Source organism: Oncorhynchus mykiss, chromosome 18 (assembly GCF_013265735.2).
Source record: "Oncorhynchus mykiss isolate Arlee chromosome 18, USDA_OmykA_1.1, whole genome shotgun sequence".
Taxonomy (NCBI): domain Eukaryota; kingdom Metazoa; phylum Chordata; class Actinopteri; order Salmoniformes; family Salmonidae; genus Oncorhynchus; species Oncorhynchus mykiss.
In genome coordinates this window covers 31,491,642-31,563,730 of record NC_048582.1, presented here as the reverse complement: position 1 = coordinate 31,563,730, position 72,089 = coordinate 31,491,642, and the positions used below count along the sequence as shown (strand labels likewise).

At 42.3% G+C, this 72,089-nt stretch overlaps 2 protein-coding genes across 7 annotated transcripts; both read left to right on the top strand.

The window, feature by feature from the left end:
• The first annotated feature begins 28,354 nt into the window (after window positions 1-28,354).
• On the top strand, window positions 28,355-33,327 carry LOC110496005 (protein S100-A1). Of its 3 annotated transcripts, none has more exons than XM_036952492.1 (3): window positions 28,355-29,362; window positions 31,382-31,548; window positions 32,662-33,327. In XM_036952492.1, the coding sequence occupies exons 1-3, from the start codon at window positions 29,344-29,346 to the stop codon at window positions 32,830-32,832; spliced, it is 357 nt and encodes a 118-aa protein (XP_036808387.1). In that variant the 5' UTR covers window positions 28,355-29,343; the 3' UTR covers window positions 32,833-33,327. The 3 variants fall into 3 exon arrangements, with proteins under 3 accessions (XP_036808387.1, XP_021427290.2, XP_021427292.2); XM_021571615.2 differs by having other exon boundaries at window positions 28,758-29,358; XM_021571617.2 differs by lacking the exon at window positions 28,355-29,362 and adding an exon at window positions 29,376-29,621.
• Window positions 33,328-38,847: 5,520 nt separating this feature from the next.
• Window positions 38,848-70,879, top strand: LOC110496004 (tripartite motif-containing protein 46-like). 4 transcript variants are annotated; one of them, XM_021571611.2, is made up of 12 exons: window positions 38,848-38,984; window positions 44,607-44,871; window positions 45,105-45,258; window positions 47,410-47,608; window positions 47,688-47,834; window positions 48,203-48,298; window positions 52,067-52,320; window positions 53,434-53,555; window positions 55,322-55,660; window positions 58,956-59,185; window positions 68,621-68,688; window positions 69,004-70,879. In XM_021571611.2, the coding sequence occupies exons 1-12, from the start codon at window positions 38,931-38,933 to the stop codon at window positions 69,461-69,463; spliced, it is 2,388 nt and encodes a 795-aa protein (XP_021427286.1). In that variant the 5' UTR covers window positions 38,848-38,930; the 3' UTR covers window positions 69,464-70,879. The 4 variants fall into 4 exon arrangements, with proteins under 4 accessions (XP_021427286.1, XP_021427287.1, XP_021427288.1 ...); XM_021571612.2 differs by having other exon boundaries at window positions 38,848-39,278; XM_021571610.2 differs by lacking the exon at window positions 38,848-38,984 and adding an exon at window positions 40,051-40,336.
• The last annotated feature ends 1,210 nt before the right edge of the window (window positions 70,880-72,089 follow it).

Genomic DNA, 72,089 nt, shown 5'->3' with positions numbered 1-72,089 from the left:
ACCATTACCAGATACTTTCTCAGGTCAATAGGCTGAACTTTTGGCGCTAACCACTGCCTGTAAAATGGGAGAAGGGAAAAGGGTTACATTTTTCTCTGATTCTGCTTATGCAATAGGGGTTAGTTTCTCCTGGTGTGGTGTCTGGAGGAGTAGGGGTTTTCACAATGCCTGTGGAAGTCCTATTTGCAATATACAGTGGGGCAAAAAAGTATTTAGTCAGCCACCAATTGTGCAAGTTCTCCCACTTAAAAAGATGAGAGAGGCCTGTAATTTTCATCATAGGTACACTTCAACTATGACAGACAAAATAAGAAAAAAAATCCAGAAAATCACATTGTAGGATTTTTAGTGTATTTATTTGCAAATTATGGTGGAAATAAGTATTTGGTCACCTACAAACAAGCAAGATTTCTGGCTCTCACAGACCTGTAACTTCTTCTTTAAGAGGCTCCTCTGTCCTCCACTCGTTACCTGTATTAACGGCACCTATTTGAAGTTATTATCAGTATAAAAGACACCTGTCCACAACCTCAAACAGTTACACTCCAAACTCCACTAGGGCCAAGACCAAAGAGCTGTCAAAGGACACCAGAAACAAAATTGTAGACTTGCACCAGGCTGGGAAGACTGAATCTGCAATAGGTAAGCAGCTTGGTTTGAAGAAATCAACTGTGGGAGCAATTATTAGGAAATGGAAGACATACAAGACCACTGATAATGTCCCTCGATCTGGGGCTCCACACAAGATCTCACCCCGTGGGGTCAAAATGATCACAAGAACGGTGAGCAAAAATCCCAGAACCACACGGGGGGGACCTAGTGAATGACCTGCAGAGAGCTGGAACCAAAGTAACAAAGTCTACCATCAGTAACACACTATGTCGCCAGGGACTCAAATCCTGCACTACCAGACGTGTCTCCCTGCTTTTGCCAGTACATGTCCAGGCCCGTCTGAAGTTTGCTAGAGAGCATTTGGATGATCCAAAAGAAGATTGGGAGAATGTCATATGGTCAGATGAAACCAAAATATAACTTTTTGGTAAAAACTCAACTCGTCGTGTTTGGAGGACAAAGAATGCTGACTTGCATCCAAAGAACACCATACCTACTGTGAAGCATGGGGATGGAAACATCATGCTTTGGGGCTGTTTTTCTGCAAAGGGACCAGGACGACTGATCCGTGTAAAGGAAAGAATGAATGGGGCCATGTATCGTGAGATTTTGAGTGAAAACCTCCTTCCATCAGCAAGGACATTGAAAACGAAACATGGCTGGGTCTTTCAGCATGACAATGATCCCAAACACACCGCCCGGGCAACAATGGAGTGGCTTCGTAAGATGCATTTCAAGGTCCTGGAGTGGCCTAGCCAGTCTCCAGATCTCAACCCCATAGAAAATCTTTGGAGGGAGTTGAAAGTCCGTGTTGCCCAGCAACAGCCCCAAAACATCACTGTTCTAGAGGAGATCTGCATGGAGGAATGGGCCAAAATACCAGCAACAGTGTGTGAAAACCTTGTGAAGACTTACAGAAAACGTTTGACCTCTGTCATTGCCAACAAAGGGTATATAACAAAGTATTGAGATAAACTTTTGTTATTGACCAAATACTTATTTTCCACCATAATTTGCAAATAAATTCATGAAAAATCCTACAATGTGATTTCCTAGATTTCTTTTTCTCATTTCGTCTGTCATCGTTGAAGTGTACCTATGATGAAAATTACAGGCCTCTCTCATCTTTTTAAGAACTTGCACAATTGGTGGCTGACTAAATACTTTTTTGCCCCACTGTAACTATGGTTTTAGATCTCTTGGAGGCTATGATGCTGCCCTCTGCTTTGGCTATTGTGAAGGTTGCTGGTCACACTGGGGGTATGGGTAACACCATGGCAGATGAGGCTGCTAAACTGGCTGTCATAACCACTCCATGTTCTTCTCTTATCTCTTCTACACCAATGCCATGATTACTGTATATATGTGATGACCTTTGTTTCCTGATGGAAAAATACTGGATAATGGAGATGTACTGCTTTAGTTCTCAGGCTGAGAACTAAATCACCTGCTGATAGTCACGCAGCCTCAAGGTTGTTAAAGGAAACTTACATCCCCCCCATGCCAAAGACCACCCACCTATCAAGTTAGCCAGGTGTGTCTGACGGTGATTACGGCTATCTATTGTAAAATAATGGCAAAATATTTGCATCTGGAATTTGTCTTTCAGCATCAGTAGAACACGCCTGACTCTCCTCCACCAGTCATACAAGGAGAATGGTCTAATGCCTCCCATCAAAAAGAGAGCTGGGCCAACCAAGCACAGGTTACACCTGAAGAATGAGGACTTGCAGCGAGTGGTGAACTTCATCAACAACTACGCAGAGGATAATGCAATAGTATTATGAGGACGCCACCCAGGACACAAACACTTTGGTGGAAAGCTGCTTCCATACCATGTGACAAAAGCAGCAGTGTGGCGTCTCTATAAGGAATCGAAGACAACACTTGGTATGTAAAGCATAAACAACACATTTTGATTATTTAATTGACCTCCAACATGATTGCCACTACTTTTATTGATCTCACATTATTTCTGTATTTTCCAGAGGTACGTGTAGCCAGGCTGTGTGTTATTATTTGAACTTCTAGTTTCCAAGATTATGTTTCTGAATGCAGTGCTGCTGCTCTGCACATTTGTACGTAAGTGAAACTTACCTGAAAATGATGCATTAAAAAAAGGATATTATGTTTTACGTTCCATTTTCCTTTCATTCACTTATCTTAATGTTCTTTTGTTGTTTACAGGTGCACTTTCCTTCGGACCCTATGCAGCCAGGTCCCATCTACTTTTTAACTCCTCGCAACTGCAGTGGCCAATAAGAACAAGTTTGTGCTCTGGTATTGTGCCTGGCAGACCATGCACAAGCTCCGCCACAGTCTGGACCTTAACTTCCCTCACTTTTCAAACAGTCCATTTATATTTTCCAACTGAGCTATACATTTGGGTGAGGTTTTTTTCTCGCCTGAGTAACCTTGTTTCACTGCCAAAAATACAATTAAACCATCTAGTGTTCAGAGAAATAACAACACAATGTCAAATACAGGCAGCCTAGTCAAATAATTAACATCCAATCATATTAACTGTTTCTCTCTCGTGGGAATTCCACTAACGGTCTGTATGTAGCCAAACGTAGCTGCTGCTCATGTTGGTATCTGTACTGATGGCGCAAAGGCCATGACAGGGAGACATAGTGGAGAGATAACACGCGTGCAAGCAGTTGCTCCCGACGCCACTTGGGTGCACTGCAGCATCCACCGAGAGGCTCTTGCTGCCAAGGGAATGCCTGACAGCTTGAAAGATGTTTTGGACACTAGTGAAAATGGTTAACTTTGTTAAAGCAAGGCCCCTGAACTCTCGTGTATTTTCTGCACTATGCAATGATATGGGCAGCGACCATGTAATGCTTTGACAACATACTGTGTTGGTTATCAAGGTGCAAAGTATTGACACGTTTTTAAAAAATTGAGAGACGAGCTTAAAGTTTTCTTTACTGAACATAATTTTCACTTGTCTGACCGCTTACATGTTGACGAGTTTCTCACACGACTGGCCTATCTGGGTGATGTTTTTACTCGCCAGAATGATCTGAATCTAGGATTACAGGGAATCTCCGCAACTATATTCAGTGTGCGGGACAAAATTGAGGCTATGATTAAGAAGTTTGAGCTCTTCTCTGTTTGCATTAACAAGGACAACACACAGGTCTTTCCACCATTGTAACAACTGGATTCGTTATCCCGTTCTTGCCCTGCCTCCAGTCCACTTACCAATATCTGAACAAGTGAGCCTCATCGAAATTGCAACAAGCGGTTCTGTGAAAATTGAATTTAAATCAGAAGCCACTGCCAGATTTCTGGATTGGGCTGCGCTCAGAATATCCTGCCTTGGCAAATCGCGCTGTTAAGACACTGAGGCCCTTTGCAACCATGTACCTATGTGAGAGTGGATTCTCGGCCCTCACTAGCATGAAAACTAAATACAGGCACAGACTGTGTGTGGAAAATGATTTAAGACTGAGACTCTCTCTAATACAACCCAACATTGCAGAGTTATGGGCATCCTTTCAAGCACACCCTTATCATTAACCTGTGGTGAGTTATTTATAATTTATTTTATTAACAAATAAGGTTTTCTATGTAAGATGGTTAAACAAAGAGCAAAATTATTAATTATTATTATTTGTGCCCTGGTCCTATAAGAGCTCTTTGTCACTTCCCATGAGCCGGGTTGTGACAAAAACACTCATTCTTATGTTTAATAAATGTATCGTATAGTGTGTGTGTTGCAGGCTTACAATGATTTGAGAGTACGCTGACCCTGGTGCTAGAGGGGGTACGCAGCTGGAGGTTGAGTGTTTGAAGGGGTACAGGACTATAAAAAGTTTGGGAACCACTAGACTGGAGGATGGTACAGTGCTGGTGGAAAGCAATGGCTGGGGAGAATGGGGACCAGGTGTGCGCAATGACACAGTTCCGGGGGCATCCGTGACAGTACCCCCCCGACGTGCGCAACGACACCGGCCCCGAGGACAAACACAGTGCGGGTCAATCAGGACCCTATGCAGTTGCCGAAGTTGCAGCGGCGTCGGACGGGGCAGTTTCAGCGGCTGACGTTGCGTCGTCAGACGGACCAGTTGTGGCAACATCGGACGGCCCAGTTGCAGCTGCAGAAGTTGCGCAGGCACCGGACAGACCAGTCGCAGCTTCGTCGGACGGCCCGCTCTCTCCCTTAATGGTAAATTATTCTGTCACATTGGTATGACGGGATCGGGACACAGTTGCAGGAATGCGTAATAGTTTTTTTTGTTTCTTTACCCAGCGTAACCCTGCGTGCCATGTAAAGGCACGGGGATGAAGACCAAACAAACACGTATACAAAACACAGGGTTGAGACCCAAACAAAAGAGCGAGGAGTACCTCGAATAAATACACAATCACACAATGATACCACACATGGGGAATGGGGACCAGGTGTGCATAATGACACAGTTCCAGTGGGATACGTGACAGAGCTCTCCAGTAGGTACTAAAATATTCAAAAGCCATTTTCTCAAAAGTGTTTACAAGTTTATCAACTTTCAAAGCAGAATTACTTTCCCATTGTTCCTCACAATTGCAGTGTACATGTATGATATACCATTTTGTAGTTCTGAGTCTCTACTTTTATTCAATGTAAAAAACACAATTTTAAATGTTGCTACATAAGACTGATTTGAGCCGGTTGGTCACATATGGACTTGGTATTTTACCAAATAGGGCTATCTTCTGTATACCACCCCTACCTTGTCACAACACAACTGATTGACTCAAAGAAATGATTTCCTCAAAACGAGGAAAGAAATTCCACAAATGAATTAACTTTGAATAAGGCACACCTGTTAATTGAAATGCATTCCATGAAGCTGGTTGAGAGAATGCCAAGAGTGTGCAAAGCTTTAATCAAGGTAAAGGGTTGCTACTTTGAAGAATCTCAAATATAAATTATATTTAGCTATTTTTAACACTTTTTTGGTTACTACATGATTCCATATGTGTTATTTCATTATTTTGATGTCTTCACTACTATTCTACAATGTAGAAAATAGTACAAATAAAAAAAAAACCTTGAATGAGTAGGTGTGTTCAAACTTTTGACTGGTAATGTATATGGTCTTTTTCCATGTTTGATGTCTCGCTGGAAGTCGTAGCGAGCTTTCTTGTATGCGTCAGTGTCCTGTTCATTGTAAGCAATAGCTCTAACCTTAAGCCTGGGCGGATATTGCCTGTAATACATGTTTTTTGGTTTGGATACGTTCTTCTAGGCACTGTGAAGATGACATTGTCTATGCACTTATTGATGAAGCCTGTGACTGTTGTGGTAAACTACTCAATGCTATTGGATGAATCCTGGAACATATCCCAGTCTTTACTAGCAAAACAGTCATATAGCCTTGCGTCTGCTTCATCCGACCACTTGCGTATTGAACGCATCACTGGTACTTCCTGTTTGAGCTTTTGTTTGTAAACAGTTGGTAGAAGTGAGGTAGATCGGTTTTAAGTCTCCCCGAGTTAAAGTCTCTGCCCACCAGAAACGCTGCCTCTGGGTGAGCGATTTCTTGTTTGTTAATTGCCCCATACAATTTGTTGAATGCCAGAGTGGTGTTGGTTTGGGGCAGGTTATACACAGCCATGATAATTATGGATGAGAACTCTTGGTGACTTAGCCAAGTGACTTAGAAGAGTACATATTTATACTGTTGTATAAAGAACTGTATAAACACATACTCTCTTCATCCATTTTTTTTTTGCCACCCAGGGTGTTGGCATAAGCCCCACTGTAGTACAGCATGTGTGGGGGAGAGGTTAGAGAGAGGCTGTATAATGACATCACTAATAAACCAGAAATAATACACTTCAGTAAGCCTGATCTGGCATGCAAGTATTTACTGCAAGGCAAAGAAATGCCACTGACAGTGTAATAGAAAATAGGCTTTCAATGAACTTACATAACTTCAACCATTTACTATCCTCTCAATAAGCAGTTGTTGTTACATTATGAAGGCAGACGGTTCTTAAAAACATGAGGACAAAGAATGTTTTGAATTCCTTTGAGATGCATGTTATGCAACTCTATTTTTATAGACTACTACTATTAATCACACAAACCCAAATAAGGTTGAGGATTATGCTAACAATAAAGACAACTACTTTTTTAGACAGTGTATTATATCAGAAATCTTTGTATTTGCTGAAGCAGCTAACATTATAGGTCAGGTCACACAGGGACATGCAGGAAGGGTGTAGCGTAGAAAGAGAGGAGGGTGAGGAGAGACTGATAGGAGTGAACAGGGCAGGGCAAAGTGGAGGATGGAACCAAGAGGAGTGTCACAGGCCAAGTGTTCTTCTATATACACCCCTACACTTTCCACCCCCTCTGCACCTGACCAATTCTCCGATTGTACACACAGTTAAGACATACAGGACACTCAGGAGAAACTGAATAAATTATTAGACTGAATCTTAAAAGATTACATTGACAATAATAGGGTAGAAAGCAGGGAACTTATGAAAGCCATTTTTTAAATGTTTTGGGGTGAACCCCCCCCCCCCCCCCCCCCCCCCCCCAATTTGGAACAGTAATCCACATGTGATATAGTTGTGTTACTGTTAATGATTATTTCCAAAGGTTATACTGTACTTTACTACTTCCTTGTTGCCTGTGTTCCTATAAATTCCTGCAGCTACCCAGTGCTTCATTTGGGGAAACAAGTGAAATCTGTTTGGGTAACATGTTTTCACAATGAAACATATTTCATAAAACTGTTGACAGCCCCTCTTTCTGCGCACACGAGTAAGTAATAAAGGAAAGAGAGGAGAGATGGAAACGCATGGTGGAGAGATATTCTGCAGCTGAAGGTACTATGTCAGCCTATTAATTATGAAAACATAAAAAATGCACTATTACTCGGCTATTCAAAATCAAATACAAACTCACTATAATTGTAGGCTAATAACTCTGGCCTGCACAATCAATGAACCAACAGCATCACCTAGGCCTACGCATTCTCTTCCAGACTTATGGATAGAACGTTTGGAGTGTAGCATAAGGTAACCAGTCCATCCAGTATGTATGCATAATAATACAGTCAACACTCAAAGGGGATTACTAGAATTTGTTTAATTTTGTAGTATAGGCTTCACCAATTATGTACCGAAGACACCTTGAATCAGTTTGTTTTATGTTTTTCATGGGCTAATGCAGGTATTATCCAAGATGGCGTAGCAGTCAGAAGTCTTTGTCTTTGTCTTGTCTCGTCCCATGTGTATATATATTTTTCTTCGCGTTCATTTTAATATTTTTCCTAAACCTCAACTTCAAAATACTCTCCTGCAACCTGTATTTCTATTTACCTCCGAAATGGAATACCTCAACTGAAGCTAGCAGCTTTCAGTCAGCTAACCACCGCTAGCAGTCATCAGCTAACCTTAAGCTAGGAAAGCTCTCGCCAGTTCGTACAATGCGTTTCAAACCAGAGCATACCGGACCTATTTTTCTCTCCATATCCCTGAATTCCTACCACAAACTCTGAACCTTTTCATCTGGATCATTACAGCTAGCTAACAGCAACCAGGGATGACTACTCCTGGCTAACGTTTCCGTCCCGGAGCTAGCACCAACTAGCCTGGGGCTAGCCCATGCTAGAACCATCTCCCGGCTCACTCCTGGGCTACAATATCCGGACCCCTTCTACTGCCGGTACGGGGCAGGGAACCCCGCCGATCCTCTACGACTGGAATACCGACATAATCTGCCCGAGGATTCCAACAGGCCCCTCAGGTGCGACGCCCGCTGAAGGTCCATTCTGCTAACCTGCTAGGCCTGCTAGCTACCTAGAGCTACTTGGAACCCTACTAATTCCACGACTGGTCTATCGGCGTCACCGCACGAAGAGGCAAAAACAGACTTACCCCCATCGCGACATCCCCCAAAGGCTAACTTGCTAGCCCTTGTCTACTAACTGCTAGCTTGCCTGCCCCGGTCTGCTAACTGCTAGCCCCTGCTAACTGCTTGCTTGCTAAACCGGTCTGCTAACTGCTAGCTTGTTTATCCCCGGCCTACTAACTGTTAGCGTGTTAGTATCGGCCTGCTAACTGTCTGAATCGCCGTGTTCCCAGTCAGCCCAACCACTCACTGGACCCATATGTTTACTTGGCTACGCATGCATCTCTCTAATATCAATATGCCTCGTCCATTACTTTCCTGGTTAGTGATTACTGTCTTATTTCACTGTAGAGCCTCTAGCCCTGTTCAATATGCCTTTACCACCCATGTTGTTCCACCTCCTACATATGCGATGACATCACCTGGTTTAAACATCTCTAGAGACTATATCTCTCTCATCATTACTCAATGCCTAGGTTTACCTCCAATGTACTCACATCCTACCTTACCTTTGTGTGTACACTCTGCCTTTAATCTATGCTATCGTGCCCAGAAACCTGCTCCTTTTACACTCTGTTCCGAACGTGCTAGACGGCCAGTTCGTATAGCATTTAGCCGTACCCTTATCCTACTTCTCCTCTGTTCTTCTGGTGATGTAGAGGTTCATCCAGGTTCTGCAGTGCCTAGCTCCACTCCCACTCCCCAGGTGCTCTCATTTGTTGACTTCTGTAACCATAAAAAACGTGGTTTTATGCATGTTAACATTCGAAGCGTACTCCCTAAGTTTGTTTTACTCACTGCTTTAGCACACTCTGCCAACCCGGATGTCTTAGTCGTGTCTGAATCCTGGCTTAGGAAAACCACCAAAAACCTTGAAATCTCCATCGCTAACTATAGCATTTTCCGTCAAGATAGAACTGCCAACGGGGGCGGTGTTGCAATCTACTGCAAAGATAGCCTGCAGAGTTCTGTACTACTATCCAAGTCTGTACCCAAACAATTCGAGCTTCTACTTCTAAAAATTCACCTTTCCAAACAAGTTGCCACTTGCTATAGACCTCCCTCTGCCCCCAGCTGTGCCCTTGATACCATATGTGAATTGATTGTCCCCCATCTATGGCTACAGGTTATCTACAAATATCTGCTAGGTAAAGCCAAACCTTATCTCAGCTCACTGGTCACCATAGCAGCACCCACTCGTAGCACGCGCTCCAGCAGGTATATCTCACTAGTCACCCCCAAAGCCAATTCCTCCTTTGGTCATCTTTCCTTCCAGTTCTCTGCTGCCAATGACTGGAAAGAACTGCAAAAATCTTTGAAGCTGGAGACTCATATCTCCCTCACTAGCTTTAAGCACCAGCTGTCAGAGCAGCTCACAGTTCACTGCACCTGTACATAGCCCATCTATCTACCTACCTCATCCCCATACAGTATTTATTTATTTATCTTGCTCCTTTGCACCCCAGTATCTCTACTTGCACATTCATCTTCTGCACATCAGTGTTTAATTGCTATATTGTAATTACTTCGCCACCATGGCCTATTTATTGCCTTAACTCCCTTATCTTACCTAATTTGCACTCACTGTATATAGACTTTTTGTTTTCTTTTGTTCTACTATATTATTGACTATGTTTTGTTTATTCCATGTGTAACTCTGTGTTGTTGTATGTGTCGAATTACTATGCTTTATCTTGGCCAGGTCGCAGTTGCAAATGAGAACTTGTTCTCAACTAGCCTACCTGGTTAAATAAAGGGGAAATAAATAAATAAAAAGACTATCATACCGGGTTTCACACCATACCGGGTTTCACGCTTCTTCTTGTTTTTAGCTGATAGGAGTGGAACCCAGTGTGGTCTTTGGCTGCAATAGCCCCTCCATGACAAAGATTGATGAGTTGTGCGTTCTGATATGCCGTTCTGCACACCACTGTTATACTGCTCAGTTTTTTGTCTGATCGACAATTGAGGAGTGGAAAAACATTGCCTGGAACATCATAGCGAGTTCAGTTTACTTAAAGTTGCCTGCGCAGTCCCCAGACCTCAGCCCAATAGAGCATCTTTGGGATGACATGGAACGGGCTGTACGCAGCATGAATGTACCACTGTCCAATCTGCAGCAACTGCGTGATGCAATTGTGTCAGCATGGACCAACATCCCTGTGGATGCCCTGTAGAATGCCCTGAAGAATTCAGGATGTTCTGGAGACAAAAGGGGTACGACCCGGTACTAGATGAGTGTATCTAATAAGCTGTGTGTATACACAGTACAGTAGAATTCCATTCATTCCTATGGAGGACTGGTCCTTCTGTGGAGTACCAATATTCATAGCCTCTCAATGGCCACCGCATAACATCAGCAATCAAGTGTTTATATATTTGGAAAGTATTCAGACCCTTTGACTTTTTCCACATTTTGTTATATAACAGACCTATTTTAAAATTGATTTTTTTTAAAATCCCTCATCAATCTACACACAATAACCCCATAATGACAAAGTGTAAACAGGTTTTTAAATAATGTTACTCAAGTATTCAGACCCCTTTGCTATGAGACTCGAAATTGAGCTCAGGTGCATCCTGTTTCCATTGATCATCCTTGAGGTGTTTCTACAACTTAATTGAAGCCACCTGGGGTAAATTACATTGATTGGACATGATTTGGAAAGGCACACACCTGTCCATATAAGGTCCCATAGTTGACAGTGTATGTCAGTGCAACGACCAAGCCATGAGGTCGAAGGGATTGTCCGTAGAGCTCCGAGACAGAATTGTGTCGAGGCACAGATCTGGGGGAAGGTACCAAACAATTTCTGCAGCATTGAAGGTCCCCAAGAACACAGTGGCCTCCATCATTCTGAAATGGAAGAAGTTTAGAACCACCAAGACTCTTCCTATAGCTGGCCTCCCGGCCAAATTGAGCAATCGGGGGAGAAGGGCCTTGGTCAGGGAGGTGACCAAGAACACAATGGTCACTCTGACAGAGCTCCAGAGTTCCTCTTTGGAGATGGGAGAACCTTCCAGAAGGACAACCACCTTTGCAGCACCCCACCAATCAAGCCTTTATGATAGAGTGGCCAGACGTCAGCCACTTATTAGTAAAAGGCACGACAGCCCGCTTAGAGTTTGCCAAAAGGCACCGAAAGGACTTTCAGATCATGAGAAACAAGATCCTCTGTTCTGATGATAAAGCATGGTGGTAGCTGCATCATACTGTGGGGATGTTTTTCAGCGGCAGTGACTGGGGGACTAGTCAGGATGGAGGGAAATATGAATGGAGCAAAGTACAGAGAGATCATTGATGAAAACCTGCTCCAGAGCACTTGGGACATCAGACTGGGGCGAAAGTTCACCTTCCAACAGGACAACGACCCTAAGCACACAGCCAAGACAATGCAGGAGTGGCTTCGGCACAAGTCTTTGAATGTCCATGAGTGGCCCAGCCAGAGCCCAGACTATGCATGGAGGCTCCCCATCCAGCCTAACAGAACTTGAGAGGATCTGCAGTGAAGAATGGGAGAAACTCCCCAAATCAGGTGTGCCAAGATTGTAGCTTCATACCCAAAAAGATTTGAGGCTGTACTCCCTGCAAAGGTTCAACAAAGTACTGAGTAAAGGGTCTGAATACCGATGTAAATGTGATAATTCATTTTTATTTTAGTTTTTGCAACCAAAAAAAACAAATGTTTTTGCTTCGTCACTATACGGTATTGTGTGTAGATTGACGAGGGGGAAAAAAACGATTTAATCCATTTTAGAATAAGGCTGTAAAGTAACAAAGTGTCGATAAACTCAAGGGGTCTGAATACCTTCCGAATGCACTGTAGATCACTGGCTAGGCCTACTACAGTGTTGTTTTGTATTGTGTTTGTGCAGCAGTAGCAATTTGTTATGTGAAATATCTGATTCATTGAATCGCACTAAATTCTTATTGAGGCCACTCTTTTCACTAAGAGTTAACGTTTATTGCGCATGCTGCGACTACTGCAGTCCTTCTCACCCCGCCCCTTTATATTACAGTAGGCTATAGCAGAGACCCCTGAATCGACAGAATTTCAGAGGCTATTGCGATTCGGTAAAGGAAGGGTGGGAGACATCTGGGCGCTCGGGGGTCACATTAGCGCAGAATTTGAAACGGTGTGTGCACTTTTATGGTCGTTTACATTTAATTTCCTTAAATTTAAATTTCTCTCTTCCATTTGGATTCATTTTTCTATTGTTAACGGCTATAGCCTCACGCGCGTGCGTCCAGTTTCAATAATCTTATTGCTCAAACCCGATGGCACATTAGGGTTTATTCCATCTATATACGCTGATCAGCCAGGAGTTATGAATTTCTATTTTGCAGTATTTGCCTTCATGGCACCGTGCATTTTTGTTATAGTAACAGTAGGGGTGTCATGTATAATTCATCGAAGGAGGCAGAGTCGGCTTTGAAAACGCTCACTTCTATGATGGACGCTCTGGTTCGTATTAGTGTAAGTAATTCTATACTGTCTGTGGTCTGTGTTAACATGTTTTGTTGTTTTCCCGTTGTAGTCTATTCTAGTCTATGACCTTTTATAGGCTAAATTTGATGCATACAGGCAGTAACAGATTGCCACCATTTTTGTTTAGGTTTCTGATTTGCCCGCATTTTCCACCTGTCGGACCACCCTTATTACATCATAATTTGGTCTATAACCTCACAACATTCAAGCACAATAACTCATGCGATTCCAACATTTAACACGGCTCAATGTAACACATTGATATATATATATATTTTTTTATACGGGCCTTTCTATAGGCTATTTCTAGAAAATATATAGCCTCTTTCTCCTCAACCTGCCCATCACCCCATTCTTCTACCTTGAATGTGGTAATAATTCGTTATGTTAGCCTAAATAGTACTATACCTAGACATTAAGGAAACAGATATGCATGTTTTAAATAGCACTGTAGCCAATACAAAATCGGAATCAGGTTGCTTGCTGTCTTGTGATGTTTGAGAACAGAATGTCGTACACCCATGTCGTATTGTGAATGTTTACGACTTCCCATTAGGCTACCATTTAAAATGTCCATTCAATTCTCCTGCATTTTTTTTATATCAAGCTGCGTCCAAATATGTTGAAGCCTTCCAAATGTATTGAACCACTTAGGTAGGCCTATCATAGGCTTAATGAATTTTGGTGCACATTTCTGAGACAAAACTATAAGGTGCTTTATAATGGTTTGTGTAAAAACATGTAACTGCAACATTATACAAACTGGAAACAAAAAGAGAAACCATGCAAATAAAATGCCACACACTTTGTGGAGCTCCTGGGATAAGCAGGGACCAGGGATGCTCATTACCACGGAGACGGGATTCAGGCCAGGCCCATGGAGGCCTTTTGCTGCAGAGGGGGAGATAAGGCCAAGAAAGGAATGGCTATGTGTACGAATTCTCTGAAACCCTGCATATGTGTGAGATTCTCTACTTTTCACTAAACTAATTCACCTATTTTTAATGTTATATTATTTTGGCGCATCTCTGAGTGATGTTCTTTCAGTTCCCAGAGTCATTTCATGCTTTCATGTGTATCTGAGCTCTTGCCGCATTTGGCAAAACGCATCATACCGTCTGTTTTTCTATATTTTGAAAGTGATATATCTTGAAAACTTGATTGCTGACATGCAAAACATTTTGGGACTGTTATCAACAGTTGATTAATGAAACAAATACCAAAATATAGTTTGAGTGGAATTGTCCTTGTGCACACCAACTTCTGTAAACTGTATGCGTTCTGGCGGAAGCCATTAATTTCAATGGGAGGCAATCTGCACTGCTGCGACTCATCTGCTGGACTAGGTTGCAGTGTGTCGCATGTGTTGGATTTCTTTCAACTTGTGTGTTGCTTTGCCGTGCCGTTTCAGAAACAAAAGTAGATGAACCACAGAAGGTGCTGTGTGCGAAGATTTTTCTCTGAACGTTCTGAAAACATGACTTTAAATATATCCACGAGGAAACCTCCAGGAAACATTATGCTGAAGTACTGAAATTCCCATCTCAGAAACATACAGTATGGTTTTCTGAACATTATGTGCCAGCAGGGTATCCTGTACCCTTCACAGAACATTGTGGGAAGGGTGTAAGCAAAATAACCATAGGACAACCACGCGCTCACCTAGGTCTAAGAAGCATATGGTTCTCAGAACGTTATGTTCTAGCTGGGTTGTATCCTTTTCTTTATGTCATAAAAATTGCCCAGGGTTCTTATTTCTGCTGTACAGAGGCTACATAATCATGTCAATACATTTGGTTGAGGGTTCAGAAGAGGGTGAGTAAAGAGAAAAACTGGAAGGGAGGGGAGAGTGAGCAGCAGTTATATATATAAAACAGAGTTGCTGCAGATCTTACTTTTCCAGACCTTCGCTACCATCAGCCAAGGCGCCGAAGCCTCTGTACATGTGCCGGACCCCTCACTCCGCGCACAGTCTCAATCCACTCCACTTGTAGAGAACAGGATACCGAATGATGCTCGCTTAATAAAATTAGATCAAAGCTGAATCAATGGCCGTGTTCGAGAGCATATCAAAACGACTGCAGGCGCCTGCCGACTGACTCATGACTAATTATTATTTGTAGATCAGTCAGTCACAATTTAACAATGATACATTGCGGTTTTGATCCTTTAGAACACGGACAATGTCTGCATGATCACGTTGCTTGTTACGTTACAGCCTTATTCTAAAATTCATTAAAAGTGTTTTTCCTTCATCGATGTACACACAATACCCCATAATGACAAAGCAAAAACATTTTTTAAATTTTTGTAAATTTATTAAAAATAAAAAACGGAGTACTGATCATGATCACATGGTTTTTGTAAAGTTAATGCAGTTGCAAATCGGACCATCTTTAGCCCTATAATGCAACACACTACGAAAGGCGCCCCTCGAACACTTCCAAAGACTCCCTTTTAATTCCAATTGATATAGCCTAGTGCGTCAAAAGAGTGAATTCAGTCATTGTTTTCTTTTTTGATAACTAGGTTACTAGTGTAGCCTATGAATTCACTCTTTTGACGCACTAGGCTATATCAATTGGAATTAAAAGGGAGTCTTTGGGAGTGTTCGAGGGGCGCCTTTCATAGTGTGTTGCATTATAGGGCTAAAGATGGTCCGATTTGCAACTGCATTAACTTTACAAAAACCATGTGATCAAAGGTCATGAAGTATTGAATGCAGTTGACTGAAAAGTTCTGCAGTTGCTCATCACCAACTTCATCCTGCAGCCCTCACCTGCATTGTGGGAGGCTCTATTGTCAACCAATCATTAAGGTGTTTTTTTTTAACCAGATGTGACTGAAACAGGAACCAACTTTGCTGCAATTCATGTATGCATTAGATATGTACAATTGAATGTGGTATTTGAGGATCTCTCTCACCAAAAGATAGTACTTTACACACATATATTTACAGTTTGTGAGTGTGTGATATGGGGGTTGGAGACATGTTTATTTTGACATTACAACGAAAAACTTTTATAAACAATGGCAACACTACCATGTTGCAGTGAGCCCTGCTGTTGGAAAACCACATCAGTGTCCAATTTTCGGCTGTCGCAGATTATCCTCCCCCGACTTCACTCCTCGACTTTGTCTACAGTCGGTTGCTTTCACCTTACTACTGAATGTGCCATTAAAATAATTTGCATCTCACAAATCCTGAGCAGGGAGTTGAGGACCAATCAAATTAGATTCCATCACTCTAGCAAAGAATGTGCCATCGTCCCTTCATTCTACGTTCATAACAGTTTTGTTCTTTACTACACTTTTATGACCTGTATAATGTGTCAGAAAAATATCCCAATGGTTCATGCATTCAAAACAAGAGATGTTACCTGTGTGATATAATCGGTCTGACTAAACTGTTATCAATTTAAGTAGATTTGCTGTGGTAAACGAGGAAACATTTGATTTATATTGTAAGGAATGCTTGTCAAATATACTGAAAAAAATATACAAACGCAACATGCAAGAATTTCATTGATTTACAGAGTTACAGTTCATATGAGGAAATCAGTCAATTGAAATAAATCAATTAGGCCCTTATCTATGGATTTCACATTACTTGGAATACAGATATGCATCTGTTGGTTACACATACCTTAACAAAATGGGCCTCAGGATCTCGTGTCACGGTATTTTTGTGCATTCAAATTGCCATCGATAAAATGAAATTGTGTTCGTTGTCTGTAGCTTATGCCTGCCCATACCATAACCCCACCGCCCCCATGGGACACTGTTCACAACGACATCAGAAAACCACTCGCCCACACAACGCCATACATGTGGTCTGCGGTTGTGAGGCCAAATTCTCTAACATGACGTTGGAGGTGGCTTATGGTAGAGAAATTAACTGTTGAAGAATTCAATTAGAATTGAAAGAGAACTTTCAACAACAACATTTCACACAAGCACTGATATTTAACCCTTCCTCCTAGGATGAGTCTTCTCCTACACATCTAAACAGCCAATGCATCTTTGTTGCTAGACAGAACCATAGTGATATCTGTTCTTCCTCACTTTATCTGACCTGACCTCTACCCAAAAAGTGCTCACTCCTCCCCAACTCACAGCTGTCATGGTGCCTGGTACCAGACTAGGTCTTTTCTCCTCCCAGAGGATCCCTCCCATAGGATCCCTAATGGCTAACAATAGCATATCCTGAAATAATGTAAATGTGATACATTACCCTCTCTCCCTCAGTGACATGAATAAGTATATTTCATATTCTCAGAATCCAACAATAGAAAAAGTATTTTAGGTTGCGGTAATGAGGTGACCAGCAACTGAGATCAGCTGTGCAGGTGAATTTAGCGCTATTCATGGTTTAATGAGACATGAGATGGCAATAATCTAGTGCCATTGGTGGTTGCAAAAGGCCTGTTGTTATTTGATTATATTCCAATAGCCTACACCCGTTAGCCTATGCATTGTAACATAATGAAAGGTGTGAAAACCGATAATAGGCTAGTTTACTGTTAGTGTTTCCGTGGCTGAGTTGGTGAGCTGCTATCGGCCATCAGTAGATTGACAGATGTAGGTCTACTATAGAACGATAAACTTTCCTTCAATGTGGATGCTCGCCCACATTTTATACTTAGGCTACAGTGCCTTCAGAATGTATTCATACCCCTTGACGTATTCCATATTTTGTTGTGTTACAGCCTGAATTCAAAATGGATTGAATGCAAAAATTAAATCTCACCAATCTACACACAATACCCCATAATGACCAAGTGAAAACAGGTTTCACATTTATTCAAAATAAAAAACAGAAATACCTTATTTACATACAGTACCAAAGTTTGGACACACCTACTCATTCCAGGTTTTTTTTTAATATATATTTTTTGTATTTTCTACATTGTAGAATAATAGTGACAACATCAAAACTGCTTTAGTGCCTTATTGCAAACAGGAAGCATGTTTTGGAATATGTTTATTCTGTACAGGCTTCCTTCTTTTCACTTTGTCATATAGTTTAGTATTGTGGGGTAACTACAATGTTGTTGATCCATCCTCAGTTTTCTTCTATCACAGCCATTAAACTGTTTTAAAGTCACCATTGGCCTCATGGTGAAATCCCTGAGCGGTTTTCTTCCTCTCCGGCAACTGAGTTAGGAAGGAAGATTGGATCTTTGTGTGAGTTATTATGTGACTTGTTAAGCCAATTATCCTCCTGAAGTTATTTTGGCTTGCCATAACAAAGGGGTTAAATACATATTGACTCAAGACATGTCAGCTTTTCAGTTTTAATAAATTTGTAAAAATGTGTACAAATGCAATTCCACTTTGACGTTATGGCGTATTGTGTGTAAACCACTTGTATTTTTTCAACAACATTATAATTGATTGGTGGCGCAGTCTACTAAGACAGTTGGTAATCCTGCATGGGGCAAATATATATAAAAAAGTAAAATCCTTTATTTACAATATTCATCCGTGCCCACACGTATCTAATTTTGAAAAGTGAACGCATATCTGTGAGAGGGGTCACCCTGGTAGTAGTTGTAGGTTTTTAAACAGTACCCAAGAAGACCAATCTGTGAGTTAATTTGACCATTGGAAAAAGAGCTGCATAAATACTGCAATGCGTGTTGGATTGAACTGATCCCCCTAATCTTCATTTTCAAGTTGATGATTGCACTTTTCTTTCCTTCTTTCCAACACAATTCCGCAATACATGTGAGTTTAGATTTGAAAAATAATGATAATTGCATCACGGGGGATTCAAATTTACACAGAGCTCACAAATAAGCCACCCACAAATAATCCCCCTCCTGAACCAACATTTGCACTTGATCTCCCCCTTCTAGCTCTAACTTTGCTGATGGCTACTTTATTGAGAAAAAATTGACTTACTATGCCTGTGATAGAGTATGTGGTTGTACCAACTAGCTATCTTAAGATGGATGCACTAACTGTAAATTGCTCTGGATAAGAACATCTGCTAAATGACTAAAATGTCACATGTAAATGTGAGGGGTCTCGGTGCCTTACCACTGTGAGCTAACTGTCCAGAACTGTATTTGCTTGCGATGAACATCATTTTATTATCCAAGTGGCTCGTTTCAGATTGTTTCATCTTGTTCTTGATACATTCGCTGTGTTCAAATACACATACTAGCATACTGTATACCACATACTTAATGAGGATATACTACATACTATACACTATTAGTTCATTTTAGTATACTGTAAACGAACGGTATCCTTTCAGTTGAGCATACTAGCGCTACGCCAGTCTACCAGAAGTTGAAGCTGTTGCTATGCAACCTCTTGATATCTTTTTAGCATAACAAATTACTAGCTAGACATTTTACGACTTCGGGTGTTTTCGTAAATTCAATCTGGAGTGCCAGAATAATTACAATGTTTTGTGATTATTGGTGTCTGGGCATTCGTAAATTCAGAGCGTTGTCAGATTGTTCGTTCGTAAATTCATAGCGTTTCCCTCTCGGAGCGTTCAGAGCGCACACTGGCCGAGGAGTAGGGTTGATCCTATCGTTCTGATCATCACAACGGCAGTCAAGCACACAACAAGCTAACTGGCTAGCGACATCGAGACAGAAATGACAGACCACCTCACTCTGAACATTTTACTCGCCCTAGCAGAGCTGGTTAAGCTGTTTTCATGTTATCCAGAGCGTTGGTGACTGTACTTCTGGCAAAAATGTAATAATGATTTTTTTGCCAACGTTTACTGACCCCGGCCATATTCAACGGGTGTTGAGCGTTCGTAAATTCATCAGTTATTCTGCGCTCTGGCACACTCAGGCGAGAGTACTCTGAAATCAGAGTAAATAGCCAGAGTGAATTTATGTCCATTGAGAACGCATAACGACTATACCACTTAGCTAAGAATTACGTGATTTATCAAGTCAATAAACATTGGATAGTTAGTTAGATATCATATAGTTAATATACTGGCAATTAGTAGCCAACTAACATTAGGTAGCTAGCTAGCGATGCACCCTGTATTATCGGAATATTAAACAGCGTTTAAGAAATATATTACCTTCAACAGTGTTTTCTTGTGATCAAGCCATCAATGTTTTGTGATTATTGGTGTCGTAAAAATGTTAGCTAACGGGTTAGCAATTATCATGTTTGACATTTCAGTGGAAATACTACTATTATCAGCGGTAAGCGGTGTGTATTATCAGGAAACGGTCCCCAGTTAACGGCCACCTTAATATTCTGTTCAATTACAAGATATATCTGTTTAATTTTATTAAAAAAAAGAGACACCAACCTTGTATCCGAAGTGTTTACTAGATAGTTGACTAGTTCCCCCTCCGATGTTGGTGGAAAATTAGCTAACATACCAGTAGTTAAAGCAATGAATTTGTATCCGCTCTCGCTGGACTCCGGCCGCATGTTTTCCGCCATTATTTAAATGTGAAAAACAATGTGAAGCCACGCCCATTTTCTGAAGAATTGCATTATTGGCCCTAAAAGCACGGAAATAGTGTCCACTGCTTGTTTACCTCGTATTTTGGAGAATGTAGCACGACATCCAGGAACTTTTGGCATACTAACTCTATCCATACTCTGACCAATTAGCATACTACATACTTAATTTACGTCACAAATAGTATGGTGAGTATGATTATACAAACACAGCTAATTTCTTTTTGAGGTGTTTTGACTGATTTCATATTAATGCTAATATGGCAACAAAAAAAAAAATCCCATAGTTGCTAAAAAAAACTACCCGTCTATGCTTTAGTGAGAAAGTGTTCGGATCAGGTGCAACTACATGTACCCACCCCCAAAATGAATATTTATGAGCAATTCCCCCCATCCACAACTTCTCACCTGAATGCATTTTTTTAAACATTTGAAGCGGTTGGGCAAAGGCTGCAATTGCGGTTAAGACTTACCCTTTAACCTTTGAGTTGTTTCTGTTTTAACACTGTAACCACATGGAATGAATGCGTCAAAAATAGATGTTCATCCATGAGTCAAAGGGCAATGGGCTAATTTGAACCCATGCTGAGTCTGGCATATGTGTGCTGGGGTCAGTGGCTATAATAATTTATTCTGCCTATTGCTTCTTTTCAACATACAGTGCCAGTCAAAAGTTTGGATACAACTACTTATTCAAAGGTTTTTCCTTATATTTACTATTTTCTACATTGTAGAATAATAGCGAAGACATCAAAACTATGAAATAACACATATGGAATCATGTAGCAACCAAAAAAGTGTTAAACAAATCAAAATATATTTTAGATTTTATATTCTTCAAAGTAGCCACCCTTTGCCTTGATGACAGCTTTGCACACTCTTGGCATTCTCTCAACCAGCTTCACTTGAAATGCTTTTCCAAAAGTCTTGAAGAAGTTCCCATATATTCTGAGCAATTGTTGGCTGTTTTTCCTTCACTCTGTAGTCCAACTCATCCCAAACCTTCTCAATTGGGTTGAGGTCAGGGGATTGTGGAGGCCAGGTCATCTGATGCAGCACTCCATCACTCTCCTTCTTGGTCAAATAGCCCCTTACACAACCTGGTGTGTTGGGTCATTGTCCTGTTTAAAAACAAATGATAGCCCCCCTAAGCGTAAACCAGATGGGATGGCGTATCACTGCAGAATGCTGTGGTAGCCATGCTGGTTAAGTGTGCCTTGAATTAAAAAAAAAAAATCAAAGACTGTGTCACCAAAAAAGCACCCCCACACCATCACACCTTCTCCTCCATGCTTCACGGTGGGAAGTACACATGCGGAGACTCACAAAGACACGGCGGTTGGAACCAACAATCTCAAATTGGGACTCATCAGACCAAAGGACAAATGTCCACCAGTCTAATGTCCACTGATTGTGTTTCTTGGCCCAAGCAAGTATTTTCTTATTGTTGGTGTCCTTTAGTAGTGGTTTATTTGTAGCAATTCAACCATGAAGGCTTGATTCACGCAGTCTCCTCTAAACAGTTGATGTTGAGAAGTGTCTGTTACTTGAACTCTGTGAAGCATTTATTTGGGCTGCAATTTCTGAGGTTGGTAACTTATCCTCTGCAGCAGAGGTAACTCTGGGTCTTTCTTTCCTGTAGCAGTCCTCATGATAGCCAGTTTCATCATATCGGTTGATGGTTTTTGCGACTGCATTTGAAGAAACTTTCAAAGTTCTTGAAATGTTCCGCATTGACTGACCTTCATGTCTTAAAGTAATGGTGGACTGTCATTTCTGTTTTCATATTTGAGCTGTTCTTGCCATAATATGGACTTGGTCTTTTACCAAATAGGGATATCTTCTGTTTACCACTCCTATCTTGTCACAACACAACTAATTGGCTCAAATGCATTAAGAAGGAAAGAAATTCCACAAATTAACTTTTAACAAGGCACACCTGTTAATTGAAATGCATTCCAGGTGACTACCTCATGAAGCAGGTTGAGAGAATGCCAAAAATGTGCAAAGCTGTCATCAAGGCAACGGGTGGCTACTTTTTTGGTTACTACATGATTCCATATGTGTTATTTCATAGTTTTGATGTCTTCACTATTATTCTACAATATAGAAAATAGTCAAAATAAAGAAAAACCCTTGAATGAGTCGGTGTGTCCAAACTTTTGACTGGTACTGTATAATAAAACAATTGATTTTCTGTAACGAAAAATACATATACCCCCTACAAATATGTAAATATATTCTAATACACATAAGAATTCACACAAGACGCGTTGTAGCCTTCACGTAGCCTACATAAGGTAGCCTACAATGTTGATACAGTATTGCATCATATACAAACACTGCTTCCTGCTGCCACCTGGCGGCGATTAAAAATATTTATTTAGATATTCAAATCCCCCTGCTGCAGGATAATTTTCCTCCTGTGACGAAAGTGGTCAAATTAAGATCCGACATCTGTACGTACATACTTGCTTAGTTAGTTAGTCCTCTTCATTCCTATGCAGAACATAAGGCATTCCAAATGTAAGCTACTTGCCTAGTATCCTACTTATAATAGTTTACACCCCCAGGATCACCATCAGTCACAGACACCAGAGCACAACCCACACCTCAGGAAGCCTCCCTGGGAGCTCTCATCATGACAAACCACAAGCACGCTGGCAGTGGAGATGCCAAGACCCTCATTAAGAAAGAGCTAACCAACCTCATCAAGGCTAAGCCGCCAAACATTGCTGGGGTGAGTCATTGCAACACCTCGGGCTAGTTTCCCGGACACCGATTAAGCCTATAGTCCTGGACTAAAAAGCACTTTCAAAAATGAAGATCCATTGAGCATGCTTTTTTTTAAAGTCCAGGACTAGCCTTAATTTGTGCCTGGGAAACCGTTCCCTTATGAGATAGAAAACACTATTCTAATGCTTTTTTTATATTGTTAAAGATGCAGACCGGGATCTTAAGCGCTTACAAATTCGTAACATATTTTACGAATTGGAATTTGCAGGACGTAACATATATGAAATGGATGAAGTAGTACACCATTTTTTTTCAGGGACCCGTTTTTGCTCGAGCACTACTTTCAAAACTACAGACTGAAATTATGCAAAAGCTCTGGAGCGTCACTTTAAATGCGTCATGATTTTAAGAAGTTTTATTGAAGTTTTATTGAACTTTGACTGATTCTGTATTGCAGTCCTAGCCATTCGGTGTGAATGACAATTAAATACAGAAATCCTAATATATTGTGTCTTTCTTGTGATCCTATATTACATTGACATAAGCAGAAGGGTGGTCCTGAAGTGGGGCACCTGATGACGATGCTGGACCAGGACGCTGACGGCTCCATGAACTTCAAGAAGTACATCACCTTGATTGGATCCCTTACATGTGCAACTGTGCCCTAGCGGGAAAATGCCAGCTTCCATCTGCTTTGTGCAGTGTATTACATTACACTCGTGCAGCCCAGTACATAATTGGAAATGTATAGTTTGATTCAACGCAATTCCCCCCTTCTGCAAATCAAATATGTATCTGTTCAGATTTTTGGTCTCTGGATAAGCTACCAACATTCTCATCTCCGGAGCATGTAAAAAACTCCAATATTTCCCTTTGGATCATGGCACTTGCTTTCATGACTGTTACTTAAGTCAGCAAGTTGTGCGATAAGCCTACTCACTGCTGCGTGTGTTGGTGGCTTGATGGCGCATGTTTTGATAGGCCTACCATGAACCCTTGTTATCCAGATCTATTAAGACAGCTTACAACAGAAATAGAATTAGCCCTACTATTGTAATGCATGATTACAATGCAATTCCCCCCTCCTGCAAATCAAAATGGGTCTGGATTTACTGGTAATATTCTCAACTTCAGAGCATTAAAAAAAACTCCCATAGGCCTATTTCCTGTGGGATCAGGCGCATGCTATGTTTTAATAGGCCCACCAAGAACCCATGTTATCATTATCTATTATTAAACAGTAGGCCTGTAGGCTAGTGCTGGTCCTGCATGTCCGATGCGCAAGATGCACATCCAAATTGGAAGTGAGAATGTCATTTTCACTTCTCCAGTGTGGGCTGACTAATCTACCAGCTCACGTTTGTTGCCTATGTTGTAGGCCTAGTGTTAGTTTGACTCATTGTGTACAGTACTTTGCTTTATTTGACAGCATTATTTTAAAGGATTTGAGGGTTAGTTTAAGAGTTGGGGAAAACAGGGCAATGAGTCATTAGATCAGCCATTGAAGATTTTATGCACAGGGAATAGGCTGCTATAAACCCATAGCACTGTTGATAGTATACCTTGGATACTGTGGATTGCTGCATGTTGCACACATGAGGTGTATAAACCCTGGATGACTGACAGGGGGCGCTGTATTGAAGTCACCTCACAGCCATCTTGGCATCTCTGCAATGTAAAACATATTTTTGAAGATATAGAAATGCATTTATTAATGTCTACATTCGTTTCCTGACACATTTATTATATTACAGACACCATAATGCACACTTTTAAATGATATTATGTGAGCTAAACATATACATATATATATATATATATATATATATATATATATATTACAAAATCCTTAAAGTATATATTTTTGGAGAGTACTAATGGTACTGTCCCCAACAACAACAACAAAAATATTTAAATAGCCGTGGGAAGTAGGGGTGCTGCAGATAGATTACAATAAAAAAAAGTGTTAATAAAAAATACATATGTTTTTTGAAGAAAATTAAAAATGTGTTTATCACTAGGCCTTCATTACTCCTGTATGAGAGGAGCAGAGAAAAAAAACTCCTTATCAGCAGAGCCCACAGAAATGCCTCCGTTCTTTCACCATTCATTGTTCCCATAGGGGGATTTTACAACCACTTCAAACAAGGTCTGTGTTTCATGTAGGCTTTCCCTGGCGTGACATTTCATTTAGGCTTTCCCTGGCGTGACATTTTGATAACCGTGTAAATCTCTCTCGGACAAGGTGACTTGTATCAATATATTCGGCTCTATTTACCCCCAGATTCTAAAATACTAATTAGCCTCAAAGGCAACATATGAAAACCTACAAATCCCTGTAAGCTCCTGCGAGTCATCTCTAGCTGACACCTTTGCTGTCAGATAGCTAACTACTAGCTACTGTGTTAGAGCTGAGACAAAACCCTTCCAACACTCCTGCTCTTCAGGACTTCCTGCAATGACTGAAACAGACCAAAGCAGGAGAATAGTATTCCGGGTTGAAACAGTTTACCTAGTTGAGAGGTGATAAGACTCAGGCATACCCATTGGTTCTGGAATAGAGAAGGTTTGCAATTTGGCATCAATTACATGACAGTTATTCTACCTAAAAAACAAACGTGTGAATACCAATTACCTTTCACATTGGTAGTTACAGTCTTGTCCCATCTCTGCAACTCACATACGGACTCGGGAGAGGCGAATGTTGAGAGCCATGCCTCCTCCGAAAACACAACCCCGCCAAGCCACACTGCTTCTTGACACAATGCACGCTTAACCCGGAAACCAGCTGCACCAATGTAGGAAACACCGTAGACCTGGCAATTGTGTTAGCGTGCATGCGACCACTGGAGTCGCTTGAGCACGATGGGACAAGGACATCCCGGACGGCAAAACCCTCCACTAACCCAGACGACACTGGCCCAATTGTGCGTCGCCCCATGGGTCTCCCGGTCGCGGCCTGGTACCGTACCAGGATCTGTAGTAAGGCAGCTAGCACTGCGATGCCATAGACCGCTGCGTCACTCTGGAGGCCCCAATTCCAATTCATTTTAACCACATTATAACAAGTAGGACTAAATAAGGTTACATAACCTTGTCTAGTAGCTTTACTAATAATTTGCTGTCCAGAGTGTAACAGCAAACAGATCAATGTCTTCCCGAAGTAAAGTAAGTTGAAAGTTGACTCAAGAGAAGCTAATCAGTCAAAAACTCTCAAAAAGCCAGACCAAAATAAAAAGTCAAGTAGTAGGTTACTGAAAATAGGCTTCCCACCCCCCACCCCTCACCCCTCACCCACAGACACAAACAAACATGATCAAGAATGCCTAGCTTCATCATCAAAGTTAATTAGCTAGTTAACTAGCAAGCTAGACTGTTGGTTTATAAAAGCCAAAGAAAGCTAACGTCGTTGTTAGGAATTTCTCATGCATTTAAATATCAAAACAAATAGATGGCTAATGTAGCCAGTCTACACTTGGGCTCCCAAGTGGCACAGTGGTCTAAGGCATTGCATCTCAGCTAGAGGCGTCACTATAGACAACCTGGTTTGAATCCAGACTGTATCTCAACCGGCAGTGATTGAGAGTCCCATAGGGCGGCGCACAATTGGCCCAGCATCGTCTGAGTTTGGCCGGTGTAGGCCATCATTGTAAATAAGAATTTGTTCTTAACTGACTTGCCTAGTTAAATAAAGGTTAAATTAAATTTAGAAAATGGCTAACTAGCTAACCATTAGCTAGCCTACAACTCAACGTCTTACAGGAACGAGCTCACTGGCCAAGCACACACACGTTCGTGGATGGTCCGATCACTTCTGACACCAATTTAATGAAACAGACAGGGAGCAGGTGTCGAACCCTTAACCTTCTGGCCCGAAGTCCAGCGCGCCATCGACTGTGCCCCAAAAGCATGCTCGAGCGGCAGAGTCGATATCTACGCTTATAAACACAGGGTCGTTCCAAGTATTGATAAAAGTAGACTTGTCTGAGAGTTATTTACACAGTTATCAAAGTGTTTCTAAAATCTCCCATGGGAAAAAGTAATGGTGGAAAAACGATTGGAACCATTTCCATGTTTGACCACTAGGTTTTTATGGGTATTTTGATTCATGCTGTGATACTTTATGGCCAATACATAGCATCAGCAATCCAGGGTTTATATACAGAAATGGTTGCATATTAAGGGCGTGTTCGTAAATTCACTCTAGAGTGTCAGAGAGCACTTGGAGTGTGCTCTGGGCGTTCGTAAATTCAGAGTGTTGGCAGATTGTCCATTTATAAATTCAGAACTGGTCCGAGTGTCCTGACCTCGCCCATTTTACTCGCCCTAGCAGAGCTGGTTAGGATGTTTTCATGTTATCGAGAGCGTTGGTGATGATAACTGTGACACTGGCAACAACTGAATTACGTTTTTTTGCTGACGTTTACTGATATCGGTCATATTGAACGGGTGTTGCACGTTCATAAATGCATCAGTTATTCTGCGCTCTGGCACACTCAGACGAGTGCTCAGAAATCGGATTAAATAACCAGAGTGAATTTACGAACTCACCCTAATATTACTATTGTGATGTATAATTGCTATGGTAATTTCGAATATCCAGGCAATGAGCATTAGGGGTAATGTAGTCATTATACAGAATCTACATTGCAAGTGCTTACAAGTGCTTACATCATTTACATTGTAACCGCATGGTATCCCAGGGAAAAAAATGGAAAATAAACAAAAATACAAAACACAGGAGGACATGTTTCTTTTAAGCCTAAAATGAAGGAATTCATCGCAAAATCAACTGCAGTTTAGAGGCTTAAGGTATAGATGCCACATTAATAAATGCCTGTTTAATTTGAATTTGTTTGTCCGGGTGTTTTCTTTGTGAATAAGGTTTTTGTTTTGTAGAATGAGGAATTTATAAGGAATAAACGTTTGTGTCAATAACATATGTACCAGTAGGCTAATTAATATGTAATAATAATATTATGCGGTGACACCATTTCCTTGTACTATAAGGATAGTTGAGATCAAATTGTATTAACATGGTTGCATTGGTTATGCTAGTAAATTAATGAAACTGTTTCCTATAAAAGTATAGCCTAACTAGTGTGTCTTTCTGAAATTCTGTCAAAATCAGCAAAAGCGTGGTAGGCTATCTGTCCTGTCCCAGTATGGCGTCTGTGAGCGCACAGGCAGCGCAATTGAAACAGTAGAAAAACTACTTAAACTACTTAAACAAATATAGTAGGCGACAGTATGAAGTTTGGCATAAACTGCTTCTCCAATAGAAATCCCACTTCTGATACCAGTGTACCGAACGGCGGGGAAGGGAAGAGAAAGGCAAACACACCCTGGTGCATGCCTGGGTTGAGAGGCAAACACCCTCGCGCTAATAGGGTTAAGTCACTCGGTCGGAATTGTAACATGGCTCATATACTGGAGGATCGCTACAAAATGTTTTATCTTTGCCGTTAATAAATTGACAAAAGACCCAACGACGTTTGTAAAGTGTTTTTTTGGCACGCGTTGATGAATATTTGCAATCCCACTTGACAGTGGCGAACCCACTGTTTTTTCTCCGGTGAACAGCAGTAATTTATTTTGTAGCCTAAAATATCAACGTAATTGAGGCCACTTTAACAGGGTTTATTAGGCTACACATGCTCAGGCCATGTAGTCAGTTTACCCCCACCCCATTATATTACAGTGTAACCAGCCAGCAACAGCAGAGACAGAAACCCCTGAATCGTGGTAGATTTGCCTAAATTGATGCGATTCGGTAAAGGAAGGGTGGGAGACGTCTGAGCGGGGAGGATCCCCCCAAGCGCATAATCTGGCAGCATTTGGAATTGTACATTTTTGTGATCGGATGATCGTTGTGCCTACATTTGATTTCGTTACAAATGTATTTTCTCTCTTCCATTTGGCTTTATTTTTCTATTGGGTTGCAGGCCTATATTGTAGTCTATAGCCTTATTTGCTTGCGTCCAGTTCCAACCTTACTGCGCAAAACAGATGCCTTATTAGGGCAGGGCCTACTTCAGCTAAATTAACTGATCTTCCAGGATTTATGAATATCTATTTTGCAATATTTGCCTTTATGGCACCTGTTGTTATTGTTATGATAACGGTAGGGGTATCATGTGTAATTCATCGAAGGAGGCACAGTCGGATTGAACGCTCGCTTCAATGATGGACGCTCTGGTTCGTGAGTAGCCTGTGTCTGTGGCCGTGTCAGTGTGTGTTTTGTCTGTGTTTACATGTTTTGTTGTTTTCCCGTTGTAGTTATAGCCTCTGACATTTTATAGGCTAACGATGATGCATGCAGACAAATCTCCCCCTCACCCTCCTTGTGGCGGGGCAGAAATACCCCCCCCCCCCCTTTCAGTTTCTATCCTCTCCGGGAGCATCGCTCCGATAACCATGGAAGAAACCTTCCTATCATGGCGGCTAGATTCCAGGTGAAGGTAAGAAATGCGCTGTTTTGGAAAACAAGCTGGTGAGAGACAGGCGTCGCATTACACAGCAATTTGCGCTGAAATAGGCTATTTGGACAAATTGCTGGTCTACATCAGTGTATTTTAGCGTAGCATGCACTGTAAAAAAAGGGGGGAAAAATAAGTATTGTTGTTTTTAAGGTAACATACTGTCTGCCATTTACCTGTACTGTTAAAGCAAAGTTTAGACCTATTTGGAATTTATGGTAGGCTAACATACTGTACTTATTTTTCAGTAAGTTAGGGGAGTTAGGGGAGACCGGGGATGGATGTAACATGGGTTGATTGTAACACTCTCAATATCTTCAATCAGGAACAAATTAGAATCACGACTCACTGTGCACATGCAGTTTAATCCTCAACCCTCATGTGAAGAAGTAAGACCCTGTGATAGATTTTATTATCACAAATCTGATTTTGAGGTAAGAAAGTAGTTTTTTGCAGATGGTATCACCTGCTTTGTAGTTTGATTCACCAAACGTATATCAGGTTTATAACCAGTGTGTGTAGATATTTTTTTAATGTAAGTCAGCAATGCTAGAGTTTTAATATGTAGCTAAAATTAAGCTAGCTGAAGACTGCAAAGGGTCATGGTTAGTTGTAACAAGCCTAAGGAGGTCTGGGTGCAGTCGTAGGAATATAAATGATGGGCCCACCAAGCCTGTATCCCAAGACTACCATACCACTGTCCCAACTGTGAATCTGATTGAATGAACATGTACAACACACACACACACGCTCTGTCTTTCTCAAAATCACTCATTCACTCACCCTCACACATACATGCACACACACATGTTTTTGTTAAAAAAGTTAATGGAGCATAAAAATAATACACATTTTATGATTTGTATTTTATTATTTCTGCCACACAAAATGTTAAACATGGCAATGTTGTTCTCATGTTCTCAAAAAATACCTTAAATATTTTGTTGCATGTCATAATTTATGCAATTTTTCAAACTGTTACATTTTACCCTAAGCCCTGTTACCACTGTCCTGGGAGGTGGGGTAAATTGTAACATTTCACTCCTTGCATTTGAGACAAAGTCACACTGTGTCTGTTTGATTTAGAGAGATAATACCTACACTAATTTGTAGCAGACAGATGTAAGTTGTTCGTATCTCATTTTGAATATAGTAGCTCAAACAATCTCTGAAAAATGAACAAAAATGCAAAAACTGTTATAACCATCCCTTGTCTACCCTACCTAAAAATAACATGATTTTTTTTACAGTGTGGATATTCCTTGTATAATCGGCCGCGTAAAATATAACATTGATCAATAGGGTAGAATGCAGGAATTTATCAAATAAACCTTTTAAAAATACGTTTGAAAACAACACATTATTCTTCATGCATGTGTCATTTTGAACACTCATCTACATAGGGTACAGCTGTGTGACTGTTAATGATTCTTTCCTAAAGATGTACTGTTCATAATTATTTGGTTCTTTACTAGACCCACACTACTTTTTCAGAAAAATATTTGAAATAGCGCCAACATTAATTTACATGCATTCGAAACACGAGTTGAAATGTCAGTTACCTGTGTGATATCATAGGTCTGAGTAAACTGTTATCAATTTATCATGGATATTCTGCATGTAGTAAGTGCTTACTTACATGATGTACTTTACTTACTTACTTTATTCCTGTGCAGAACATAAGGCATTCCAAATGTAAGCTGCGTGCCTAGTAGTCTACTTATAATAGTTTCCACCCCCAGGATCACCGTCAGTCTCAGACACCATGGCACAGCCCACACCCCTGGAAACCTCCCTGGGAGCCCTCATCATGGCATTCCACAAGCACGCTGGCAGTGGAGATGCTAAGACCCTCAGCAAGAAAGAGCTAACTAACCTCATCAAGGAGGAGTTGCCCAACATAACTGGGGTGAGTCAATGCAACAACTCGGGCCAATTTCTCAGACCCCCATTAAAGCTTATCATCCTGGACTAAAAAGCACTTTCAATTAAGATTGTCCATTGAGCATGCTTTAAAAAAAAGATGTAATCTGCAGTGAGGAAACAGCAATGTGGTATAAAAAAAGGAAATACAGTGCAAATTCTGTTGTCCTATCAAGCCGACCTGGTCTCAGAGCATTTCGTATTATACTGTACGTAAGACTGATAAGCTCCATTTAGAATGATATGTTACATTTGGTATGGTTACATAAGACAGATGGTTACTTAAGGCAAAAATCAAAGGAGGGTGCTTTGGTGGGTGTATAACGCGATTGTCTAGCAACCCAAAGGTTGCGAGTTTAAGTCTCATCCCGGACAACTTTAGCATTTTAGCTAATTAGAAACACCTCAACTACTTACTATTTTGTAGCTACTTTTCAACTACTTAGTATGTTAGCTAACCATTCCCCTAACACTGACCTTAACCCTATAACTTAACTCCTAAACCTAACCCCAACCTTAACCCTTTACCCCTAGCCTAGCTAACGTTAGTGAGCTAGCTGAAGTTAGCTACATAGCTAAAATTCATAACGTATCATACATTTGCAAATTCGTAACATATTGTATGTTTTGCAACTTGTAACATATAATACCAATTGTAATTCGTAACATATACAAAATGAGTGATGACATCCACAAATTAATACATACCAAATGAAACAAAAATTAAGTATTCCAGCTTTAAAGTCCAGGACTAGGCTTAATCTATGTTTGGGAAACTGGTCCCTCATGAGACAGCGAATGCTATTCTAATGCTACTTTTTATTGTCAAGTGTTGTGATTTTAATAAAAAATGCACTTGAAATAAAGTTTGATTGTGATTGACTGATTCTTTATTGCATGGAGTCTCATTCATTTAGGACTAATGACAGCAAAGTAAAGAAATATTCATGTAATTGTGTCTTCCTTGTGTTCTAATCCCCTGCTTATGTTCTCTTGACATGAGTGAAGTGTCAGCAATTCAGTGTGAATGACAACAAAATACAGAAATACTAATGTATTGTGTCTTCCTTGTGATCCTATATTACATTGACATGAGCAGAAGGGTGGTCCTGACGTGGGTGAGCTGATGACAATGCTAGACCATGACGGTGATGGCGCTGTGGACTTCAAGGAGTACATCACCCTGATTGAATCCCTTGCCTGCATGTGCAACTGCTTCCTGGAAGGGAAAATGTATCTTCTATCTGCTTTCTGCAGTGTATTGCATTAGGCCTGCATGTCACATTAATAATGTCTCATATCTCATTGAGTAAATTGCATACACGCCTTCCTCGGTGTCCACGCGCATGCCCGTATGCACACATAGATGCAAAGAGTTGCATAACTCTGCAACAATTATAAGACTGATCCTCAAATACATGCACCCAGGTGGATTCTCTTGTCAGAAATTGGCTCAATTGGTAGTGCATGGCGCTTGCTATGCCAGGGTAGTGGGATTGATTCCGGGTACCATCCGTACGTAAAATATATGCATGACTAAGTCGCTTTGGATAAAAGCGTCTGCTAAATTACATATATTATTATATATTAGGCTATTAAGATCTAAGGAATGCTGCTACACAGAGCATGTGATATAGTAAACACGATGTGTAGGCTATTTATTTACTGTGTTGTGCATGTACAGTAATTCAATCAGTCTGTTTGGAATTATTGATATGTTTTGTCTTTAATGCTAATAAATGGGGAAAAGAACCAACCGAAGATTCACGTTGGTGAAGCGATTTGTTTTGCATGCGTTTATGAACATTTGCAAACAAATCAAATGTATTTATATAGCCCTTCTTACATCAGCTGATATCTCAAAGTGCTGTACAGAAACCCAGCCTAAAATCCCAAACAGCAAGCAATGCAGGTGTAGAAGCACGGTGGCTAGGAAAAACTCTCTAGAAAGGCCAAAACCTCGGAAGAAACCTAGAGAGGAACCAGGCTATGAGGGGTGGCCAGTCCTCTTCTGGCTGTGCCGGGTGGAGATTATAACAGAACATGGCCAAGATGTTCAAATGTTCATAAATTACCAGCATGGTCAAATAATAATAATCACAGTAGTTGTCGAGGGTGCAGCAAGTCAGCACCTCAGGAGTAAATGTCAGTTGGTTTTTCATAGCCGATCATTAAGAGTATCTGTACCGCTCCTGCTATCTCTAGAGAGTTGAAAACAGCAGGTCTGGGACAGGTAGCACGTCCGGTGAACAGGTCAGGATTCCATAGCCGCAGGCAGAACAGTTGAAACTGGAGCAGCAGCACGGACAGGTGGACTGGGGACAGCAAGGAGTCCTCATGCCAGTTAGTCCTGAGGCATGGTCCTAGAGTTCAGGTCCTCCTCTGAGAGAGAGAGAGAAAGAGAGAATTAGAGAGAGCATACTTAAATTCACACAGGACACCGGATAAGACAGGAGAAGTACTCCAGATATAACAAACTGACCCTAGCCCCCCGACACAAACTACTGCAGCATAAATACTGGAGGCTGAGACAGGAGGGGTCAGGAGACACTGCGGCCCCATCCAATGATACCCCCGGACAGGGCCAAACAGGCAGGCTATAACCCCACCCATTTTGCCAAAGCACAGCCCCCACACCACTAGAGGGATATCTTCAACCACCAACTTGCCATCCTGAGACAAGGTCGAGTATAGCCCACAAAGATCTCCGCCACGGCCCATCCAAGGGGAGCGCCAACCCAGACAGGAAGATCACATCAGTGACTCAACCCACTCAAGTGACGCACCCCTCCTATGGACGGGATGGAAGAGCACCAGTAAGCCAGTGACTCAGCCCCTGTAATAGGGTTAGAGGCAGAGAATCCCAGTGGAGAGAGGGGAACCGGCCAGGCAGAGACAGCAAGGGTGGTTCGTTGCTCCAGAGCCTTTCCGTTCACCTTCACACTCCTGGGCCAGACTACACTCAGTCATATGACCCACTGAAGAGATGAGTCTTCAGTAAAGACTTAAAGGTTGAGACCGAGTCTGCGTCTCTCACATGGGTAGGCAGACCATTCCATAAAAATGGAGCTCTAGGAGAAAGCCCTGCCTCCAGCTGTTTGCTTAGAAATTCTAGGGACAATTAGGAGGCCTGCGTCTTGTGACTGTAGCATACGTGTAGGTATATACGGCAGGACCAAATCGGAAAGATGGGTAGGAGCAAGCCCATGTAATGCTTTGTAGGTTAGCAGTAAAACCTTGAAATCAGCCCTTGCCTTAACAGGAAGCCAGTGTAGGAAGGCTAGCACTGGAGTAATATGATCAACTTTTTTGGTTCTAGTCAGGATTCTAGCAGCCGTATTTAGCACTAACTGAAGTTTATTTAGTGCTTTATCCGGGTAGCCGGAAAGTAGAGCATTGCAGTCGTCTAACCTAGAAGTAACAAAAGCATGGATACATTTTTCTTTATCATTTTTGGACAGAAAGTTTCAGATTTTTTGCAATGTTACGTAGATGGAAAAACACTGTCCTTGAAACAGTCTTGATATGTTCGTCAAAAGAGAGATCAGGGTCCAGAGTAACGCCGAGGTCCTTCACATTTTTATTTGAAATGACTGTACAACCATCAAGATTAATTGTCAGATTCAACAGAATATCTCATTGTTTCTTGGGATCTAGAATAAGCATTTCTGTTTTGTCCGAGTTTAAAAGTAGAAAGTTTGCAGCCATCCACTTCCTTATGTCTGAAACACAGGCTTCTAGCGAGGGCAATTTTGGGGCTTCACCATGTTACATTGAAATGTACAGCTGTGTGTCATCCCTATAGCAGTGAAAGTTAACATGTTTTCGAATGACATTCGCAGGAGGTAAAATATATAGTGAAAACAATAGTGGTCCTAAAACGGAACCTTGAGGAACACCGAAATTTACAGTTGATTTGTCAGAGGACAAACCATCCACAGAGACAAACTGATATATTTCTGACAGATAAGATCTAAACCAGGCCAGAACTTGTCCATGTAGAGCAATTTGGGTTTCCAATCTCTCCAAAAGAATGTGGTGATTGATGGTATCAAAAGCAGCTCTAAGGTCTTGGAGCACGAGGACAGATAGAGAGCCTCGGTCTGATGCCATTAAAAGGTAATTTGCCACCTTCATAAGTGCAGTCTCAGTGCTATGATGGGGTCTAAAACCAGACTGAAGCATTTCGTATACATTGTTTGTCTTCAGGAGGCAGTGAGTTGCTGAACAACAGCTTTTTCTAAAATCTTTGAGAGGAATGGGAGATTCGATATAGGCCGATAGTTTTTTATATTTACTGGGTCAAGGTTTGTTTTTTTCAAGAGAGGCTTTATTACTGACACTTTTAGTGAGTTTGGTACACATCCGGTGGATAGAGAGACTTTTATTGTGTTCAACATAGGAGGTCCAAGCACAGGAAGCAGTTCTTTCAGTAGTTTAGTTGGAATAGGGTCCAGTATGCAGCTTGAAGGTTTAGAGGCCATGATTATTTTCATCATTGTGTCAAGAGATATAGTACTAAAACACTTGAGCGTCTCTCTTGATCCTAGGTCCTGGCAGAGTTGTGCAGACTCAGGACAACTGAGCTTTGGAGGAATACGCAGATTTAAAGAGGAGTCCGTAATTTGCTTTCTAATGATCATGATCTTTTCTTCAAAGAAGCTCATGAATTTATTACTGCTGAAGTGAAAGCCATCCTCTCTTGGGGAGTGCTGCTTTTTAGTTAGCTTTGCGACAGTATCAAAAAGACATTTCGGATTGTTCTTATTTTCCTCAATTAAGTTGGAAAAATAGGATGATCGAGCAGCAGTGAGGGCTCGTCGATACTGCACGGTACTGTCTTTCCAAGCTAGTCGGAAGACTTCCAGTTTGGTGTAGCGCCATTTACGTTCCAATTTTCTGGAAGCTTACTTCAGAGCTCGGGTATTTTCTTTGTACCAGGGAGCTAGTTTCTTATGACAAATGTTTAAAGTTTTTAGGGGTGCAACTGCATCTAGGGTATTGCGCAAGGTTAAATTGAGTTCCTCAGTTAGGTGGTTAACTGATTTTTTTCCTCTGACGTCCTTGGGTAGGCAGAGGGAGTCTGGAAGGGCATCAAGGAATCTTTGGGTTGTCTGAGAATTTATAGCACGATTTTTGATGCTCCTTGGTTGGGGTCTGAGCAGATTATTTGTTTCGATTGCAAACGTAATAAAATGGTGGTCCGATAGTCCAGGATTATGAGGAAAAAAACATTAAGATCCACAACATTTATTCCATGGGACAAAACTAGGTCTAGAGTATGACTGTGACAGTGAGTAGGTCCAGAGACATGTTGGACAAAACCCACGGAGTCGATGATGGCTCCGAAAGCCTTTTGGAGTGAGTCTGTGGACTTTTCCATGTGAATATTAAAATCACCAAAAATTAGAATATTATCTGCTATGACTACAAGGTCCGATAGGAATTCAGGGAACTCAGTGAGGAAGGCTGTATATGGCCCAGGAGGCCTGTAAACAGTAGCTATAAAAAGTGATTAAGTAGGCTGTATAGATTTCATGACTAGAAGCTCAAAAGACGAAAACATATATTTTTTTGTAAATTGACATTTGCTATCGTAAATGTTAGCAACACCTCCGCCTTTGCGGGATGCACGGGGGATATGGTCACTAGTGTAACCAGGAGGTAAGGCCTCATTTAACACAGTAATTTCATCAGGCTTAAGCCATGTTTCAGTCAGGCCAATCACATCAAGATTATGATCCGTGATTAGTTAATTGACTATAACTGCCTTTGAAGTGAGGGATCTAACATTAAGTAGCCCTATTTTGAGATGTGAGATATCACAATCTCTTTCAATAATGTCAAGAATGGAGGAGCTCTTTATTCCAGTGAGATTGCTAAGGCGAACACCGCCATGTTTTGTTTTGCCCAACCTAGGTCAAGACACAGACACCATCTCAATGGGGATAGCTGAGCTGACTATACTGACTGTGCTAGTGGCAGACTCCACTAAGCTGGCAGGCTGGCTAACAGCCTGCTGCCTGGCCTGCACCGTATTTCATTGTGGAGCTAGAGGAGTTAGAGCCCTGTCTATGTTGGTAGATAAGATGAGAGCACCCCTCCAGCTAGGATCGAGTACGTCACTCCTCAACAGGTCAGGCTTGGTCCTGTTTGTGTGTGAGTCCCAGAAAGAGGGACAATTATCTAAAAAAAATCCTATATTTTGGGAGGGACAGAAAACAGTTTTCAACCAGCGATTGAGATGTGAGATTCTGCTGTAGAGCTCATCACTCACCCCAACTGGGAGGGGGCCAGAGGCAATTACTCAATGCCGACACATCTTTCTAGCTGATTTACAAGCCGAAGCTATGTTGTGCTTGGTGACCTCTGACTGTTTCATCCTAACATCATTGGTGCCAACATGGATAACAATATCCCCATAGTCTGTACACGCCAGTTTTAGCTTTAGCTTGCACCATCTTTAGATTAGCCTTAACTTCGGTAGCGCTGCCCCTTGGTAAACAGTATATGATCGCTGGATGATTCATTTTAAGTCTAATACTGCGGGTAATGGAGTCGCCAATGACTAGGGTTTTCAATTTGTCAGAGCTAATGGTGGGAGGCTTCGGTGTCTCAGACGGGAGGAGTAGAGACCAGAGAAGGCTCGGCCTCTGACTCCGACTCGCTGCTTAATGGGGAAAACCGGTTGAAAGTTTCTATCAGCTGAATGAGGGACACCGGTTGAGCATTCCTACAGCATTTCCCTCCAGAAGCCATGACAAAGTTGTCCGTCTGTGGGGACTGTGCGAGGGGATTTATACTGCTATCTGTACTTACTGGTGGCACAGAGGCTGTTTCATCCTTTCCTACACTTAAATTACCCTTGCCTAACGATTGCGTCTGAAGCAGGGCTTGCAGCACTTCTATCGTTCTCCTGTATATTTTGAGTACAGCAACTGCAATTAGAAGACATCATGTTAATGTTACTACTTAGCTTCGGCTGTTGGAGGTCCTGACGAACCATGTCCAGATAAAGCGTCCGGAGTGAAAAGGTTGAATGGGAAAAAAAAGCAATCCCAGCTGTGCTATAGATGTCCTTGAGAACTCATGTTCTCAAAAAAGGCCTTCAGTATTGCTTTAGACACTAGTGTTATTTTGTATTATGTTTATAAAGCAGTATAATGTTTTATGTAAAGTAGGCCTATTCATTAATTTTCACATTTTTGGGGGGTGGTCACTTTTTGGTAACAGGGTTTATTACGCATGCTCCGAGTACTGTAGTCCTTTTCACCCGCCCCTTTATTACAGTGCATAGCAGAGACAGAAACCCCAGAATCGTGGCAGAATATCCGAGGTTGATGCGATTCGATAAAGGAAGGCTGAGAAATGTCTGGGCTGGGAGTAGTTTACCAAGCGAATAATCTGGCAGCATTTGGGATGGTGTGTGCATTTTCATGACCGTTTAAATTTATTTCGTTTCAACAAAATGCCTCTCTACCATTTGGCTTCATTTTTCTATTGTTAACGTTTTTATGGGTTGTAGCCTCACGCGCCTGCGCCCAGTTCCAATAATCTTATTGTGGAAATGGTGAATCAGGATTTATGAATATCTATTTTGCAATTTTCGCCTTCATGGCACCTGTTGTTATTGTTATGATAACGGTAGGGGTATCATGTGTCTTCAAGGAGGCACAGTCGGATTGAACGCTCACTTCTTCAATGATGGACGCTCTGGTTCGTATTAGTATGACTAGCCTGTGTGTGGTTGTGTCAGTGTATTGTTTGTGTTTACATGTTTTGTTGTTTCCCCGTTGTAGTCTCCTAATAGCCTAGGACATTTTATAGGTTAATGATGCAGACAGTAACCTAACTATTTATTTTCAGGTGTCTGATTCGCCCCAATTTGCACCTGTCCGACCACTCTTATTTCATAATAATTTCCTAAATTTAACAGGGCTCATTGTCACACATTAATATTTTAAAAAAAGTTATGTAGACCTATCTATAGCATACGAATATATATATATTCCTATTCCACCCCATTCATCTACCTGGTCATGAATTCGTTATGTTGGCTAATAGTCTTCAACCTAGACCAAAAGGAAACAGAAAGGCCTATTTATGTTTTAAATAACACTATAGCCTTTACCATACTTTCCCATTCAATTCACCTGTAAATATGTGGAAGCCTACCAAGTGTATTGAATCACTCATAGGCCTATTATAGGCGTTACCCATTTTGGTGCACATTTTCTTTTAGAACTATAAGGTGCGCTCTAATGACCTGGTGATTTTTTTGTGGACAACAAACATGCGTTAAAGATGTAGACCCTATGCTTATTCGAATGCAACACTTGACACGCTGGAAACAAACAAAGAAGCCGTGCAAATAAAATGCCACACGTTTTGTGCGAGCTTGTAGGATGTGCAGGTACCAGGGATGCTTGTTACCATGGAGACGGGATGCAGGCACGCGGTGCAGTCTTGTGCTGCATAGGGGGAGATCAAATAAAAACGAGGGTACCGAAAATCGCACAGGGCATAGGCTATTGTAGTTTTCAACAAAGAGAACAATGAAAGACTGACAATCACTATTTTTAAGCACTATATCAACAGGAATTTAAAGGTAGTCTTTAAAATAATTAACATCTCACAAATCTCCCATGTCACACCTCCTTGTAGTTGGGCAGAAATCCCCCCGCTTTCAGTTTCTAGTGTCACCTCTCCGAGAGCACTGCTCCGATTACGGTGGAAGAAACAATCCTATCATGGCGCCTAGATTCCAGCTGAAGGTAAGAATTGCGCTGTATCACAACGCGTGTTCTGGAAACCAAGCCGGTGACAGATATTGCATTGCGAAGCAATTTGGGCTTTTAACATGGAATGCAGGTCCTATGTTGACAAATCATTTGTGGACGTCAGTGGATTGTAGCCAGTGTAGCATAACCTGGCTAGCATATTGCTCGAGTAGAACAAGAAAGAACAGGACGGATTTGACATTGGTGAATGACATAGAGACAGTGTGACTCAAACCATATCGTGCTGGGAAATTATAAATTATAAAGATCTGCGTATTTTGTGATGTGATGTGTGTGTGTGAAGGGCTTGGCTTCATATACATTATATTAAAAAGATAACTTTGGTGCATTTTCACAAAAGCACAAAAATCTAAACAGATCATGTTTCAAAACTCGAATCAAATGTTTTTATTGACCAAGTACAACAAACGAATTCACAGTCACTTGTTCACTGCAACAAATCACTCTAATCACTCAATTTGGATGCATTTTCAATTTAATTATCTGCTTTTCAAAATGCAACATTCACTTTAAGCCTACATTTGATATGATATTCTTATCATTTGTTAACACTACAATTCATTATCACTTAATCAAACTGCTCACAACTTAATTACTGAACTAAACTGATGTAGTGCCTAGTTAACATATATAGTTTGATAACTGAAAATGTATATATTTTTACCTCATAAATGTATCAATTTGACATCAATTTAAGTTGGAAGGGAAAACTAAATCATACTGTATATGGATGTGATCATTCTCCAGAAGCCAGTGTGCTTCAATAGGACAATGTGGAAAGAGTTACTCTGATGTGCTACCATTTGGAATTATAGTGCAGAGTACAATGCACTGCTGAAATAGCTGGGTTGTATATAACCATATATTCCACTCATTATCTGAATTTCATTGATACGCTCACTGTAAGCTGATTCATTTTGTTGAGCAGAGAGATAGGAGATACTGCATAGAAACACATAGAAAAGGTGATCATGTAAAATGTTGCAAGGGGCAGAAATGACATACAACACCATAGTACAGTATGTGACAATAAAACATGTTATTATTATTTTTAATTATACACCATATTTCTGATGATTTGTCCTACGATTGTACTGTATAAGGATAATGAAAACGTAAGACTGACCTGTTTCCCAACATGCTCACAATGTGTATATTGTATTGTTTTGCTGTTGGATTAAATAGTAGTTTAAATAACTAAGTGGCGAACCTGTCATTATCTGATGCATTGGTGATTTTGCATGGATGACTCGGGTGTGAAAGATATGTGCAACCCCAATGAATGCACAATCAAAAGTTCTTTAAAAAGATAGAGGCCATTACAAGTGTTATGAGTTTAGAGTTTTGTACTTAGAGTTTTGAAAATAGACCACTTACAGTGCATTTGGAAAATTATTCAGACCCCTTGACTTTTTCCACATTTTGTTTTTCTAAAATAGATTAAATAAACATGTTTTCCCTCATCAATCTACACACAATACCCTATAATGACTTTTTTTGCAAATGTATTAAAAACAAACAGCAATACCTTATTTACATAAGTATTCAGACTCTTTGGTATGAGACTCGAAATTGAGTTCAGGTGCATCCTGTTTCCATTGATCATCCTTGATGTTTCTGCAACTTGATTGGAGTCCACCTGTGGTGAATTCACTTGATTGGACATGATTTGGAAAGGCACACACCTGTCTATATAAGGTCCCACAGTTGACAGTGCAAGTCAGAGCAAAAACCAAGCCATGAGGTTGAAGGAATTGTCCGTAGAGCTCAGAGACAGGCATAGATATGGGGAATAGTACCAAAAAAATGTCTGCAGCATTGAAGGTCCCCAAGAACATAGTGGCCTCCATCATTCTTAAATGGAAGAAGTTTGGAAACATCAAGACTCTTCCTATAGCTGGCCATCTGGCCAAACTGAGAAATTAGGGGAGAAGGGCCTTGGTCAGGGAGGTGACCAAGAACCCGATGGTCACTTTGGCAGAGCTCCAGAGTTCCTCTGTGGAGATGGGAGAACCTCCTAGAAGGACAAAAATCTCTGCAGCACACCACTAATCAGGCCTTTATGGTAGAGTGGCTAGACAGAAGCCACTCCTCAGTAAAAGCCACATGACAGCCCACTTGGAGTTTGCCAGAGGCACCTAAAGGACTCTCAGACCATGAGAAACAAGATTTTTTGGTCTGATGAAACCAAGAATGGACTATTTGGCCTGAATGCCAAGCGTCACGTTGGGAGGAAACTGGGACCATCCCTACAGTGAAGCATGGTGATGGCAGCATCATGCTGTGGGGATGTTTTTCAATGACAGGGACTGGAAGACTAGTCAGGTTCGAGGGAAAGATGAACAGAACAAAGTATTGGAAGATCCTTGATGAAACCTGCTCCAGAGCACTCATGACCTCAGACTGGGGCGAAGGTTCACCTTCCAACAGGACAACAACCCTAAGCACACAGCCAAGACAACTTGTGAGTGGATTCGGGACAAGTCTCTAAATGTCCTTGAGTGGCCCAGTCAGAGCCCGGGCTTGAACCCAATCTAACATTTCTGGAGAGACCTGAAAATAGCTGTGCAGCGACGCTCCCCATCCAGCCTGACAGAGCTTGAGAGGATCTGCAGAGAAGAATGGGTGAAACTGCCCAAATGCAGGTGTGCCAAGCTTGTAGCGTCATACCCCAGAAGACTTGAGTCTGTAATCGCTGCGAAAGGTGCTTTAAACAAAGTACTGATAAAGAATCTGAATACTTATGTAAATGTAATATTTGTAATACGTTTTTATTTGTAATAAATATGACAAAATGTCTAAAAACCTGTTTTGCTTTGTCATTATGGGGTTAGATTGATGAGGGGGAAAAAATGATGTTTTCAATATCACTTTCCACCGGCACGTAACAAAATGTCAAGGGGTCTGAATACTTTCTGAATGAAACTATGTCAGAACAACAGATTTGTACCTTGTCAGCTCAGGGATTTGAACTTGCAACCTTCCGGTTAGTAGTCCAATGCTCTAACCACTAGGCTACCCTGATGCATCCTGCAACAGTTAGGTTACTGACTGATTCTTAATTAATTTCCTTCACTTAGAGTAGGAATGCTGATCTAGGATCAGGTCCCACTGTTTTAGCAAGTGGGGGACAACTTCTGGTGAAACTGGAGGGCGCTCAATTCAAATAAATAATCATAAAAATTATGGATGTTCTTGTTAATCTAACTGCAGTAGCTATTTCAGCGAAAACATGCCATGCTATTGTTTGAGGACGGCGCTCCATATCAAAATATTTTTCCACCGGCACAGGTTTTATAAATTCACAAATAGTGATCAAATATTCACTTACTTTTTGAAAATCTTCCTCTGATTTGTCATCCAAAGGGTCCCAGCTATAACATGTAGTGTCGTTTCGTGAGATGAAATCCTTAATATCCCAAAAAGTCAGTTTAGTCGGCGCCATTGATTTGAATAGTCCACTCGTTCAACATGCAGATAAAGGAATCCGAAAACGCCTCAGATACCCTAAAATGTCATCAAACTATAATGTTTCTTACGGAAAGAAGTATGTTCAATAGGAAACCGATTCTAGCAGGTGTGTCCTATCTTCATTGCGCTCGCAAACACGAATTTCCAAGACTGTGTTCCTGTACTAAAACTGACATTTCTTATTCGTTTGTGGAGTTACAAGCCTGAAACCTTGAACATAGACTGCTGACACCCTGTGGAAGCCATAGGAATTGGCTTGGCTAATTTTGGCTTATTTCCAAAATGACCTTATACTTGCCATTCTAAGAGGATGGTCTCTCTCTCAAAAACAGTTCTGGTTGTTTTTTGTTTGGATTTTCTCCTACCTTATCTATTGTGTTATATTCTCCTACATTATTTTAACATTTCTACAAACTTCAAAGTGTTTTCTTTCCAATGGTACCAATTATATGCATATCCTGGCTTCAGGGCCTGAGCAACAGGCAGTTTACTTTGGGCACATCATTCAGACAGGAAGTGGAGAAAAAAAGGGGCCTAGCCCTAAGAAGTTTTTAACCCTAAACCTAACATTCCCTTGAATATCAAAGTGACCCATGAATATCAAAGTGACTTACAGTAGTGAGTGCACATATTCTCATAGTTTTTTGTACTGGTCCCCCATGGGAATCAAACCCACAACCCTTGCATTGCAAGCACCATGTGCTACCAACCGAGCCACACAGGACCCCTACCTGTGTGATTCATTGCCTCTCCACCTCTCCCTCCTCCCCAGTCTAACGTGAAGAGCATGGAGTGCGAGCTGCATTGCCCAGTGTGTAAGGAGATTGTCAAGCAGCCCGTGGTCCTGCCATGTCAGCACAGCGTCTGCCTGATGTGTGCCTCAGAGGTCCTGGTTCAAAATGGCTACCCTCCTCCGGAGCTGCCACCCGAGCCCAACTCTCCTGCCTCCACCCCCAATACCCGCTCTCCCCGCCAGGCACGCAGGCCCATGCCCAGCAAGGCCGACCATCGACCCATCGACCGCGTGCTACGTTCAGGTAATGTGTGTGTGTTTGTGTAAATGTGTGTTTGCACGTGAGAGAGAGAGTGTGTGTATGTGTGCGTGTATGTGTCTTTTAGATTCAATGTCAAGTGACGATCAATAGGACTAGTCTGGGGATGCGTTGGGAATACACAAGTCATTCTGTCTTTCTCTCTATTTCCTCCACTACCCATCCCTCTCTCCTCATCCCATTGACTGACTTCTCCCCCTCTGTCACCCTTTGTCCAGGATTTGGGACGTATCCGTCGCCGGGGCGACGGCGTAAGGAACCGCCCCCCGCGATGTTGTTTCCGTGCCCACCCTGTGGGAGAGAGGTAGAGCTGGGAGAGAAGGGCCTGACTGACTGCCTGCGTAACCTCACCTTGGAGCGCATTGTAGAGAGGTAACACACACACACACACTTACATTTATACACGCAAGTACGCACACATGCACTATGCACAGGTCTTGGTCTTGTGAGCTGTTACTGAAAAGACACATACATTTTATGTGATCCCATGTGATCTTATGTGAAGTTAATGTAATAACCTGTAAAGCAACATGTGATAACATGAAACTACACATGTGAAAACACGTGATCACATGTAAAATGTTCCATGAACCCATTTTCACATGATTTTCATGTGAAATTTCACATGAAATAATGTGATTTGCCACTTGTGAAATCGTGTTTTTTTTCTGTAAGGAAGGATGTAGCCCTGCCTTAGGGCTGGGTGGTATACCGTATTTTGATGCACAGACTGGTTTGGGTTTTTACTTTACCTTCTATAACGGATATTGAATGTTTGGTTTGTTAAATGTGATACACCATGTGTAACGTCCATTTTTATAGTCATCTCTCTCCATGCTGCTTTCCACACAGACCTAGCCCCTCACCCTGTCACTCAAGGATCTAATTTGTTGTTCCTCGACCACGAGACACTTGCGTTCAGTGGCCAATGCAGCACATGCAACAATGATGACAACGATGCTGTTTTCACTTTGCTTCTTAATATAAATCCACTAGCTTTCTATAATTACACTATTAGTTTGTGTTTCTTACATCTGCAAATGGCTAGTTTGTCTTTTCTTAGCAGGTTGGGCCTAAAGTTGGGCCTAAATTGCCACTAATGCTAATTGCTAGTTAGCTGGCTAGCTAATACATGTACTGAGTCAGAGCAAACGTAACTAGCTATACAGCCTGATAATACCAGGGATGGTGCGACCTAAATCAGCAAGTCGTTTGTGCAACAGCATCTTCTAAATCCAAGAGGAATATGCGAAGCATGAACATCTTAGCTACATGAAGTATCTAAGAGAAAACATTCAACTTAACCAAAGGTTACAGGGTCCCCTATGAAACACTGACCATCACTTTGGTTCCTACCCTGTCACAATAACTCCTCCCTGGCATTTTTATTCGTTGTCATGTCGAACAACATTGTATTCAAAGTGCCCACTATTATAGTCTAACTATAGAATTAGAATAATCATTCTATTTCCATTATCCCAACAGTTCAGCCAAATGGTTTGCTCTAAATCGCAACTGCAACATTTTATTTAAAATGGTTTGCCCATATCGTGCAGCCCTACGTGGCAGTGTGGAAATGATCACAAATGAGTGCAGGAAATGCAGAAATTTATGAAAATGCTGGAAATTATTTTTGTTTTAAGTTGAATTGAACAGTATAAAACAATCAGAAGGGAGAAAGACCCATTGAAATTGCTTAGAATGTATGTGTTGCCATCTTATGGTAACACACTTCTCGTAAAGCAAATTTAGAACTTTTATTATTCAAAAACATAAAATACCTTGATACTGTATGATATTTTGGCCATATTGCCAAGCCTTACCCTGCCTGCAAAATCAGTGTCACCGTCGGGAAGGAATTTCCTCTTGGTCTGTTGAAGACGTTAGTTTTCCAGTCGGTTCAGATCTCACCCGTGACACACACACACGCACGCACACACACACACACACACACACACACACACACACACACACACACACACACACACACACACACACACACACACACACACACACACACACACACACACACACACACACACACACACACACACACACAGTGAGAGAATGTGTCCAAGTACTGCTTTCCAAATAGCACCCTGGTCAAAAGTAGTGCACTATATAGGGAATAGGGTGCCACTCTTGTTAATCAGCATGGAGCTGACCTAGAGAGGAAATTAGCAGAGCTCCCAGACTGCAACACACTGCAGCAAACTACTGTAGCAGAAAGACACTGCACTTCCACTGGACTACTGCAGTGTAACTGCTAAAAGCTTATTTTCCCCATGTAGAGTAACCTCTTAATGTTATTTATCACCCGGTCTACCCATCCCCTCTCTCTCTGTCTTGGCCCTGTTCTCTCCATCCATCATTCTTATTTTTGTCTCTCTTTCTTTTGCCTTTTCCAACCTCGCCCACCCCCTATCTACTACTATCCTGCCCTAATTCGCCCATGCTCTCTCTCTCTCCCCTACCCTCCTTCCTTTAATCATTCCCCTCTATCTTTCTCTCCCCCTTTCTTAGGTACAGACACACAGTGAGCCTGGGCAGTGTGGCTGTGATGTGTCAGTTCTGCAAGCCTCCCCAGTCCCTGGAGGCCACTAAGGGCTGCGCCGACTGCCAAGCCAGCTTCTGTAACGAGTGTTTCAAGCTCTACCACCCCTGGGGGACTCCTCGCGCCCAGCACGAACACGTCCAGCCCACCCTCAACTTCAGGCCCAAGGTGAGGCCTGTCTCTCTCTCATCCCTCTCTCAAACCTCTCTTCTCTCCTTTCTCACCCCTCTTGTCTCTCCTCCTCCAGGTTCTGTCGTGTCCGGAGCATGACCAGGAGCGTCTGCACTTCTACTGTAGGACGTGCCAGCGGTTGCTGTGCCCGCTCTGCAAGCTGCGCCGAGTCCACGCCGGGCACAAGGTGGCGCCAGTCGCCCAGGCATACCAGACACTCAAGGTAGGCATCCGGGTGCAATGGCTTAATTGGTTGTAGCATGGTTCCTGCATTGGCCTTTTACTGTGGAATTGACTGGATAATGCATGTAATACCTGAGCTGCTTTGAATAAAATTACCTAAATGGCAATATTGTTATAATCAATTGCATTAGTGGTTATCACACGCAATGGGGATTGGCCCTCAATGGTTGGTTGTTAGTCTAGTAGTACAGTGCATGACAGAAAAGGGGTAAGTCGCCATTGAACTGTGGGTTTAGATCATCCAGTGTGTAAGAGATGAATACAGTTCAAATGTAGGGTAATACAGAGCTACTCATGTGCATTAGGATTAAGTCTGGTCAGGGCATTAACTCTTTGTTTATTTGACAGGACAAGATTACCAAGGAGATGAACTACATTCTGTCCAACCAGGAGACAGTCCTGGGCCAGATCTCACAGCTGGAGAGTGCCACCACTCAGACAGAGGTAACTAAATAATACTGCAGTCTGCAGAGATCCAGAAATAACCCACCAGAGGGGTATACCACAAAGCAGGGCTAACTTTGATAAACAACCAGAAATAACTTTTGATTAATTAAGAAAGTTTACCTTAGATATGTGTTTTTGGATGTTGAGTCAATTAGACCAAGTTTTCTTTTGTAAAAATAAATGCCAATTCATCATATGAGCTTCACTGTGCGGACAATAATACAGTGCCTTGCGAAAGTATTCGGCCCCCTTGAACTTTGCGACCTTTTGCCACATTTCAGGCTTCAAACATAAAGATATAAAACTGTATTTTTTGTGAAGAATCAACAACAAGTGGGACACAATCATGAAGTGGAACGACATTTATTGGATATTTCAAACTTTTTTAACAAATCAAAAACTGAAAAATTGGGCGTGCAAAATTATTCAGCCCCCTTAAGTTAATACTTTGTAGCGCCACCTTTTGCTGCGATTACAGCTGTAAGTCGCTTGGGGTATGTCTCTATCAGTTTTGCACATCGAGAGACTGACATTTTTTCCCATTCCTCCTTGCAAAACAGCTTGAGCTCAGTGAGGTTGGATGGAGAGCATTTGTGAACAGCAGTTTTCAGTTCTTTCCACAGATTCTCGATTGGATTCAGGTCTGGACTTTGACTTGGCCATTCTAACACCTGGATATGTTTATTTTTGAACCATTCCATTGTAGATTTTGCTTTATGTTTTGGATCATTGTCTTGTTGGAAGACAAATCTCCGTCCCAGTCTCAGGTCTTTTGCAGACTCCATCAGGTTTTCTTCCAGAATGGTCCTGTATTTGGCTCCATCCATCTTCCCATCAATTTTAACCATCTTCCCTGTCCCTGCTGAAGAAAAGCAGGCCCAAACCATGATGCTGCCACCACCATGTTTGACAGTGGGGATGGGGTGTTCAGGGTGATGAGCTGTTCAGGGTGATGAGCTGTGTTGCTTTTACGCCAAACATAACGTTTTGCATTGTTGACAAAAAGTTCAACTTTGGTTTCATCTGACCAGAGCACCTTCTTCCACATGTTTGGTGTGTCTCCCAGGTGGCTTGTGGCAAACTTTAAATGACACTTTTTATGGATATCTTTAAGAAATGGCTTTCTTCTTGCCACTCTTCCATAAAGGCCAGATTTGTGCAATATACGACTGATTGTTGTCCTATGGACAGAGTCTCCCACCTCAGCTGTAGATCTCTGCAGTTCATCCAGAGTGATCATGGGCCTCTTGGCTGCATCTCTGATCAGTCTTCTCCTTGTATGAGCTGAAAGTTTAGAGGGACGGCCAGGTCTTGGTAGATTTGCAGTGGTCTGATACTCCTTCCATTTCAATATTATCGCTTGCACAGTGCTCCTTGGGATGTTTAAAGCTTGGGAAATCTTTTTGTATCTAAATCCGGCTTTAAACTTCTTCACAACAGTATCTCGGACCTGCCTGGTGTGTTCCTTGTTCTTCATGATGCTCTCTGCGCTTTTAACGGACCTCTGAGACTATCACAGTGCAGGTGCATTTATACGGAGACTTGATTACACACAGGTGGATTGTATTTATCATCATTAGTCATTTAGGTCAACATTGGATCATTCAGAGATCCTCACTGAACTTCTGGAGAGAGTTTGCTGCACTGAAAGTAAAGGGGCTGAATAATTTTGCACGCCCAATTTTTCAGTTTTTGATTTGTTAAAAAAGTTTGAAATATCCAATAAATGTCGTTCCACTTCATGATTGTGTCCCACTTGTTGTTGATTCTTTACGAAAAAATACAGTTTTATATCTTTATGTTTGAAGCCTGAAATGTGGCAAAAGGTTGCAAAGTTCAAGGGGGCCGAATACTTTCGCAAGGCACTGTATATAATAATATTTAAGCAAGTTAGCTGGCCAATTTATTGATGCTACTGACCACACCACCATAGACAGCATTGTTTACCACAGTAGACATCATATGCTCATATACAGTGGGGCAAAAAAGTATTTAGTCAGCCACCAATTGTGCAAGTTCTCCCACTTAAAAAGATGAGAGAGGCCTGTAATTTTAATCATAGCTACACTTCAACTATGACAGACAAAATTAGAAAGAAAAATCCAGAAAATCACATTGTAGGATTTTTAATGAATTTATTTGCAAATTATGGTGGAAAACAAGTATTTGGTCAATAACAAAAGTTTATCTCAATAATTTGTTATATACCCTTTGTTGGCAATGACAGAGGTCAAACGTTTTCTGTAAGTCTTCACAAGGTTTTCACACACTGTTGCTGGTATTTTGGCCAATTCCTCCATACAGACCTCCTCTAGAGCAGTGATGTTTTGGGGCTGTTGCTGGGCAACTTGGACTTTCAACTCCCTCCAAAGATTTTCTATGGGGTTGAGATCTGGAGACTGGCTAGGCCACTCCAGGACCTTGAAATGCATCTTACGAAGCCACTCCTTCGTTGCCCGGGCGGTGTGTTTGGGTTCATTGTCATGCTGAAAGACCCAGCCACGTTTCATCTTCAATGCCCTTACTGATGGAAGGAGGTTTTCACTCAAAATCTCATGATTCATGGCCCCATTCATTCTTTCCTTTACACGGATCAGTCGTCCTGGTCCCTTTGCAGAAAAACAGCCCCAAACATGATGTTTCCACTCCCATGCTTCACAGTAGGTATAGTGTTCTTTGGATGCAAGTCAGCATTCTTTGTTCTCCAAACACGACGAGCTGAGTTTTTACCAAAAAGTTATATTTTGGTTTCATCTGACCATATGACATTTTCCCAATCTTCTTCTGGATCATCCAAATGCTCTCTAGCAAACTCTAGACGGGCCTGGACATGTACTGGCTTAAGCAAGGGGACACGTCTGGTAGTGCAGGATTTGAGTCCCTGGCGGCGTAGTGTGTTACTGATGGTAGGCTTTGTTACTTTGGTCCCAGCTCTCTGCATGTCATTCACTAGGTCCCCCAGTGTGGTTCTGGGATTTTTGCTCACCGTTCTTGTGATCATTTTGACCCCATGGGGTGAGATCTTGCGTGGAGCCCCAGATTGAGGGAGATTATCAGTGGTCTTGTATGTCTTCCATTTCCTAATAATTGCAAATCAAGCTGCTTACCTATTGCATATTCAGTCTTCCCAGCCCGGTGCAGGTCTACAATTTTGTTTCTGGTGTCCTTTGACAGCTCTTTGGTCTTGGCCATAGTGGAGTTTGGAGTGTGACTGTTTGAGGTTGTGGACATGTGTCTTTTATACTGATAATAAGTTCAAACAGGTGCCATTAATACAGGTAACAAGTGGAGGACAGAGGAGTCTCTTAAAGAAGAATTTACAGGTCTGTGAGAGCCAGAAATATTTCTTGTTTGTAGGTGACCAAGTACTTATTTTCCACCATAATTAGCAAATAAATTCATAAAAAATCCTACAATGTTATTTTCTGGATTTTTTTCTTCTCATTTTGTCTGTCATAGTTGAAGTGTACTTTTGATGAAAATTACAGGCCTCTCTCATCTTTGTAAGTGGGATAACTTGCACAATTGGTGGCTGACTAAATACTTTTTTGCCCCACTGTAGCTCTATGGTCCTAATCTGTGTGTTGCTGTCTAATACATCATCTCTGTGGTCCTCCTAACCTCCCTGTGTGTTGCTGTCTGACTGTTGAACAGCGTAGCCAGGCTTAACAACAGAATGAAATAGAACACGATCCTGGAATAATATTGATTGACATACATTATATCTCTATGGTCCTACTCCTGTGTGTTGCTGTCTGTCCACAGGCAAACAGCGTAGCGGCACGGGAGCAGCTGTCTCAGAGCGTGAGAGACCTGACCGCCCTCCTCGCTGAGCGCCACGCCTCATTGTCTCAGGCCCTGGAGGGGGCACGGCAGAGGCGGGGCGAGGCGTTGGCGGGCCAGGTGGCGGAGAGGCGGAGCCTGCTAGAGCATGCAGGCCTCATGGCCTTCTCCCAAGAGCTGCTGAAGGAGACGGACCCGCCCTGCTTCGTCCAGGCAGCGCGCCAGACACACAGCAGGTACTTTACACACAACAGGTCTGACTGGCTGGGCAGCAGACAGCGTGGAAGCTTATACAAATAGCACCCTATTCCCCATAGAGCTCTGATCCAAAGTAGTGCACTGTAGGGAATAGGGTTCTATTTTGGACGAATACCCAGGGCTCTTTAACGCCCTAGTTTTGTTGATTTTTCTGTTTATTTCTTTATATGTTTCTTTGTTTGTTTCTCTGTTCTTATTGTTCTATTTTCTCTCACCCAGTCCTTCAATCAATGTCTATTGTCTATTCTTCTTTCCCTCTTGTGTATGCTTTCACTGCTCATCCCACGGCATCAGCAAAATGACAAATGGCCACAAGAGGGAGTCAGTAGACCTGTTTGTGAAAGATAACGTGGCGTGGATTTGGCGATGGGTGTTCTATGTCGTTGTGCTCCAACCAGTGTTCACTGTTTCCAATGATGGCTTGTTAGACTGACACGGGATTAGTGGCATGAGACATGTAGTTATACAGGTAGACAGTAGACTGCTGCAGTATGTAGTCTCATTAATCTACAGTATCTGTAATCTCTCGTGGACAGGTCTATGTAAACATAACTGGTACCATAGAATCTGTAGGGAATGGAATGGGTTGCGTGGGATAACAAGCAGCAGTAGTTCTGGTGTTTGGGTTTTTTGTAACTGGTCATTTGGTCAAATCACGATTTCGCAGGTATTAGCATCTTTTGGATTTCGGAAGGGTTCTGCTCCTTATTCTAGCGTCTCTTAGTCCCTTCTCTTAACATGCATGGACCCAAAATGTAATCAAGCAGCCCGTAACTTGCAAAGAGAGACGTTGGAGCTCCTCGTTCCGGTTCTGCTCCTTATTCTAGCGTCTCTTAGTCCCTTCTCTTAACATGCATGGACCCAAAATGTAATCAAGCAGCTGACCAATTACGTGAGACTTTAGTTCTGGATTAACCAAGATGAATCTATCTGCTATCAATTAAAGTTACTCTAATTGCGTATTACCCTAATAATTAAAGTGGTTAAGTCTGCGTAGTGCATACCTCCCTCCTCGGACTTGTTATCTACTCCCAAACAACTATTCTAAAAGTCTCCCCCCCCCCTCTCTCTCCCCCTCCTCGCTCTCCAAGGTTATCCACGTCCATCGAGGGGCTGCAGTGTTTCTCTCTGGCTGCTGATCCCTCCTTCAGACACTTCCAGCTGGACGTCTCCAAAGAGCTCAAACTCCTCACAAACCTGCAGTTCATCCAGGGTGAGACAGAGGAGAGGATAAAGGAGGGGATAGGGGGCTAGGGAGGGGTAGAGGGATAGAGCCAGCCAGAGAGAGAGAAGGATAAAGGAGGAGGCTAGGGAGACATTGAGGGTAGAGTCAGTCAGAGAGAGCGGAGGATGGAGGATAAAGGAGGAGGCTAGGGAGACGTAGCGGGATGGAGTCAGTCAGAGAGAAGGAGGATGGAGGATAAAGGAGGAGGCTAGGGAGACATTGAGGGTAGAGTCAGTCAGAGAGAAGGAGGATGGAGGATAAAGGAGGAGGCTAGGGAGACATTGAGGGTAGTCAGTCAGAGAGAAGGAGGATGGAGGATAAAGGAGGAGGCTAGGGAGACATTGAGGGTAGAGTCAGTCAGAGAGAGCGGAGGAGAGGAGGATAAAGGAGGAGGCTAGGGAGACATTAAGGGTAGAGTCAGTCAGAGAGAAGGAGGATGGAGGATAAAGGAGGAGGCTAGGGAGACATTAAGGGTAGAGTCAGTCAGAGAGAAGAAGGATGGAGGATAAAGGAGGAGGCTAGGGAGACATTAAGGGTAGAGTCAGTCAGAGAGAAGGAGGATGGAGGATAAAGGAGGAGGCTAGGGAGACATTAAGGGTAGAGTCAGTCAGAGAGAAGGAGGATGGAGGATAAAGGAGGAGGCTAGGGAGACATTGAGGGTAGAGTCAGTCAGAGAGAGCGGAGGAGAGGAGGATAAAGGAGGAGGCTAGGGAGACATTGAGGGTAGAGTCAGTCAGAGAGAGCGGAGGATGGAGGATAAAGGAGGAGGCTAGGGAGACGTAGAGGGATGGAGTCAGTCAGAGAGAAGGAGGATGGAGGATAAAGGAGGAGGCTAGGGAGACATTGAGGGTAGAGTCAGTCAGAGAGAAGGAGGATGGAGGATAAAGGAGGAGGCTAGGGAGACATTGAGGGTAGAGTCAGTCAGAGAGAAGGAGGATGGAGGATAAAGGAGGAGGCTAGGGAGACATTGAGGGTAGAGTCAGTCAGAGAGAGCGGAGGAGAGGAGGATAAAGGAGGAGGCTAGGGAGACATTAAGGGTAGAGTCAGTCAGAGAGAAGGAGGATGGAGGATAAAGGAGGAGGCTAGGGAGACATTGAGGGTAGAGTCAGTCAGAGAGAGCGGAGGAGAGGAGGATAAAGGAGGAGGCTAGGGAGACATTGAGGGTAGAGTCAGTCAGAGAGAGCGGAGGATGGAGGAGAGGGCTATAGAGACATAAAGGAATAGTCAAACAGAGAGCAGGGTTAGAGCCAGAGTATTTGAAAAAGGGATTTAGGAGGGGAAAGAGAGGATATAAGAGAAATTACATACTACAGAATACAATCATGTAACATTTTGGTGGTAATTCAATTTAAAGGTAGACTCAGCAAGATTAAATAAATGCACAAGATAAACAGCAGAGTGGGTCAATTTCCACAACAACTAAGAGCGTTAAAGCGCAAGGTTAAACTTGTCCTGTAGCTATCACGTTGTAGAAGTGTGAAGCGCACCCGTGCACATGCGCAGATACTCTGTGTGGCTGTGTGAGAGCAAAGTGTTGCATCGCGCTATTCTGAATATCTGCGGTGCTGCTCATGGCAACATCATCTCGATGAGTCTGCCATTAATTATGTTGTTTTACTGAATCATACTGTATCTTCAACTATGCATTAGCAAACTGTAGTGAACATTTGGTAGTGTTGCATATGTAATCAAGCCAGAGAGTATATTTTTGTATCCAACATCTGACTGACAGCTGTAATGTTTTTTCCCATCAGCCCCTCTGGCCCCTGTTATTGACACCCAAAAGACCCTGGCCTATGACCAGCTCTTCCTGTGTTGGCGGCTGCCTCAGGAATCCGCCCCCGCCTGGCACTTCTCTGTGGAGTTTCGTCGCCGGGGGGTGGTGCCAGGAGGCGGGGCCAGGGGTGGTATCCAAGGGCGATTGGCTGCGGCCCGCTGGGGCTGGCAGCGGCTGGAGGAGGTGGGCGGAACCAGTGCTGTGATTGACAGGTTGGAGATGGACAGTGTGTATGTGTTGAGGGTGAGAGGCTGCAACAAGGCGGGCTTCGGGGAGTACAGTGAGGAGGTGTACCTACACACCCCGCCAGCACCAGGTGAGGTCTATACACTGTTCTATAGGTACACACACACACACACACACCCACACACACACACACACACACACACACACACACACACACACACGATCTCATCAGTATTGGTATAACTGATATGCATCAGAACAGTATCCATAGAGATCATCTTAATGACTAATTTCTCTATTTTTCTGCCCATTCCCATCCTTCTCTCTACCCATACCATCCAACTCTCCTCCCATCCCATCTCTCTATCCAACCCCTCCTCTAAACACTGTCTTCACACGTCTCTCCTCAGCTCTCTCATTCCACTCCTAGGTCCACTCTCTCAATCCACATCTCTCCCTCTGCCTGTTAATGTGAGCATCGACACTCTTTTCTCATTTTTCCTCTTGTTGCTTCGCACATATCTCTCTACCTCTTTTTACATTTATACCATGCATATCTTGTCCTCCCAGCCACCCTCGTTCTCCCTCCATAATGAGATCTCAAGAGTGTGTTGATGAGGTTTGCTATTTGTTAAAACCTGAGGCTTAACAAATGGATTTGGTTGATTGAGATCTATGCTAATGAGTCTGGGAAGTCCGGAATGGTCAATGTCTCCCTTGGTAAATGATTCTATTCTGCTATGTTTCCCTCGGGAATATTAATAATCCCAATTTAGGAAAGATGCATCTCCTTCTCCTTTGATTGACCTTCTGTTTGGACTGTTTTCTATTAGTTTCTAGTTTGTTGATGAAAGACTGTTTGACTCCCTCTCTCCTCGTCCATGTCTCCTTCTTTTCATTCCAGAGGAGTTGCATGACAGTTCTTTATCCCTCTTCTCTGTTAAGCCTCTCAGTTCTTTCTTTGTTGCCCTGATTCTATACAGTGCATTTGGGAAGTATTCAGACCACTTTTCCACATTTTGTAACATTACATTCTAAAATGTATACAATTGTTTTTTTCCACTCATCAATCTACACACAATACCCAAATAATGACAAAGCGAGAACAGTATTTCAGTCATTTAAAAACAGAAATACCTTATTTACATGAGTATTCAGACCCTTTGATATGAGACTCGAAATTGAGCTCAGGTGCATCCTGTTTCCATTGATCATCCTTGAGATGTTTTCTACAACTTGATTAGGGTACCTCTGTGGTAAATTCAATTAATTGGACATGATTTGGAAAGGCACACACCAGACTATATAAGGTCCCACAGTTGACGCTGCATGTCAGAGAAAAAAACAAGCCACGAGGTCAAAGGAATTGTCCGTTGAGCTCCGAGACAGGATTGTGTCGAGGCACAGATCTGGGGAAGGGAACCAAAACATTTCTGCAGCATTGAAGGTCTCCAAGAACACAGTGGCCTCCATCATTCATAAATGGAAGAAGTTTGGAACCACCAAGACTCTTGCTAGAGCTGGCCGCTCAGCCAAACTGAGCACTTAGGGGAGAAGGGCCTTGGTCAGGGAGGTGACCAAGAACCCAAAGGTCACTCTGACAGAGCTCCTCTGTGGAGTTGGGAGAATCTTCCAGAAGGATAACCATCTTTGCAGCACTCCACCAATCAGGCCTTTATGGTAGAGTGGCCAGATGGAAGCACTCCTCAGTAAAAGGCACAGGATAGCCTGCTTCGAGTTTAAGGACTCTCAGACCATGAGAAACAAGAATCTCTAGTCTGATAAAACCAAGATTGAACTTTGGCCTGAATGCCAAGCGTCACATCTGGATGAAACCTGACACCATCCCTACAATGATGTATGGTGGTGGCAGCATGCTGTGGGGATGTTTTTCAGCAGCAGGGACTGGGAGACTAGTTAGGATCGAGGGAAAGAAGAACGGAGCAAAGTACAGAGAGATCCTTGATAAAAACCTGTTCCAAAGTGCTCAGAACCTCAGACTTGGGCAAAGATTCACCTTCCAACAGGACAATGACCCTAAGCACACAGCCAAGACAATGCAGGAGTGGATTTGGGACAAGTCTATGAATGTCCTTGAGTGGCCCAGCCAGAGCCTGGACTTGAACAACATCTCTGGAGAGACCTGAAAATAGCTGTGCAGAAATAAATGCTCCCCATCCAACCTGACAGAGCTTGAGAGGATCTGCAGAGAAGAATGGGAGAAACTCCTCAAATACAGGTGTGCCAAGCTTGTAGCGTCATACCCAAGAAGACGAGGCTGTAATCGCGGCCAAATGTGCTTTAACAAAGTACTGAGTAAAGAGTCTGAATACTTAAGTATATGTGATATTTCCAGTTTTTTTTTAAATAGAAATTATCAAAAGATTCTGAAAAACTGTTTTTGCTTTGTCATTATGGGGTATTGCGTGTAGATTGATGAGGGGAAAACAATTTATAAGGCTGTAAAAAATGTGGATAAAATCGGGGTCTGAATACTTTCTGAATATACTGCATCTTACTACTCTATCCCTGTATTAGTGCTGCTCGATTAACAGAAATATCTGTTATTTTTGGTTTTTTAAACAACTAATTGACCGACATCGGTTCAATTATTTTGAATTCCACTTTGTTCTGTTTTGTTCTGTGAGCTCAATGTGCGGTTTCTGTAATAGATAACTCAGATCAAGCCTGAACTGTGCGATGTAGTAGGGAGTTTTAGTTTTCAACAGGAAAAATATTCTACATTGTTTAGCACAGAAAACCTGATAATTAACTACAATGACCATAATCTATTGCGTGCCCGCTTGAACTTGTCTGGTCTGTGCGGAGCAGACACAGAGACTGAGACAAGAGAGAACGTGCAATGAAGAGGAACAGAAAGCAGTTGCTTCACGAGCCTGTAAATACATGCTCTAAGTGATTGATTGTTGGTATTGAGCAGTCATAAAAGTATGCCTTATTTACCTTGAAAAATGACTAAAATAGTGATAGAGATGAGATGACTCGGAATTAAATATAAAGTTATCAAATAAAACACATATTTTATGAAATAATGTGAATAAATGATAGTTAAGTAATAAGCAGTCACTACCATCATTGTTTTATTCTGTGTTTTTACAGAATTCAGCACACATAATGCACATTGCATTTAATGTCAATTTCTTTTATCGAAATCAAAATAAAAAAGTGACTATTTTTGAATAATCGAACCAACCTCAAAAAGCACTAATTGCTCAGCACTACCCTGTATTTACCTCCTCTGTGCCCTTATCGTCTTCCTTCCCTCTCTCCTACTTCGCTTCTCTACTCTATCTCATCAAAACCCACCTCTTCCCTCCTTCCTACTTATGCACTCCTCCTTCCACCCTCCCTCTTTCTTTCCCCCTTTCCATCTCCCTATCCTCCCCTGGCCTCCTCTCTCTCAGTGTTAAATTTCTACCTGGACTCTCGCTGGGGTCTCCATGCCGACCGGCTGGTGGTGAGTAAGGAGCAGCGCTGTGCCCGGAGTGTTCCCGGCTTGTCCCTGATGCAGGCCGCCGACCGAGCGCTCACTTCCTGTCACCTGACTGCAGACCTCCTGGTAGGCGACGTGGCCATCACCCAGGGCAGGCACTACTGGGCATGCTCAGTGGAGCCCGGCTCCTATCTCGTCAAAGTAAGTGGAATGACTGGGAGGAGAGTTTGTCCCAATCCCAAATCGTCCCATAAGGCCAGTGCCATATTCACATATTCACCAGATCTGAGAGGATTTGCCCTCTGCTAGGTGGAAGTTAACCCGTATTGCTTATACCAATCAAATCCTTTCAAATCTCCACAGGTGCATAGGGCAGGGATCAGCAACTAGATTCAGCCGTAGGCAGATTTTTTATTTTCTTGTGCGGATGGTTGGGGGGCCGGATCATAGTTACAAATAATTTGACTGCAAATTGATCTGCAAGAAGCCCAAACAGATACTAAAACATAATAATTTCAAACCTTGCTTACATTTGTATGTTGACTCCACATTGACTCTGTACCGGTACCCCCTGTATATAGCCCCACAATTGTTATTTACTTAAGCTCTTTAATTTGTTATTATTATCTCTTACTTTTTGGGGGGGTGTTTTTCTTAAACTGCATTGCTGGTTAATTAAGGGATTGTAAGTAAGCATTTCACTGTAAGGTCTACCTACACCTGTTGTATTCAGCGCATGTGACAAATAACATTTTATTTGATTTTGATATGATCACGTCTCTCTGGTATGCATGAAAATAGTTGGGAACAGATTTCTTAAATGAAAATCACTTGGAGCTGATATCCTGGATTTTTTGCAGTCTTATGTTCAACAATGAAAATCCCCCCCCACACACACACACAAAAAATCTCTCTATATATTTATAAATAAAAATCTCAAAACGTATATATAAAACCATTTGGCCCGTGGGCCGCCAGTTGGGAAACCCTTAGAGGACGATTTAGAATGGGCCCTTACTGTGTTGTATGGTGTGTATTTATGTGTTTTTTTGTATATATACACAAAACTATATACAAAATACAATATACAAAAACGTGTATGAAAATGTATGTGTGAAATTATTGGCACCCTTGATGAGCAAGAAAATGCTGAGCTATATTGTATGCTACAAAAGAAAATCTGGAAACGATATTATTTTATACTAATATAATTGCTCGGAGAAAGAGATTGTTTAACATGTAATATGACTTTTTTTCTCAAAAAGATAATGGTAAAAATTATTATGCAACCCTGTTTTCAATAACTTTCAATACCTCAGCACTGTGCCTAAAATGTTTTATGAGATTGGAGAACTATTGGACTGGAGGGATTTTAGTCCATTCCTCCATACAGAATTTTTCCAAATCCTTTATCTTTTGTCTGCGCTTATGGACTGCCCTCTTCAATTTGAACCACAGGTATTCAATGGGGTTCAAGTCTGGAGTAGAGGTCTTCACGGGTCCAACTTTTGGACCCCTTCTGAAATGAACCTGGGGCTTTTCCACCCGGAACCGACATGCAAAAATTCATTTTTAAAATAGTGACCCGTTCCGAACGAACCCGAGGACCACTAGACCCGTTCCGTATAGACATGGTCAGATCCAAACCCTGTCCGATCCGAATGAGGGAAGCAGAAAAGTCACTTTTTAAGCTACTTCATTATCCAGAGCTGATAAAACGCGAGGGAGAGGGAGAGAGATGTCCACTCTAGCAGGTGGGGAGGGGCCTTGATACTGTGAGCGAGTGACTCGGGGAGCAGGCTAGGCTAATTGAGGCTGCTAGGCTAATTGAGGCTGCATGCTCTTTCTCGTCCTACAGTTACAAATAACAACAACCCCATTTAGAATATTAAGTATAGCAGCCTACCTGTTAGCTCTTGGTTATTGTAGCCTGTCCTTCACCTTAACTTTTAATTCTGTCATTTTAATTCCATCTTCCATTGATTAGATATCTCCTAACTTTTGCCACATTGAGGCTCTATGACTGTAGCCCAATTGCACTTTGATGACTTATAGTTGGCCAACAACAATAACAAGCTACACGCGCCACTCTTGAAAAGAGCAGCAGCATAAATTATACAAGGTCTCTCTCTCCTCTACTGCAGCAGTCTCTTTCGGATCTGTACAGGTCCTTTCGGAGAAGTCAGTTAAAATTACACCTTCATATCAGAGCCGACCCAGACCTGTGACAGTATCTAGAATTCTGGATCAAGACCCACTCAGATCCTGGATCGGGCCTTGGGCCCTCTCGCCTGGAGGTGTTGATTTTGATTTTGTGGTCAATTTACTATTCCTTTGTTAATGTTGATGTGTGCTTGGGGTTATTGTCTTGCTGGAACATCCCCCTGCTGCCAAGTTTCAGCCTCATGGCAAGCAGGTTTTTGACTAATATACCGACACATAATCACACCAGAGAAAGTTATTTCCATCAAGACAGTACCTGAATCCAGCAGATAAAGGGGATGTACACAGTCAAAGTCAGAAGTTCACAGACACCTCAGCCAAACACATTTAAACTCAGTTTTTCACAATTCCTGACATTTAATCCTAGAAACATTCCCTGTCTTATGTCAGTTAGGATCACCACTTTATTTTAAGAATGTGAAATGTCAGAATAATAGTAGAGAGAATTATTCATTTCAGCTTTTATTTCTTTCATCACATTCCCAGTGGGTCAGAAGTTTACATACACTCAATTAGTATTTGGTAGCATTGTCTGTAAATTCTTGAACTTGGGTCAAACGTTTCGGCGAGCCTTCCACAAGCTTCTCAAATTAAGTTGGGTGAATTTTGGTCCATTCTTCCTGACAGAGCTGGTGAAACCAAGTCAGGTTTGTAGGTGTAGAAAAGGCCCATGGAGTTGGTGGAATAATTCTTTAATTCATTGCCACGTACTCAGCTGGGCCAGGGGCGCTTTAATTAGGTCAGGTGGAAACGTCCGACAGATCTCAACTCCATAAAAGGAGGAAATTGCCATCGCCTGAGCTCACTGCTTTCTCTTCCTTAACTCCATCTGATCCAGAAGTTCTGTGCGTCCATGAATCCACGTAAGTCCACCGACTGTTATCTTTCATCTGAACTATCTGTTGCGATCCGGAAAGTGGGCCATCAGTTATTGTTTATAGTTAATACCGCGGAGCGCGGCTTGGAGCGCACGCTTCAAACATATTGTGTAATGTGAATTGTCAATGATCACGGCCCTACGGATCCTCATAGGCCAACTTTGCAATCGATATGCTTACTATGTAAGGACATTGTTTACATGAAGACAATTGAAATGAGAAACGTCATTGTTTGCTAACTGATTGACTTTGATATCAAACTAATGAGGATTATAGATTGAATAACCACTGTTTGTATTCTTTCATGATTTATGATAAATATTTACGAGCCTAAATGACTTACGGATGATTACTATTGACTTCTAAATTAACTAGATTGTTGACTTCCCTAATTATGTTAATCATGAATGATTGCTATGATATGATCTTTGGGATGATGAATTTGATCGGATACATGTTATTTGTTTCCTTTGTTATGCAGCACAGACGACCCAGTAAATATACCACTTTATGGTTAAAGGAATTCCTGCCTCAGTCTCATCCATTCCTCTGTCAGTCATCCTACCTGTCCAGCTACCCACACAGATTCCACTAATCTTTCAATGGTCCTTCGAGCTGGATGATGACTGAACCAAAGACAGGTGAAAAGGAAATGGAGGAGGAGAGGGAAGAATTGTCTCCACTGAAAGGAAGAGGAGGGGAGAGCAGCTGAGGGAAAGGTCTTGGAACAAAGGAAATATCCAGGAGCTAAGCCTAAAGCGACAATGACTTCATCCTCAACCACCAGCAGCACCAGAAGAACCAGGCAAGTACCTGGTTATCTTAAGGATTATGTGGTCGAGTTTCCGACATCAAAGGGCAAGCCCACCAGAGCTCAAAGTGGTGATGGATCAACTGTACGTTTCAGCATCAACCATCCCCTCTGAGCCAAGGACCGGCTCCGCTCACCCCTTAACTAATGGGAAAGCGTCGAGGCACTCTAGACGGAGTGGGAGTTCGACCAGTGGTTACCCCTTTGGAAGTAGCCATGGCAGCCGCCATTCACTAGCCCTCAGCAATTCACAGACCGCTGTCCTACAAGAGGATGAAGTTATTAGCTTTGGAGGAAATTGAGCGTCAGATTGAGGAGGAACGACAGGCTGACGAACGATGTCACCAATTGGATGTGCAGACCCTTAGAGCTCTATAGGAACTGGAATTCATTGCCAATGACAGCGCCGGCACCGTCAAGCCAGAAGGGAATTGGAGGAGGCACGGATGGTCTCATCCTTCCTGGAGAGGAACGAACAGGGGGTTGACCTGACCACCCCTCCACATGGACCTGACCTCCACATGGACCTGACCTATCTGCCTTTCTTTCCCAATCTGCCCATCTGGTACAGCATGGCACACAGTCCCCGGAGGCTCCGGGGTCAACCGCCAACATGGAGCACGGGGGACAGGCCGCTCCACCAACACCCTCTATGCCAGTGACACAAGTTAGCATTCCTCCATCTGGACAAAGCATCACTCCTTCGCCTTTCCGGCAAATCGTTCCTCTCGTCCAGGGCCAGGCCAGTCCTCAAACATCAGGTGGGAGGGCTCTCACCCAATTCCGGCTGCCACCAATGGAGGGTCTGGGACAGTAGGGGATCTGCCCAATGAGGCCACAGTGGGCTCATCAGAAGTCCCGGGTTTATCCTTCACGCAACCAGAAGAGGGAGCGAACATTATGAAACTTCTAGTAGCCTCAGCCTATGGAATTCCCAGACCCATGGAATTCCCAGACCCAAACTGCCATACTTTGAGCGTGGAAAGGAGAGTGAATTTGTCCTTTTGGAAATGGCATTGGAGAGCCTACTGGGTATTCACAGTCATCTCTCAGAATGCTACAAATACCAAATACTAATGGATCATTTGTGGTTTCCCAGTGCATACAGGCTGGCCCAATCCTTTATGCACTCCGCAACACCATACACTGCTGCTCTCCAGGCCCTGAAGGCGAGATATGGTGAGCCACGCCAGCTAGTCCAGAATGAACTAAACAACATCCTGAACACATCTCCAATTAAAATGGGAGACCATGCTGCCTTCCAAGAGTTCTCCCTGGCTGTCCAATCCCTGACCTCGATGCTCCAATCTGTTGAAGGAGAAGACAGGAACGAGCTGAAATGTGGTTCCCACGTGGACAGGCTTCTTAGCAAACTTCCAGTGTACCTCAGAGACAGTTTCATTGAACATTGTTTGAACAAGGGCATCCTGAGAGAGGGCTCGAGAAGCACCTATGCTCTGAGTCCTGGCTGCATGGTTGGAGGTGAAGGCAAAGGCGAAGAGCATCGCTCACCAGGCCACAATCTCAGCCATAGAGAACCGGGGGAAGGAAGGAGTTTGAATGCCAGGAGGGACAGAAAAGGCCAAATCCCACTACCATGTACTTAAATAGTGAAGCCGGGGAGGAACCCAGGAAGAAGACCCCTCAAGAGCAAGACCATCAAATTCCAGCCTTACTGCCCATATTGCAATAGTAAGGGGCACTTCCTTGGCTCATGCCCCAGGGTAAAAAAGCTCACTCAAACTCAATTGAAGGCCTGGATCACTTCAGGCGAGCGATGCTACAAGCGCCATAAGGCGGAGACCTGCACATTGAGGAAACCCTGCAATCGCTGTAAGGAAATCCATCTCACCGTGTTGCATGATGTAATTCCCCAAGCACAGAAAGAGCATGGTCATGCTAGGAGCTGCAAAGGAGGTGCACCTCGACCTGCAGAACCGGTCTCCAAGGCTCATGTTGAAGGTGGTCAAGGTCACTCTGCAAAGTGAAGGGAGAAGCATCGACACATTCGCCGTTCTAGATGATGGGTCAGAAAGAACTATCATCCTCACGGCGGCCACCCGTCAGCTTAACCTGGAGGGGACACCCGAGACCCTTAATCTCAGAACGGTGCGACATGATGTTATCTAAATATCTAAATGAAAGGCGCTGCTGTGACCTTTAGCATTTCACCTTCAGGGAACCGGGATATGGCCTATAACATCACCAATGCCTTCACAGCAGATGGCTTCAATCTCTCAGAGCACTCCTGCCCGGTAAGTGTTATACAGAAACAATATCCTCATCTACGAGGATTGCCTCTTCCTAACCTGGCCAGAGTAGCGCCACTTATCTTGATTGGGTCAGACCACCCACATTTCGTCACCCCGACTGAGCCTATACGAGCTGGACCAGAAGGAGGGCCCATTGCTGTCCATACATCCTTGGGTTGGGCTGTGCAAGGTCGAGCCCATCTACTTCTCTCCACCCAAGCTGTACAGTCACAGCAAGTCCTCTTCACCAGAAGCAATCCAGCTCCATCCCTCTGTGCAGCCACTGACCTCCTTCAGAATGTAGAGATGCTCTGGGAGATGGACACCTTCTCCAATCGGAAGCCACAGGAGGTCACCTGCTCGAGACATGACTGATGCATTAGACCTCCTGGAGAAGTGCACCACCACCACCACTGAACTGGATGGCGTTCAGAGGTACGTGACCCCACTGCTACGGGTGCCCAACCATCCTCCTCTGGCAACCACAACACGGGCTGTACTCCTTTGCTGTTGTTCTGGGATTGATTTGCACTTTTCGCACCAAAGTACGTTAATCTCTAGGAGACAGAATGCGTCTCCTTCCTGAGTGGTATGACAGCTGCGTGGTCCCATGGTGTTTATACTTGCATACTATTGTTTGTACAGATGAATGTGTGTTAGTTGAGAATTATCTGTTAATTGAATGATTTGAATATTCCGCCCTGAAACATAATTGTATGGAAGTGATTAGAATGTATAAAATCATAATCAATAAATGTGTAGTCCTAGTCAGAATTAGGGTAAAGACAATATGTCTTTATGGTATTTTAAACACAGACTGTCTGAGCTTGGTGCCGACCTGACTAGAGATTGGGAGTGAACAGGGAGTACGTGTCAAGAACAAGGTCACTAATCTCTGTCGGCTGGGTAGCAGGACATGTGTGTGTGCATCTGTGTGTGTGCGTATGGTTGTGTGAATGTGTGGGCGTGAGAAGTCAGTATAAAATGAATGCTTTTGTATTCTTGACTGGGGAACGTTCCCGTGAATAAACATTTTTGACTATTTAGCTGGGCCTCTGTCTGTTTCATTCGACCAGGATCTTACAAATTCTGGTTTGTAGACTGAGTAATATAATTAAATTGGGTTATGAACCTGGAGAAGAAATTTCTCTTATCAATGTGATACCTTCAGGCATTTGGAAATTGCTCCTAAGGATGAGCCAGACTTGAGCATGACCTAAGGATGAGCATGACGGCTGCGTGGTCCAATGGTGTTTATAATTGAGTACAATTGTTTGTACAGATGAACGTGGTACTTTCAGGCGTTGAAATTGCTCCCAATGATGAACCAGACTTGTGGAGGTCTACAATTTTTTCTGAGGTCTTGGCTGGTTTCTTTTGATTTTCCCATAATGTCAAGCAAAGAGGCACTGAGTTTGAAGGTAGGCCTTGAAATACATCCACAGGTAGACCTCCAATTGACTCAAATGATGTCAATTAGCATATCAGAAGCTTCTAAAGCCATGACATAATTTTATGGAATTTTCCAAGCTGTTTAAAGACAGTCAACTTAGTGTATGTAAACTTCTGATCCACTGGAATTGTGATTAAGTGAAATAATCTGTAAACAATTTGAAAAATGAATTGTGTCATTGCCAAAACTATAGTTTGTTAACAAGAAATTTGGAGTGGTTGAAAAACGAGTTTTAATGACTCCAACTTAAGTGTATGTAAATTTCCGACTTCAACCGTATATATTGCATTCGTAAAGTTTTCAGACCCCTTCACTTTTTCCACATTTTGTTAAGTTACAGCTGTTTTCTAAAATTGATTTTTTTTAAATCCTTCAATCTACACAACCCTAATGACAAAGCGAAAACAGGATTTTAGAAATGTTTGCAAATGTATTAGAACTAAACACATTTACATGAGTACTCAGGCCCTCAATTGAACTCAGTTGCATCCTGTTTCCATTGATCATCCTTGTTATTTCTACAACGTTTTTGGAGTCCACCTGTGGTAAATTCAATTGATTGGACATGATTTTGAAAGGCACACACCTGTCTATATAAGGTCACACAGTTGACAGTGCATGTCAGAGCAAAAACCAAACTATGAGGTCGAAGGACTTGTCTGTTGAGCTCAGACATGATTTGGTCAAGGCACCGATTTGGGGAAGGGTTCCAAAACATTTCTGCAGATTTGAAGGTCCCCAAGAACATCATTCTTAAATAGAAGAAGTTTGGAACCACCGAGGCTAGAGCTGGCTGACCGGCCAAACTGAGCTATCGGGGGAGATTGGCCTTGGTCAGGTAAGTGACCAAGCACCCAATGGTCACTCTGACCAGAGATTCTCTGTGGAGATGAGAACCTTCCAGAAGGACAACCATCTCTGCAGCACTCTATCAATCAGGCCTTTATGGTAGAGTGGCCAGACGGATCCCACTCTTCAGTAAAAGGCACATGACAGCCTGGTTGGAGTATGCCGAAAGGCACCTGAAGGACTCTTAGACCATGAGAAACCAGATTCTCTGGTCTGATGAAACCGAGATTGAACTCTTTGGCCTGAAAGCCAAGTGTCAGGTCTGGAGGAAACCAGGCACTGCTTATCACCTGGCCAATACCATCCCTACGGTGAAGTGTGGTGGCAACATCATGCTGTGGGGATGTTTTTCAGCCGCAGCGACTGGAAGAATAGTCTGGATCGAGGGACAGGTGAATGGAACAAAGTACAGATGAAAACCTACTCCAGAATGCTCAAGACCTCAGACTGGGGCGAGGGTTCACCTTCCAACAGGACAAGGACCCTAAGCACACAGCCAAGACAACGCAAGAGTGGCTTAAGTCTCTGAATGTCCTAGAGTGGCCCAGCCAGAGCTCTGACTTGAACCTGATCTAACATCTCTGGAGAGACCTGAAAATATCTGTGCTGCGATGACACCCCATCAAGCCTGACAGAGGATCTGTAGAGAAGAATGGGAGAAACTCCCCAAATACAGGGGTGCCAAGCTTGTATCGTCATGACCAATACTTGAAGCTGTAATCGCTGCTAAAGGTGCTTCAACAAAGTACTGAGTAAATTGTCTGAATACTTATGTAAATCTGATCAGTTTTTTGTTTTGAATACATTTGTAAAATGGGGTATTATGGGGTAATTTGTGTAGATTTAGTAGGGGAAAAAAACAATTGAATGCATTTTAGAATAAGGCTGTTGCGTAACAAAATGTGGAAAAAAAGTCAAGGGGTTCGAATATGTTTCCGAAATGCACCTGTAGATACATAAAAAAGCTATGCATTACTTGTTAAATAGAATATGTTACTCTGAGTAATTGTATTAGTATACAAGAATATAATAATACAAATAAATAGCATACAATATAGTATTTTAATTATTTATTTCTACATTGTTTTGTTCATATTTTCAAGGGTGCCAGTAATTTCGGACCCCACTGTATGTTGCTGCCCCCTTTCATTGCCTCTCTCTGTTCCACAGGTGGGAGTGGGCCTAGAGGCCAAACTACAAGAGTGGTTTCACCTTCCGCAAGACATGGCCAGTCCCCGGTGAGTGGTGCTGGAGGATGAGGCTATAAAGTGCAGGGAGGACAGGAAGTAGTCAATGGAAAATTGGTTGAGGAGAGACTATCAGGGCTTGTATAAAAAAAAACATCTCAGAGTAGGAGTGCTGGTCTAGGATCAGTTTATCCTTTTACATCATAATGAATGAGATTACATGGAGAGGGGGAACAGATCAGCCTTCCTACTCTGAGACGCTTTATGTATACGGGCCCTAGTTGTGTGTGTGTGTGTGTGTGACTCCGCACTCTCTATTTCCTTCTCTCTCTCTCTCTCTCTTTCTCTCTCTACCTCCCCCTGTAGTTATGACCCAGACAGTGGCCATGACAGTGGGGCAGAGGATTCCCTGGAATCCCCTCCCCCCTTCTCTTTCCTCACCATGGGCATGGGCAAGATCTTCCTGCCCCAGGCTCCCAACCATCATAACAACCATGGTTGCAATGGCACCAACCCCCGCCGCAACCCCACCATCGCCAACGGCAACAGCCCTGCCTCCTCGCCTACGGGCCTCACCTACCCCCTGCCTCCCAGGCTTGGGGTGTGCCTTGACTTTGAGAAGGGTCGCGTCACTTTCTACGATGCCCACTCGCTCCGTCCTCTGTGGGAAGGGCCTGTCGATTGCTCCGGCCCTGTTTGCCCGGCTTTCTTTTTTATTGGCGGAGGGGCACTACAGTTACAGGAGTTGGTGGCCAATCGGATGGCAGACCAGACTCCAGTCAGGAGGGTCACCATCCAATCACGTGTCACTAATCTGAATAACTAGGCTGCGATTCAATTTGAAACCACGGTGTAGCACGCGCTTGACATTTAAAGGTAATTTCCAATTGAGCCGACCTCTACAGCGTTTACCCTGAATGTGATCTCTGCAAACGCAGTAACATTGCCTTTTAAACGGCGCATTGATCTTAGGCGCCTTAATCTTAGGTGATTGATTGGACATAGAATGTAAAGTCAATTGTAAGCTATTTACTTGGCCAGAGCAAAAAGTTAGTAACCTAATTTTGTTGTTTTTTTATCTCATTTGTATGAAAAAAACTAGTTTTTATTGCAACCGATATGCAAATGTATTTCACTTTATTACATACTTTTTGGTTTACATTTTATTTAGCCAGAAATGCTAAATTGCTTAAGTAGGGGCTGGCAAATTACACACACAGCAATTATGTAATGTCTCCTATCTTTAACGCTTGCTCTATTAACCAATTAACCACGCTATACTGTATATATTTACGGTATATATGTATATATGCAAGAACATATTTATTTTAGAAAAACAGTTTCTCAGTCATGTTCTGTCTGTGTGTTCATCTATGTCCAGGGTATTCAAATCTTACCCTACGAGGTCCGGACTACTGCTGGTTTTCCGTTTTACCTGATAATTAATTGCACCTACCTGGTCTCCCATGTGGAAATGACTTCGAGATCCAGAATTTAATTGGAGGTTCTTAGTTTTCTGATCATGTAACAGTTCCCCCCTTCACTGTACTAAAACTATTTACACATCTACTGTACGTCTGTATCTCCAATGGAAAAAAAGTCCTGACTGTTAGTGAAATCTTCCCACTCACTCCATCACAACCCCAACTAAAGTGATTTATCTGGTCTAAATACTGTCTAAATACTCATTGAGTAGACAGTAGATTGAGTTAGGAGGATAACATGTCATGAGGAAATACTGAAATTAGGAACTGAATGATACCGCTTCAGCCACCTTTATCACTTGATTAATGTGTTTGTGCATTGGTTGTTTTTCCAATGTTTAACTGTGTGTGTGTGTGTGTGTGTGTGTGTGTGTGTGTGTGTAGGAATGAGAATGCAGTTAAAATAATTCACGTCTGATAATCATATTGACCACCATTTGCTGATTATAACTGTCTTTTAGGGAATATTTTGTATTATTTGTGTGTGCTTGATTGTAAATTATGAACAGTACTTCTTATGAATGATAAGCTTTCTAGAAATGTAGGTTGTTTCCAAAATGATACCCTATTCCATATATAGTGCACTAGTTTTGAGGCCCAAAGCTTGGTCAAAGGTAGTGCACTATTTAGGGAATAGGGTGCCATTTGGGACGCAGGCAAATGTTGATTTCACCTGCTGGCAGAATGTTTGTAAAAAAATAATTTAAAAAACAGACAAACAATTTACGCTAAATAAAGACTAATTCTGAAAATGAGAACCTGACCTCCTTATTGTTATGTGTAGTAGTAGTAGTCAAACCAGCTTCAGTTAATTTGCTTCAGCATGTGTAACATTCTCCAACTCTCTAAATTCATATTGAAAGTACTTTCATGTCAAAACAGACCCTTGATATTTATGATAATAGTACAGTGTATATATATATATATATATACAGTGGGGCAAAAAAGTATTTAGTCAGCCACCAATTGTGCAAGTTCTCCCACTTAAAAAGATGAGAGAGGCCTGTAATTTTCATCATAGGTACACTTCAACTATGACAGACAAAATGAGAAAAAAAAATCCAGAAAATCACATTGTAAAAGGTACTGAGAGCCTGCTTGGAGTTTGCCAAAAGGCACCTAAATGACTCAGACCATGGGAAACATGATGAAAACAAGATCAGACTCTTTGGCCTGAATGCCAAGCGTCAAGGCTGGAGGAAACCAGGCACTGCTTATCACCTGGCCAATACCACCATGCATGGTGGTGGTAGCATCATGCTGTGGGGATTTTTTTCAGCCGCAGTGACTGGAAGAATAGTCAGGATCGAGGGACAGTTGAATGGAACAAAGTACAGAGAGATCCTTGATGAAAACCTGCTCCAGAACGTTCAGGACCTCAGACTGGGGAGAGGGTTCACCTTCCAACAGGACAGCGACCCTAAGCACACAGCCAAGACAATGCAAGAGTGGCTTTCGGGACAAGTCTCTTAATGCCCTCGAGTGGCACAGCCAGAGCCCGGCCTTGAACTCGATCTGACATCTCTGGAGAGACCTGAAAATATCTGTGCAGCGACGCTCCCCATCCAACCTGACAGAGCTTGAGAGGATCTACAGAGAAGAATTGAAGAAATTCCCCAAATCCAGGTGTGCCTAGTTTGTAATCGCAACCAAAGGTCTTTCCACGAAGTACTGAGAAAGGGTCTGAATACTTATGTAATTGTGATATTGAATTTATTTTTATTATAAAGTCACAACCATTTCTAAAAAAAACTGTTTTTTCTTTGTCAAAACAATTTAATATATTTTAGAATAAGGCTGTAATATAACAAAATGTGGAAAAATGCACTAACATATATATATATATATATATTATTTACTACCTTATTTACATAACTTTACAGCCCTTTCCTATGAGACTCAATGTAGTTTCATAGTGTATCTATAAAACATTTATTTTATATTTATTTATCCAGGTTAAGACGCTTG

What these genes read in the sequence shown, in the direction of transcription:
- LOC110496005 (XM_036952492.1), top strand. An exon ending in AGTTGCCCAACATAACTGGG is followed by an intron (nt 31,549 to 32,661) that starts GTGAGTCAATGC and finishes TGACATGAGCAG; the next exon opens with AAGGGTGGTCCTGACGTGGG.
- LOC110496004 (XM_021571610.2), top strand. Translation starts at nt 40,208, where the DNA reads ATGTCACACCTCCTTGTAGTTGGGCAGAAATCCCCCCGCTTTCAGTTT. An exon ending in CGCCTAGATTCCAGCTGAAG is followed by an intron (nt 40,337 to 44,606) that starts GTAAGAATTGCG and finishes CCTCCTCCCCAG; the next exon opens with TCTAACGTGAAGAGCATGGA. An exon ending in CAAGACATGGCCAGTCCCCG is followed by an intron (nt 68,689 to 69,003) that starts GTGAGTGGTGCT and finishes CTCCCCCTGTAG; the next exon opens with TTATGACCCAGACAGTGGCC.